The sequence below is a fragment of the Pollicipes pollicipes genome, unplaced genomic scaffold (assembly GCF_011947565.3).
Source record: "Pollicipes pollicipes isolate AB1234 unplaced genomic scaffold, Ppol_2.1 Scaffold_4219;HRSCAF=4965_pilon_pilon_pilon, whole genome shotgun sequence".
In the NCBI taxonomy this organism is placed as follows: Eukaryota; Metazoa; Arthropoda; class Thecostraca; order Pollicipedomorpha; family Pollicipedidae; genus Pollicipes; species Pollicipes pollicipes.
Window position 1 is genome coordinate 26,046,116 of NW_023596448.1, and position 72,089 is coordinate 26,118,204.

The 72,089-nt window shown below is 50.0% G+C and overlaps 1 protein-coding gene, 2 long non-coding RNA genes and 2 other non-coding genes across 6 annotated transcripts in view; 1 reads left to right on the forward strand and 4 right to left on the reverse strand.

Annotated features, from left to right (window-relative positions):
- Positions 1-21,627: 21,627 nt before the first annotated feature.
- TRNAK-UUU (transfer RNA lysine (anticodon UUU)) lies at positions 21,628-21,700 on the reverse strand. The gene has a single exon. It is a non-coding gene; the product is annotated as a tRNA-Lys (tRNA).
- A 2,072-nt stretch (positions 21,701-23,772) lies between these two features.
- On the reverse strand, positions 23,773-23,845 carry TRNAK-UUU (transfer RNA lysine (anticodon UUU)). Its single transcript has one exon. It is a non-coding gene; the product is annotated as a tRNA-Lys (tRNA).
- A 15,840-nt stretch (positions 23,846-39,685) lies between these two features.
- Positions 39,686-42,490, forward strand: LOC119095631 (uncharacterized). The gene is made up of 4 exons (XR_005093930.1): positions 39,686-39,739; positions 40,296-40,370; positions 40,835-40,942; positions 41,569-42,490. It is a non-coding gene; the product is annotated as an uncharacterized LOC119095631 (long non-coding RNA).
- A 17,728-nt stretch (positions 42,491-60,218) lies between these two features.
- LOC119095905 (uncharacterized) lies at positions 60,219-62,279 on the reverse strand. 2 transcript variants are annotated; one of them, XR_005093947.1, is made up of 3 exons: positions 62,253-62,279; positions 61,668-61,786; positions 60,219-60,310 (listed from the first exon to the last, which is right to left on the reverse strand). It is a non-coding gene; the product is annotated as an uncharacterized LOC119095905 (long non-coding RNA). The 2 variants fall into 2 exon arrangements; XR_005093948.1 differs by lacking the exon at positions 62,253-62,279 and adding an exon at positions 62,024-62,194.
- A 3,906-nt stretch (positions 62,280-66,185) lies between these two features.
- LOC119095070 (uncharacterized) overlaps positions 66,186-72,089 on the reverse strand; it is a 17,983-nt gene continuing 12,079 nt past the window's right edge. The window contains exon 6 of the mRNA XM_037217966.1: positions 66,186-66,741. Coding sequence (XP_037073861.1) covers positions 66,388-66,741 — 354 coding nt within the window. The 3' untranslated portion in view covers positions 66,186-66,387. The remainder of the gene's footprint in view (positions 66,742-72,089) is intronic.

Here is a 72,089-nt window from a genome sequence, read left to right on the forward strand (position 1 = left end):
CAGGACAAAGCTGCTCTCGAGACGCCTACCCCCGCCTCAAGAGTGCCTGATGTTGCGTGCAGCCACTTTCTGGTCCTCATCCACGGCGCATGCAGCCGCAGCTCGTCTGAAAAGAAGTTTGCCCCGATTGTGCCTGACGGCATGACCATCCGGCTAGAGCAAGGAGCGCACTGGCCGGCTGCCGGCTTAGTTTCACGGCTGCGCGGCAGATGAAAGCTGTGCGAGCAGCGCTGCAAATGGGAATCAGATCGCGCTCAGCGAACCGACGCATCTTGGAAGCGTGCATTCACGAGCATGTTGGAGAGCCGTTGATCCGTCAGTGCGATCACTGCAGAATGAGAACGTTGATCTGCTTCCTGCTACCGTCGGTCAGCCGCTTGGGCCGGGGCTTCACCGAAGGCCCGATCGATTTATCGGCATTGCGGTCGTCTGCGCGTTCCTCGTCATCGGCAGAAGACGACTCCCCGCCACCGATCTCCCCACCAGCACCGGCGCCCGCGCCGGAATGGCCGCCATTCCGGAAACATCGCCGCCAGCGTTGCCGTGCGACTAAATTCCTCCAGGGCACCTCTCGCGCAGGAGATACCCGCAGGCGCCGGCCGCGGGCGCGGGGGCGTGACGCCGTCTCGGCCGCTGGTGCTGGAGCCGTCAGCCAGGCGTGAGCCGACATTGCGTGCCGGTCGTGCCCTTTGGCTTGACGAATAGCGGACTGTGTCACGCCGCCGCGCCCGCCGAGCGCGCTGGTCACCAGCAGGCGACGGAACGCCTTCGGTGGCCCGCACTCGCTGGCGTCAAAAGGCACTGTGGCCTGCGCCGATTCTGCTGAGCCGCTGTGAACGCATGAGAGCACGTGCGCGGTCAATAAGCACGGCTCGTAACCCCGGTTACGTCACGGTGCAATCTGGAAATGACTAGGTTTTTGTGACTTATGAAACTGGTGTTGAACTCTTTTGCAATTCTGCTGTTGTAGATTGTCACACTTGGTCGTTCAACCGGCTTTGTTCCGGCGAATGACTGGACGGATTCGCCGTGTACCATCGCATTCACATTCGTGCCAAACAGTCAGGGCACATGTGCTCATGATCCGTTCTACAGGAAACGGTAAAAACGGAAATGGCATGAACCTGGGTGACCGTGGCGTGATCATCATGCACAGCATATGATGGCCGAATGCATCACCAACAGCGATCACGACATCACTGGTTTGACCTCGTTAAAATAATGAATGGCATAGTTGAAAACGTTGCCGTTTTCTATCGCAGTACGCTGCCTTTTTCTATTTATATTTGTTTTATATTGAATAACGCATCAATGCATCGGAATCACGATTCGCTGGCACAAATGGAGTGAAAAGCATTAATAGCGCTTGCCTCTCCCTTACAAAAAAGAAAACTGATAGTTTAAGTGCCTGTCTCCTGCGGCAGTTTATTTTGCTCTTGTACGCACGCTCCACCATATTACTGAAGATCCTGATTGGGACCAATAGAGTGACTAATTCAGCACAGGCTCGGGAATTGCCGCGTTAGGTGCACTTTGGGGGCTTGAGGACCTCCACCGCGCGGAAAGTTCTGGAAACTAAGGTCATGAGCGTGCATAGAAAAGAAACAAGTCAAAGGTCTATGAGCCCCCAATGCAGGACAAGCTCTGGATGGGAGTCGCCTGTCATGCCCAGCGAAGATCGGAAATTAATGACGGGCTCCTGGGTGTCGATATTTGGGTGCATCTTACACATATTTCCTGACAGAAATTCGCCGAACCGTCTCAGAATGCTGTACTGTATTAGCCGCGCCATTCTTCAGAACCGGGTTATTTTGTTGTTGATCGAAGGTAGCCCTTGCCAGGCCATAGCCCAAATTGTACGCTGTCATATTTGTCATTCTTCCCATAGTTTGATCAGGGGTATTTTGAGATGTCTCGTCAGGGGGGTCGAATCTCACTTGATCCATCGTATCGGTCGTAAGAATGCCAGCCATGTCACCTCCCACTTCAACTCCCGTGCCGTCCATGCCTCCACTGTCCATGTCGGGCTCCTTGGCATGGCTTGCGACGAAAAGCAATTGGTCGGCTAGATCCCTCGTAAAATCGGTGGAGTCGTTCATCTACGCCTCCGCGATATCGATCGGAAACTCCTCCGCCACTCGAGCTTCCTCCCGTGCGCTTTCCTTCTTTGACAGTAGCTGATCTGCCAATTCAGGAGGGGCCGACTCGCGTGGTTCGTCCATCTACTGAAACTTTCGCCCTGGAAGGACGGAAAGACTGCTGGTTTTTGTTTGCTCGGGTAGTTCGTTTGCAATTTCGTCATTTCATTCATGCCGCTCCATCATCGCCCTGAACCGAAGTCATAGCGAATCGGCCCGCTCGTGGTGTCATCGGGTCAAAAGGGATGATGTTGACCGAGGCAGTCGGGGCACCTTTAAAGTTGTTCGGGGCCTTTCTGTGACGACCTGAAGCCTTGGCAAGGATCTTCTTATGGGCTCCGACCTCACCAGAAACAGAAGGCTCAAAGGTGCTAGGATCGCCTGAAAACACAGATGCGCGCCACCGAAAAAAACCCTAATAGATTTGTTGCAGTCAGTCAACGTTCAAGCATAATTAGCCACACGGAATTCCCTTGAGCAGTTCAAAATTATCAATCCATGAGTTTCATCTTTTCCGCCAGATTGTTGAAGTCGCTCAATCCACACCATACTGACGTCAGTAAACACGAAATCTTTCCAAGGTTTCAAACGGGGGACGGAACCCTATCATTTTTTACGAACATGAAACATCAATTATGCCACAGCCTTTACGGTGATGCATGCAAGCACATTCGGTGCAAGTGAGCAGTGTTTTGCCCGTCTGACCTTTTTTGCTGTGTATTGTATCCTGAGTACGGAACATCATTTGTTTTTCATGCATTTAGTTAGTGGACGGCTACAATTCATGCCATATGGTGCAATGCAACACATTACCAAAGTCATACGTACAATGTCAGGTGAACAAAACGGGTACAGGCATTCGCTGTAACATTCGCTGTAAGGGGCGTGTTACACTTACAAGTGCTGCTGCTCTGGTGCATGCCTACAGCGAGGTTCACTCACCACTGTGTACGTGGCCCCAGCACCCTCACATCTGCTCGACCTTTCAGTCACGGCGCTGTCGTCCTCGTCCGTCGTCGGACGAGGACGAGGACGTATAGATACGTCGGACGACGAGGACAATATCGTCCTCCACCGGCGGCCGTGTCGCTCGTTCCGACCCAGCAGTAGGGCCTCTCACCTTGATCCGACGCCGGCGACACCCTGTGGCGCAGAACCCGCGCGCGGTGCGCCGTTGTGTCACCGCGTCGTTATACCGCAGTGGGTGTCTGCAAGGGCCTCGCCGGGGCCGCCCTGATTGAGCCGTTCCCGCGGCACGCCGGCGAGCGTGCGCGGCAAACGTGGCGCAGCGGAGCTGGCGGTGCCGCTCGGCCAGTCAACCACGGCCAGTCGATCGGCAGAACATGCGTGCACCTGTGTGCCGCTGGGCGGCGTTGGATGGCTTTTTTTGGCCTCAGCATGAGGATCGGGGGTCAGTGAGTTTGGAGTTATTCAGTGTTTCCAGACAGCCACATCCAAGCCCAGAATGTGAAGGAACATCGCGGTATTATTCTTACTTGCCGTAATTAAATGACTGAATTGTCTGACTCTGCAGTAGGTTACACGCCACTTCATGTTTCTTTACCATGCGGCCGATCACTAAAAGCCATCAACTTACAGCATTCCTCAATTACATGTCACCTTGCTTTGCACCATCACTGGCGGCAGGTAAATCCTCACCCCTAATCCGACTTGCCTTAGCTAGACAAAATATCATCCTCACGCCAGCTTCAGTCGGACCGTGAGCCTCGGATACATGGATACATTTTCTTTTGAGGATCCGATGATTATACTGATGTGATGAATTAATCACTGTAACCTGGATCCCACATGCCTATGCGTGTGCTTTTATGTATGTATGAGCGTTCGCCGTGTACTGCTCTAAATTCGAGAGCCAGCTTGCAGCCCTCCCTGGTGGCATCCGCTGTTTTACCCCTAGTTTCTACCACACGCTGTTGAACCGAGCCCACTCCCATAAATTTCCCCCACCCTGCATGGAAAGCTGCCTGCTGCACTGCCATCCCCACCCCTGTTAGGCAGGACCATCACGCGCGACACCAATCCCCGTGATCCTCTTCCACTTAACGCGATGCTGTCACCCTCGACATGCAAACTACCATCAGGCAGTTAAAAGCCATTCTCTCTCCCCGTCTATTCTAGCCACACAGAGGCGGCGGCACCGCACAGAGGCATCATTATCATAAAAGAACACGGTGGTTAGCCGTACCCTGGCCATCGAACCACCACGTCCCGAACGACCTCTGCGCCCCCCCCCCTCCCTCCCCCCCCCAGGAGGCCTCTGCGGGGCAGGTCGCGGCCTACCGCCGCCGACCCCGGCGCCACTGACGGCGAAAGTCGGCGAAAGCCTCAGGCGGACGCGCCGCTCGCGCCCGTCGGCGTGCGACGAGCGTTGTTGCAAGCCGATGCGCCGACCGCGGACGGCGGGTCGTCGCTGGCGACGACGGCGCATCGCGCGAGTTGGGCAGTGCGCCGTGGGCGGCGGCGTGGCAGCTGGACGGAAAGTCGCACGCTGCCGATCGTGGCCAGGTTGTTTATGGTCAGAGATCGCAGGGGGCCGGGTGCAGCTGGCTTGAGAGTCGGATTGCATGGAAGGATGTTTACACCACGGGGTATACGTGCGTTATTTGTGCACGCCCCAGGGCTAAATCGGCGGCGAAATATGACGCCATCCGTGTGCAACAGGTGTGCACTGATGCTTACATGGCAACCTGTCGCCACTGTACTTTTTCCGCTAATTGTCATGGCTTTGTGCGTAAAAAGGGTCAGGCAACACCAGCCGTCAACAGCGCGGGAGTTTTAACTCATGCTAGAGGTGCTTGACAGTTCTGGCGTATTGTTCAAGGCGCAGCTTTTAGCTGCCCATTTAAGGCAGGGTCCATTTGACTCAGTCCTGGTGCACTATTTCAAAACTTATGCTGCAGTTTTAAACCTTAGCTTGACTTGCTGTGATACCCAGACCATGGCTCTGTGGCACGCATTTAAGTGCATCAGCCCCCTCCCCCCCCCCCCCCCCCCCCACCGCCCAGAGTTTCGAGGCAGTTTCCGTAAAGGATAAATTCCGTAAAGGAAAAGCCCGTATTGCGTACTGTCTCTTAACCGTTTCGCAACGGATAACGTTCGTATCCAAACCGTCCGCACTTTGATACCAAATATAACCACCACTAATTACACTTATGCACCGTCGTAATGTTACGTTTGTATCAGTGGCGTACTAAGAGCGTTACGTTTTTTCTGTCCGTCGCAAGCATTTGCGCCTGAGCTATCACCTGGGATGTCAACAATGAAAGTAACCTGCAAAACACGTGGAGCCCACATGCCACCATCTGGCATCATGGTCCCCGCAACCGCCATTTGAGCGCTTCGAATTAGGAATCGTCCACTGAGCCGTAATTTCATGTAGATGATATTCCCCTGGAGAGAATATAGTTTTCTAATTCATCCGGGGTGGCTTTTGCGTCTGCATTGCAAATAGAGCAGACCATTCGAATCGGAATATTTGGATTTCCACCGAACATTCGGATTTCCTTAAACACTAGAATACCGAAATCAGTGTTTGAAAATTCGAAACACTCAATATCTGCCCAAAAAGCTCACCGCACCCGATATCATCTTTGGAAAAAATTAAGAGCTAGCTTTGACGTCGCGGTAGCGGAGGGGAACATCGTGTAGTTATGGTCGATCGATTTTCGGACTCAAGTCACATGGAGAGCGAGCACTGCTGGTGTGTGCCACAGCTGGTGCACCGGATCACACAGGACCCATGATAACAACAGCATTGCGCAGAATTTCTGCAGACCTGAGATCAAAAGACCTGCGATTTTGCGATCTGTTAATCCTGACCACCGAAAGTTGGAAAAGCTAAGAAACACATCAAAGATCACGTTTCAATAATTGCATTGAACACAGGTTCCGAAAACATTTCTAGGGCAATCGTCAACGAATTAAAAGTGTTTCACCATCAATCCATGGCAGGAGAAATTTGTACTCGGAAGGTACATCGAGGCTGGCATAATACTTACACCTTTTGCCATTGGTTATGAATTACATGCTCAATGCTGTGGACTGAGACTGGATTAAGCTGTATTGAAAATTGGGGCGTTCCTTGGCAATAACTTGAAATCAGGGGCGGCGCCACGGGTTTTGAGTTTGGAGGGGAGACATAATTTTTCAGGATGCCTCCCGGACGAAATTGGGCCTCCTGTTCCTGGGCAATGTCGTAACTGGGAGCACCGTACGCCAGTACCACCCCATCAAGTTACTACACACATCAATTTCCATCAGAACTTATGTCAACGGCCGAAAAATCCAAGGTAGGGGCCCATAAAAGGGCCGGGCCTCCTTATCCAGAACAGGATCAACTGCAAATGCAAATCCAGCCAAGCATCTCGCTGTCCTAAACAAGATGTCCTAATTCGGAACGGCGGCCTTCTGGCATCTTAAAGCGTCTTTCCTGTTCCAGAACAGGGCCCTCCAGGTATGTTATATAGAGGGCCCCTCCTGACCTTGTGCAGGGTCCCCTAGTTGTTAAAGGTGTCTCCCGAGACAGCAGTCTTCCACAACACATGATTTATATCCTTATCCAGAAAATGAGCTACTTAATCCAAAAGATCCGGAAAAAGGCATTGTGATTCAGAAAAGGGTCTTTTCAGTCCCATTTAGTACTCCATGGCTCAGCTATGAGGCCTGCTGGATCTGGATTTGAGTACCATATGTGTAGCTACAAAACCTGCAGTTTAGGTAAAAGCCTTCCGATTTTGCACTCCACCCCCTCTCCCCTTCCCCGCCATTCCCGCTGCTGCATCGACCCTGGGGGGTGAGATGGTCTACCTAACCATCTCACTAAGGGCTGAATGCTTGTCGTTACGTCTTCTTCTCACGACCTATGACCTGCCACAAATGATTGTCATATTTCCAAGCCAATTCCAATGAGAAGAACAGCGCGACCGGGTGTTTTTTTGGTTTGGTTTGAATAAGAAGCCGTCGGCGAATGGTGACTATTGTAGGACTACGATAGAACGAAGGGTAATGGGAAGTGGTGGGTCGAGACGATGGTTGGTGGATAGTGGTGGGGTATCTGGGAATCCCTTCTCTACTGCGATTGGCTGCATCAGGAGCCCCCGTCCAGGGCGTGTTGCGGGCGCTGGAGCGGGGCCCCCGCCAGGAGCACTCATACCCACACGAGGCCGATGTCGGCAGCTCATCTCGGCTGAATGGGGCACTGCGGGGATGTGGGACGAAGACGCGAATGGAGAAAGAAGAAGGCGGATGACGAGGCAATCCCACTAGCGGATAACTGTTCATCACTGTTTTAGAAAACAAAAGCAAACGTGTGGCTGAATTAGACAAGCCGGCGTTAAAGGTTCGAGCCTATGCAAGCTATGTAGTTCAATACTTGCATGAAATCCCGAATTCGACACGCCCGCTTTTTGGTGAGCCCTGAATCTTGGTCAAGTTGTAGGCTTCAAGTCAGTTATGAAGCTGTGGGACAATACTTAAATTAGGGAAAACATTATCCTGGTAAAAGGCAAATTCATGGAAGCAAATAGTCTCGTTGCACTTCGATTACCAGCGGACATCGTTTGGTGAAATGATGTCGTTCCAAGCGTCAAGAGCATTCACCAGACGCGTGTAATCTTCTGGAATAACTACCTAGGACTCACTACCAGTCTTCCACCGGCGTGTGTAAGGTTCAGTGGTAGGGGTTCAACCCCAGGAATTGTAACACACATATAATATCTCTTTCAGGGGGATGGGGGCGTCAGGTCGCGGGTGGGAGGCGTCAGGCAGGGGTGGGAGAGGGGCTTCAGATGAGATCAGAGATGCCAGAGGGGGGAGGGGGCGAAAGACGGCGTTTAGAAGGGCGTCATACACAGTTATGCGCGATTAATATTAAGGACATCTTATTAATGAAGGACAAGTAAAAAAGGCTATTATCAGAGATGTTCACTGTATGGTGATAGGGTTACTACATGGGGTGGTCGTAGCCGTAGTCGTAGTCGTAGTCGTCGTCTCCAGCAACTCTGTAGAGCAAGAAGTCATTGTTGAAGTCTTTTCATAGTGTCATCTAGTTTTTCAACAGTCAGGAGAGAAAAAAGTGATTAAGCGACGCTCTTGCACCATGGGGGCTCATCAGATACCCTGTCTGCTGTCCGCAGTTAAATCATCATTGTTATGCCATGCAGAAGTGACAGCAACAGAGGAGCACATAGCATGACTCGGCATGCCTCTCACCTTTCAACAGTTATGTAATAATGCACGCTTTATGATAACGCTTGTGATCCTGCAGTTAAGTATGCGATAGTGTATGTGTGCACACGGCTATAACACGAACCTAGGTTTTTGAACCAGTCCCTCCTAATAATTTTTGAATGCCCGCACGCCCCTGAATAAGGCAGTTGTCCATCACAAAGGCGTGCCACCGAGGAAGTGAAAAACGACATTTACATTAACCATACATGCAACAACTATGATCTCAGGCCGTCCGACCCTAGAGAGTCCGCCTGAAGAGTTGGTTCCATGTTCGGTCTCCGTCTGACGTCCTCCGCCCCCCCCCCCCCCACACACTCTGATCTCTCTGATGTCCGTCTCCCTTCCCCGTCTGACGCCTCCCACCCGCCGTCTGACGTCTCCATCGGGCCTCCATTAGCTCCGTCACGCGGGCCGGCGGCCCGTCCTTTGTGCCGCCGGTGCCGGCGTCACGTTGTGACGGCGCCGCGTCCACAGTCGGCTCGCCGGCGGCCGGTTGCACCTATATCGCGGCGCGGCGCAGGCACGCGCCGCGAAAAACGCTCCGCCATACGCCACCATTGTTGGCAGAGGTGAAAGTGCTCAATTACGAGCAGGTTTTCATTAGTATAAGTCGGAAGCCGAGGTAGGGAGAGGCCAGACACGTGCGGTGCGCCAGTGCGATATGTTGTGTCTCACCAGCTCGGATATGCAGGTGAGGAATCTGGCCTGGACCGGTGTCCGAGCTGACCTAGCCGACCTGGACCTGTCTCTGCGACGTGGCGATGGACGAAGCTTTTGCAGAGTGGATGCCTGGAGGTGTCTGATATTTTACTCGGGATGTATTGAGCTTTTTTTCTTTGACGAGCCCAAGATAGCGGGGATTCCCATTGACAATATCATTCTACACATCGTACACATCCCATATGGACGACGTTCAGGAAACACATGTAATTTCCAGTGATCACTCATGATGTTTTAGGTCCCGAATCCCTCAGTGGCATGATACCTTGCATCAGTCACTCTGTAGCAGAGCTCAACTCCATAGCTCAGACTAAGCAATTGTGAGCAGCATTCCACTTCTGCGCCTTGTCGTCATTGTTGAATTGCCGAGATGGCTTTAACCATCGGTGTCCTGGCCCAGGATAAATGCAGTTCACATTCAGATGCTCGCTGAATGCCCTTCGGTCGTGCATTGAGTTCATACCACTGGCAGGGTCGGGTCTCCGACCGGCGCACAGCGTTGGTAACGATGCGATGAAGAAGTAGGCGGATGAACGGTTGCACTAATTATCTTAAGCTCTCAAACGGAGTTATGGTCTACATAGCGGTTTGTTCAAGTTGCCAACCAATGCGCTCTGCTGCAAGACTTGCTGAATTCAACGCATAAAACAGGAAAATTTTAACGACCTCGACTCCACCAGGACGCGGCGTTACTCATCACTATGAGATGTCCCGATAACTGGCATCTATTATAGTAACAGTTCGATGCCACCCAGTATGTAACAACATAATTCACGTGTGAGAGTCATCTCCGAAGACTCTGAAGAGATCAGCACGCCCCTAGACCGGAACACATTGTATTTCAATGGAAAGAGTACTCGTTAATACTCGTTTAGGCTCTCGTCAACAGCTAAATCGGCAAATCTACTAAGCCAGCCTTACATTATCCGAAACAGCTCTATAAGCTCTGGATGGCATCAATTCGGTGCTCAGCATGAAACGAATCAATTGCATTTGTGAGCTCTTCACCATTATTCATTCATTTCATTAGCTGAAACATATAACCAAGGCGAGATAATGTTTTGCGCGCTGCGATTGTGCTTGCTTGATGCAATTTATTATAAGCTCAGATAACCAGGTGTAATGCAACGCTTGGTGCATGCATATAGTGGCCTGTGTTGGGTCGTGCATGTCCTATTTCGTCGGCTTGAGCAGCATTAGTTTTTGGCTATCTTATTCTTTACTCATTCCTAGCGAAACGTCATCAATTCCGACACATGTACATGACAACATCCCATCACCTAGTAAAGATCTGCACTGTTTCGCATGGGTCGGTGTCAGTTTGACCCCTCTGAGATCTCAGAAACTAAGAGAGCTAGAGACACCAAACTTGCAGGGTGCGTTGATCTGTGTATGAGCTCACTTGTGTCAAAATTTGATCTTCCTAGATTACAACATTCGGGTCAAATACGATCAAGCAACGTCAAACTCCTGCTTGGTGTCCAAAGTGCCCCCAGAGACTAGATACCTGTTCTAAGCAAAAGGTCACTGGTGCTCATTCAAGGTCTGTGACCTTGTTTAACCCTTTACATGTCATGGTGATCATCCAAATCATACAAGGCTGCTTCGAGTTGCATTTGAATAAGCGTCAAAAATTATGATAGACAACATGATCCTAAAAACAAAATGCTGACGCGATTAATTTTGGGTCAGACACCTATTAGGATCTTTAAAAGGTCCATGGAGGATACCTAAGGTGGTTCCTGCAATAAAAAAACGAAATGAGCATCAGAAACTACTACATACAGTGAGCTCTAGAGTAACAAAGCAGATTGGTTTTAACCTTGGCTTGACGTTCATATCTGACCCTAGGTCGATGAACTTTGTTTATTCAATTGTTGTGTTGCCTAAGAAGCTATCTCAGAGATTATGGCTTCTTCTAACACTGTTATTGCATGAGATTAAACGATGCCCTAGAAATTGTTGAGCTGAATCCGTGGCCTGATTTTGACCTGTTGTAGGTCAGCGACGTTACAAGATGCGTCTAAATTTCTGATACCAAATGATCTGCTATTCAATTGTCTACAGCTAACACATTTGGGGCGGCTTCACCGCGGCGTTTGAAAACCATTCAGAAAAACCTTCGGGGAGGGGTCAAATTGACCCCCACCAGAGCGCGTGTTAATATGCCACAATGCTTAGCTCGGGTCGTCTTGACCTCTGACGGGCTTCGATCCCCGCGGTCCCGCACTTTGTTCCAGGGTGACGGTAAACGGCGCCTTATAGCCTCATCTGCTCAGTGCGTCGAATTGTTACGTTGCCCTCCGATGGGAGATGACGTCATATGCAGTGTAACGGTACTGAGTTGGATATTGTCTTCACATGTTTTCATGCAATTTACTGCGCTGTCTGACATAAACAGACAGATCTGTTCCGTCGCAGGTCGTCTCTTAACTACCGGATAATATGAAGTTAAAACTTTCCTCTTGATCACTTAGAGTTCACACCAGTTGATAGTTAATATACGTTCCACGGGGGCTCACCAAATTCTGTTTTTTCTAGAGCAATTGACTTTACACATTCTGGCAGCAACTATACTAATGCTGGATTAAGTCAACCTCATGGCGACATAACATCCGTAATGATGGTAGTCATCTCTCTCTCTTTTTCTCTGTGATGCTGGAAGCAACCATTCTAATTATCCTTCATTTTTATATTTGTATGATTTGATACATAAGCTGGTCCGTCTAACTGCTAGTCTGGATCAGTACATAAATCAGATCAAACCAATCCTGCATTATCAGGCTAAATCCAGCTACCAACATGGGTTACATAGGATCAACCCGTAAATGAAGGAGTGCATTATCTTTAACTCATATTTCATACCTATTTTCATTTTTAGTTTAAGTTGAACTATTTTCATCGTCCATGTCTGAAAATGCATTCACTGATCCAAAACATACGCCTACTATCATCAGTTTTTGTATCATTTAAGGTCCTCTAGCTAGGAGTGAACAGGGCCATTAGGAGACAGGGAGTATCACCATTTATGTTTTGTTATGCTTTGCTCTGCTTTATTTTGCCGCGGTTTTGCCCGCGCACATCTACACGGCCAGATCAGATTTATCATATTAGGACTGATCACCCCTTTTTCTTGCATTCGCCTTGAGGTACCCAGACTTTTCGCACAGGCCCAGGTATCCCCGGAATTCTTCCATCGGACTTTTTACTGCTCTCAGAAACTTGTTCGGGTTATTGAACTTTGTCCATGCTATCCACCAATGCCAAAACATTTGCTATGTGACTTTGTGTCCAATTTGGTTTTATTGTGCATGGCATGACCATGCATAACAACAAAATACATACACTACTTTACTATAGTACATACACTATTAAAATCCGCATATCCGACGCCCAACCCAATCTCAAATCGTGTGAGGGCCCAAGTTATCCCAAGCAATATTCAGCCAAAGCCCAGCGACTTAAGCCTAGATGCCTGAAACACATTCGCTGGCTCTCAATAGCTCCAAAATCTCGCTGTCATGCATGAGGTGGACTCGGTACAGACTGGGTGACTGAAGAGCTCCGGTCGCAACCAAACTTGAGGCGAAATAAGGTTTTCTGATGATCTGACCAGCGCTGTCATGCTCAACTTTAATCGAAACGGATTGTTTATTGAAGGCTCTACGTGAACTTGGTGCAGTTCGTAGTGCCTTACGCAATGGTAGCTAGCACCCACACCCATTGAAGAGCATTTTTGCAACACCCTTCGCAGGGGGCACTCTCAGCTTAGCACCTTTCAAACAGATGTCCCATTATTGACTACCAGCCAGTGCACGCATGGTGGAGGCGCGGTCTGAAGTGAGGTCGTGCAGTGAACAACGCTGACCGTTTCATGCTTGATATACAGTGAAAACGAAGTTGTTTTCGGAGTTTTTTTGTGCCAGTTACGATAATGACATTGTTTTCCGTGTCTTGGGTGACTCGGCTGCATTTTCTAGTACACTGCCTCGGTGATATCCACCCTGGCACATTCATTGAAAAGGACTCTGTGACAGCACGCAACTAAGGCATTCCCTTTTTCAAACGCACCAATCCTCCCTCCGCTGAAGTCCTGACACGCCAGATGGCCTGTTCGACGGCCACGGTTGGCGAGATACCTTAGCTGATGCCCGGACATCGCCATGCGATGGCACAGAGCACGCCCATTCTCACCGTTTGTGTTGAATTCCATCTTCATTCAGTGTCCTTTGCTGCTCGTGATTTGTGCTCATTTTTCGATGAATTGTCCACGTCTATCTCGATAATTTGTCTGTGTCTATCTCTATGTTGATGTCCATATTGATGACTTGACACAGAGTAGTGTCACTGCGATGGTGATTGTCACACCGCCTGCCATTTCAGCGTGCTGTGCTGTGCTGGCTGCTGGTGTCGGCCGTGGCCGCAGCTCCGAAGAAGGACTCGGACGCCGCGTCCGAGGCGTCCAAGGCCAGCCTCTCCGAGTCGGAGTACCCGGACAGCATCAAGGACATGCTGAAGGACGCGCTGGTTGACCGGCCGAAGACGTCTCGCCAGATCTTCCAGACGGGGACCTACATCGGCGGCGACAGGTCCGACAAGATCAAGGAGCGCAGCGCCGAGGCAACCAAGGACGACAAAACGGCTTCTCCTGAGACCGAGCAGAAGTCCGCGAAAGGTACATGGAGCTCCACACCGCGCGCGATATGGAAAGACATTTATTTGTTGTTGTTGCTGCCGTTACTGTTGTTGTTGAGATTTGGGCTTTTGAGATGAGGTCATGCTGTTGGTGTATTCTGTTTGGCTGTGAGATCATCGCAAATGCTCACTAGATGCTTATGTTGATACGAGGGGCGTAGATTTGCAAAGGTGTTGGGGAGGGGAAGGAGGGACTGAGCATTGGAAGTTGACGAAAATGTACCCTGGAAGTTCATAAAGAGATGGTTTTCTCCAGGGATTTGGTCCACTTTCTTCTCAAACTGGGGGGGGGGGAAGACTGAACCCAAGTTGGTAACCCCCCCCCCCCCCTCCCGAATCCCGGGAAAGCCATCAATGCTCCGCAGCCGCCGCTGGCTCAACCGGCCGGGAGGTGGGCTGGTAACACGTGTGTTCTGGTGCTCTGCAGCCGCTGCCGGCGCCATCGACCAGGAGGTAGGCTGGTAACACGTGTGTTCTGGTGCTCTGCAGCCGCCGCCGGCGCCATCCGCCTGGAGGTGGGCTGGTAACACGTGTGTTCTGGTGCTCCGCAGCTGCCGCCGGCGCCATCGGCCAGGTTGTGGGCTGGTAACACGTGTGTTCTGGTGCTCCGTAGCCGCTGCCGGCACCATCCGCCTGGAGGTGGGCTGGTAACACGTGTGTTCTGGTGCTCCGCAGCCGCCGCCGGCGCCATCGGCCAGGTTGTGGGCTGGTAACACGTGTGTTCTGGTGCTCTGCAGCCGCCGCTGGCGCCATCGGCCAGGAGGTGAGCTGGTAACACGTGTGTTCTGGTGCTCTGCAGCCGCCGCTGGCGCCATCGGCCAGGAGGTAGGTTGGCGTCCCATTGCGCTGCAACTCGCCAAGCACCAGACGCGGTCGCGGAAGCTCGCTGACGCCGGTGACGAGAAGACCGCCGCCGACGCCGAGGCAAAGTCCGATGCGGGGGAGGAGGCGGCCGACGCTGACACGGCCGCCAGCGAGGAGGACCGCGAGGCGGAGAATTCGTACCTCTCGCCGCACTTCGCGCCGGCGCCCGGCGGCTTCGGCGGCGGCGCCGGCGGCTACGGCGGCTACGGCGGCCACGGGCCGTACATCTACATCCTGCCGATCGTGCTGCCGCCGGTGCCGCATGGAGGTCATGCAGCGCGCCACGTCGTCACCGAGACGGGACACGAGAGCCACCACTACAGTGGCGGACAGGCCCTGCCACCTATCGGCCATGGCGAATACCACCCTATCTACGCTGGCTCGCATGGTGGTGAGTTGGTACAGCTAGCGATCAAATCCATGGAATGATGCGCAAACAATCATCAGAGGCTATGGAGGTATGGAGCTTGTAAACGTGCCTTGTAATTATAAAAGGCCTATGCAAAGGCCCTGGACGCTGTTCCTAATGCTCCAAATATTTTTGTCACGACCAAATTGGTTATAGACCATGCCAATAGTGTTTCAGACCTCCTGAGATAGTACGACTCAAGCTCCCACATTGCCTTCCAGCTCACACTTATTTTTCATGCCGTGTAAACTTCTATGCACCCCAAATACACAAGGCAGCGTGAAACGTATGCAATGTTTGACGACGTTCTGCGGCTATTTCTGTATTCTAAAATGATTTCATAGATAATGCCTCAGTATAATGCCTGTTCAGCCTCGCTAGCTAGTTCTCCTTGCAACCGAACCTTAGCTCCGCTGTCAATCAGAAGGTGCGGCTTAGGAGCTGATAACTGGTTAGACGGTGTGCAGCCATACGCCTCATCGTAGCAACCTTGGTCAGAGCTACATTTCCGACCACCTGCCCCGTTTGAAAACTCGCGCCTGTGCGACGTCGCCATCACCGTTCTGCTGACCGAGCGAGGTCGCTGACTGCTGACCCTCCCCTCCACCCTCCCCCACAGTCGCCCCGGTGTACATCCCCAAGGGCTACGGCCACGGGGGTGTCGTCGGCGGCCACACCAGCGTGCACCGCGAGGACGGCGGCATCGGCAGCGGACCCATCATCCGGGACATTGACCCGCCCATCTTCAGCGCCTGAGGCGCTGCCGCAGTCGCCGCCATCTTGCCGACGCCACCGTCAGCAGAAGACAAGGCTGGCGCTGTCGTACTGCCGGGCCTGGCAGGCAAGATGGCCGCCGAGAGAAGGCGTTTGTTAGCGGTTTGCGATGGGCCCACTCTGGAGCGTGTGCTCTGTTGTGTTGACTCTGGAACTCGTGGTGACTCGGAATGTGGCTCAAGTCGGTGCTGCAAGAAATGAGTCAAGGAGACACTTCTCGCCTTCTTACAGAGCTGCCACAACGAGGATGTTTTGTTATATATTGAATTGGCATACTGAAACGTAGTACGATGCTCACACATAGCAGACTCTCACATATGCACATAAGAAGTTCATAAATATGATCATTGGAAAGCCTTTTTCGATACGCTAGTTTTCCAGAGCGTTGTACGGTCTGTGGATGTTGACTGAATACATATTTATTCCATTTATTAAGCTTATGGGCAACGTGAGCTGAGCGGCAGCCGGCTTCACAACATCGACATCAAGGGAGCGTACAAGTTGCGTGTTAATTACATGAAAAAGTCATCGGGTGAGATCGAAAAGTTTGATGAGCAACTTGAACAAAGCGTTATATACAAGCGCTATAAAAACAGTAGGCGTGCTTTACATCACAGCCATTTTTACTGGCACATGAGCAGACAAGTGCATTGCCAGTCCTCTTGAATAAAGAATGAGCGAGCGTGCCGTAAGGTTTTATACGTCACTGCGCGAAGGTATCAGCAACCAACACATGACGGGTCCTTGTGGACACCGTTTCAAAGTGACAGGTTTGGTGACCTATAACACAATTTTCTTGAAAAATGTAACGCGTCTAATTTTTCTGTGGTTGGACAGATAGCCCACCAATAATGATCATAAAGTACGAGGCTGTTAACATTTTCTACCAGAACGCTAAACCACCGGAGAGATTGCCCTAGGTTTGCGGTATTTATTTTGGACCTATGATTATCAGTCATCAACAGTCATCTGTGATGCTGCATGTCCGTGGCCTTGTACCAAGATGTTGGACTCGCAATCGGGCGGAACCAGGTACAAGTCCCAGAGCGGGCGCGTTGTTTGGCCAAACTGAAATAGAAAGGTCTACTGACATCTAGCCAACAAAGGTCGACCCAGGTCCGGGGCGGCCGTGCCGCCGCATTATGCTGCACGTAAAATCATCCGCATTTCCGTCTACCGAAAGGGCCGAGGCAAAATAATCCGTTAAGATGGACAACACTGTTTGGGTGGTGGATACAGGGAACACACAACCAAGCTCTGATAAGCAGATGCTCTGAAACGAAAACCAATCATGCAAACTCATCCAGAATAAATTTCAAAGAAGCAATCATCTTTAATTAGCTACCAGCAACATCACTGCACTAGGCAGCTTCGTATATTTGAAAAAGAGGCGTTACGCGCTGCTGGAACTATTGAAAGGAATGTCTGTCTGTCTGTCAGTCTAAAACTGATTCCACAGGTCTTCACCTAGCGGGTCGATATGCGGTTTCTATCGCTTTTTCAAGGTTTTAGCTAGCATACCAATGGCTAGTACTCTGGCGGCTTCGGCCGCCGGGAAAACCGTGGTGTGGAATCCACAGGTTTTTGAATATAAGTTCTCAATTTCGCTCCACGAGTCATTTAGTCGTAAACATCGATGCGATTGATGTTCGCAATATATTAAGATGGCTACCAGTTTCATCTCGTCTTACAAAATAGCGAAAATGCTGCGCGGTATCAACAGGTCCGACTAGCTTTTCACCGCCGCGGACATTTTTTAGGTTGACCATGAGGGGCGTATAGGGAGAGAGTGTCAAAACAGCAAACTGGATTTTCCTCGCCATGATTTCAAAATCAGCCACAGAACGACATATGATGCCACGCAGTGAGAGTGTCCGGCTGACCGCAGACGCCAGCCCACTCCAAAATTCGGTGCAGATACCGTGCGGACCCCAGCCTGCGGGCAAACACAGTGCCCTACCCCTCTCGAAGCCGGGCCTGGCACGGCCATTGGTATAAGCTGTCGACAAATGTATCCAGGCGAAATATTTAGCGAGCAGTTGTGGTGCAGCATGCATTGCGAGAGTCACATAAACAAAAACCTTACATCAAAGCCTGACGGTTCGGGAACACGTGATCGGGAACACGTGTTCAGCGGTTCAGACGGCATGTCGGAAACGTTCCATTTTTGTGAAATCCTGTTCGATTGTCAAAGAATAAATCAATGAATCAACGTCTCCTAAAGGAAGCTTGTGAGCGTCGCTGAACTGAATCTTATGATAACCATTTGACCACATTCTGGACATGTCCGAGTCCAAGTCTAAAAAAGATTATCAAACTTCTTGGACTCGAAACAATATCCGGGTGGTAGACGGCAACAGACTTCTAAATCATCACAGATATTAAGTTGTTTGAAAGAACTTGGGATGCTCAGGAACCTCATAAATAGCAGGCATGCTCCGAGATACCTCGCTCTGGTTTTTTTATTAGAGCCCTTTCGACCATAAATGTTCATTTCAGGATTATGGAATGAAGGATAATGATTAACGGTGGGGCAGACTTGCATGTGCCTGGGGGGCCAGCCGCCGAGCTTTAACCCGCCCACGCGCACTGGGTTAAAGCTCGGTCGGGGTCCCCCTTCCCACGGGGCCCTCGGCCCACTCATGGCTGACGCATGCAGCCCGCCCCGGACAAGCGGGGTGTCGCGAGGATGCAGAATGAAGCAAGATAGAGCATAAGAGGGACGGATGACCTCACTCTGAATGATGATGACAATACTACGTTGCTAGTCGTATTGAAGGGCCGCAGTTGGCGTATAGTATGGAAAGTATGACTTTGCTATTTGTTGAGGACTTTTATTTGTTTGTTGCTGCTGCATTCAGTAAAGCCGAACGCAGCAGTATTTTGGATACAAAAGTCATACGAGCGCTTCTTTCGACCGTGTTAATAAAAAACAGCACAATCGGTGCACAGCGCCTCTGGTGGCGCCGTCTGTTGATAAAAGTCAGAACTATTGATGCCCGTCTACTGCGCCATGCCGACGGGCAGGGTCTAAAAAGCCGACATATGATATAGACACACAACATCTCCGAAACGGCTCGTTCGATCGCCTTGAAACCTCCACCAATCGATTCCGTGCATTAAGGTGAGTCGTAGGGAGGCAATGTTGAGACCTGACGTGAGGACAAACAGCTCGAAAACGCGAATGCAAAATTTTACATGCAAATGCGGACCACTCAGATCTCAGGACCTACTGCACCGATCCGTGAAAACTTCACTTTTGGATGCCCCGTACCTGATTCCCTGTTGCGACTCCAAATTTAAGGAATTTAGATCAGGCCAGAGGTCGTCAAATGTCACAAATTCCAACATTCTTACCTGCACACAACTCATTCCAGAACTATTGCTCCGATCATCTCTAAACTTTTACCACTCGATGGGACACACCGAGCAGCTGTAATGTTTATCATAGAGCCAAACGTTATCCTTATTTTTGTTGTATCAAAGCGCGTAGGCATTTCTATGATCTTCGCGGTCGTGCACATCACGGCATTAACATTTCTCCATATTGTGTGCGCCAATGCAAGGGCACTAGCGCAAACTGCTTATGCAGACTTGTTTTTTGTGAGTAAGGGCATACAAAGTACACTGTGCAAGAGATATTTCGTCCAACACATTCGGGACAGCCGTAATCGTCGAATCAAGTATTGAGACGGCGGCGCACAACACGCACGGCGGAGCTCAAGGTTGACTAAAGCAGTGACGTCATTTCCGTCAGTTTTCCTCTTGTTTGCGCCTGGAACTTGCACCCCCGTGACAGGCTATACACAGAGTGCTGGAAGCGTGTTCTCAAGAAGGATCCTGAGGTCATTTATCTGTCACGGCAGGACAATGACCAACCCAGTTCATTTCGGTCCAGGCTCAGTCCGACTCGGCGAACTAATGAACGACTTGAAACCAGCAACCAACAAAAGACTGCTGAGGAGGCATGCGCATGATTACGACAAAACGGTATTCGCACACCACACACAATAATGAGCTACGCATCATCACGTGTCCCACGGCCAAGGTTCTGTTAATCGTGGCGACACCATGCACAATGCAGCGCGCGATTTTCAGCACAACACCTCCGCTGAGGGAAATATAACCTCATAAGGCCGGCCAGCCTAACTATGCTGCACTTCTTCTTGGAACAAACGCGAAAAGAAAAGACAATTATAAATGGCGTCATACTTGCAGCTTCAACAGAGGATTAGGGTAAATGGCGTATTAAATGGTAAGGTACGGCGGCTATAGGCGTGTTAGATTCTGATCTACAAGTTGTCTGCAAGCAAAAATTTTGGACTTTGGGAAATTTGACGACTTTTGGCCTGACCTAGGATCACCAAAATTGGGACCTCAAAAGAGAATCAGGCATGGGGCGTTAAGTGATGAAGGTTTCACAGCTATCGGTGCAGTAGGCTCTGAGATATGAGTTGTCTGCATTTGCATGCAAAATTTTGCCTTCGCGCTTTCGAGGTGTTTGACCTCAGCTCAGGCCTCGATGTTGCGCCCCATGATTCATCTCATTGCATGAAATTGATTGGCGGAGGTGTCAAGGCGATCGGATGAGCCGTTTCAGAGAACTTGCGTGTCTGTGTAATATGCCGGTTTTTTTACCCATCCCATGCCGACACACCATAAGCACCAATAGCCCGTCGTAGCTGGCAAACATGTTCCAGTTAAGCACACCAAGAGACTCGGAGGCGTTTTATGCCCACACTCCGAGCGTCTACGAACTCACAGCCAGCTCTGGCGGCGATGCAGCGTGGCGAGCAGCGCATTGCAGTCTCTGTAGCCCGCGCGACGTTGGCCATATGGCTAACATTGGACGGCGGCGAGCGGACGGACAAAAACGACAGCGTTTCTTAAAGAAATATCTTTGAAAGATTTGAGGTGTCAATTACTGTGTCTAGAGGATAATCGGGAAGAATTTCTCACACGTATAATTTTTAGATGTGTGGTAGGAAAGGACAAGCTTTCACAGCACCGAGGACCGCCGCGTGAAGCTTACCACCGGGAGAACACTGTCTCGGAAAGGTCGAGACCCACTGCATTTAGGAACTCGCCTTGGCTACACCGCATCGTACGATTATGATAATGCAGCAACGGAGTGGGAGATGTCGTCACTCCGACAGCGGCGATGATCCAGTACTGGGTGTCTTTCGGTCCAACATCTGGTCCGACATCGGTGTACGATAGGTGGGCTGTGAACTTGGCTGCTATGTTTGGTGCCGAGGGTAATATGACTACCACTTGTGTCTCTATATGACCCTCGTCTGGGGTACCAGGGCGGAAAACTTTGATCAGTGGATGTATTTTATTCTCGACGTGAAAGGAATGAAAATACTTGCTGTACAGGGTAACGAGAGTAGTCGTATAACGATAGGTCGCTTCCGCGAAAGAAAGAAAGCGAATATCTTTTGGACATTGTTTTTGAAGCCGTAAAGGCTTGTCGTCCACTTACTATTTTAATACCTAACGAACACTGAGAAGGCTGCAAGATATCATTCCTGATGCAAGAGAAGGGCAAAGCGCTGAACTTGAAATGGGCAAAGATCAACACAGGAGAAAAGACCGACAATGGAGAAAGATCGATGGTGACACCTACCGGAAACTGTCCTGTTTCCCGGTTCGATTCCGTTGACAAGGCATGCCTGACGAAACCCCGCCCGAACAGGGACTCGAACCCTGTACCGTTAGGTTAAAAGCCTAACGCTCTACCAGCGTAGCGTTGACGAGGTACGCCTGTCAAAACCCCGCCCGAACAGGGACTCGAACCCTGGACCGTTAGGTTAAAAGCCTAACGCTCTACCAACTGAGCTATCCGGGCCTCTTACGGTTTAGTTTGGGCCCTCCTGCTTCGCCAGTAGCCACCATAAAACACGTACTCGCAGAATGGAAAGAGCCCATCTCCAGGATCGTGTCGGAATTCACACTAACGCATGTGTGATGTATTTGCCACCTATTTGTCCATAACTATGCGTTCGATCCCGTTCAAACATCAACTTTACCTAAGGGGTTGCAACTTCACTATTTCAAGTCTGCATGCCATCGATTGACCGCCCGTCGCCACTACCGAGTGTTTTAAACAAAACGTCGGTAAGCGCATGTGCTGTGATTGCCGACGATTAGCGGTATTTCATTCATCTCCCGTGCATTCATTCATTACGGGCGGCAGACGGGCGCCACGGTAACAATCAGAATGCATTATTGCGCCCTCTGGATTGTAAATTTCATTGGATTTATTTTTCAATTAATTCGGAGAGCAACGTCTCCCTGCTAAAAGATGCAACATGTCACTAACTTGGCCAAGTGACATTCTGCACAGCTGGGTGAAATGATTCGTGAACATGTCTATTTGCAATCGAGAAATGCTACTACGGGAAACAACATCTACAACACTTTCATGAGATGTGATATGGAATTGCTACAGTGTTACAAAAGCATCGCAGCAGCCTTACTAAGTTGTAATTGAAATGTAGCAAATCTGGCGCTGGCAGCGAAAGACGGCATGGTTTTCTGGAAGCGTTTGGAATGTACAACAAAACTCAACTGCGATAGATACTTTGATAGCAGATATTTTGATAGCAGCATTTACAAGCTGATGCATGGTAGTTACAGTCGTAACCATTTGATAATTTCATACGATAATTACGTGCCGCTGCAACTTGCGGTCTCATGTGCTGGGCACGCAAGGCTATGTGGCAAGGGACCTGTGTAAACTATACGAATATTTGATTCAGTTTTAGGAATCAGTGTTTTCATCACCTTACGCAGTTCTTTTTTGTAAACAGTATATCCTCCCCATTATGCATATCTACGTGGTGCCAGCACATTGGTTTGGCATGTTGTCGAAATATCAACTCAACTATATCTCCATCTGTTGGTTTTTCTTCGAAGAATAAGGCTAATACTACTGTTGTATCTATGTTGAAATAATATGTTCCTCTTTAAAACACTGAATAACTTACGAAAGTGGATAGGGATTCACCCGATGGTATCAGCCAGTATAAATTGCTTCGCTGACTTGGCACATGTTATACATAGTAATTGTTTCTCCGACAAATTGTGTGCAATAGACATGTATATGTGACGAATTATTCTTTCCGTGCTTCCCACAGAGTGAAGAAACAAGAGCTTCCATGATTGAGAGCCATTTTACGCCCTCTTCGGCAGGAACAGCTGGCACATCTCTAAATCCTCCTCAATAATGGCCCAGCGAAGCGGCAGGATGTCAGACCCTCCTGGTCGGCTGGCCGGTTCCTCCACTACTAATCCCCGGTCACCTGATACAGGGATAAAAAAGGTGTCTTTTCTGAGGTCAAGGACATTTAGAACAGCCCATATTGTCGCCTGCAGCTATCAGCTAAAGCTATCAGAAACCGTTGCAATACAATCATAGTAGCGCCAAAAAACGCAAAATAGAGGCAAATAAAATTTAATGCATCATAGACATCATATTCTTTTTCGTTATGTGAGTTTCATCTGCAATAAAACGAATTAAAAAAGGCTGGCCATGCCAAACATTCCGTTGGTTGGGGTGAGAACTTTTTTTTGACAGGTATCATTTTTTGAAAACTGCTTTTAAAGCCGTGAAGTCTTGTCGTATCTTTTGCCCTTTGATATCGATACAAAACCAAAATAAGCTGCAAGATACCATTCCCGATGCAAAACGCGGGCAAAGCGTGAAAGTCGTGCGAATCTCACATATCTTCTTACGCCTTATTTATGAGCTCACATGCTCGCTCACAATTTACAAACTTCCATACACCTTACTCCCTTATTTCTTTACTCCCCACTAGCTCGCTGACGCCCAACGCCAGTTAGTGATCTTAGAAACAGCAATTTCAAAGCAACCCCGGTACAAGACGTCCTGCTGACGGGGAGTGCCAGCTAAAACAACGCCCGAACAGGGACTCGAACCCTGGACCGTTAGGTTAAAAGCCTAACGCTCTACCAACTGAGCTATCCGGGCTTGGTTTCGTACATTTTGGGTACATTTTTTGACCAGTCGAGGGCATAAAACACGCTTGCAGAATGGAGTTCACGTTTGGAACCATTCATGTTCGCCAAGTTTTCGCCGGGCTTAGATGCGTAGTCGTGCTCTAGAACACACCGACCTCAATGCAAATACAGAGCGCATTACTCAAAAGGAAATGGATAGGTACTCGGGGTATGCTGCGCAATGCCGCCTGAATTTTCTGCCATGCCACGCCACAGATTAATTGTGCTTTGAGATATCGCTTTTTGGAATGATGCTATTTTCACCAATGGTTGTGATGTTTTTGAATTTGCGTCATTTCCTTTTTCAAGTGTTCTTGGGTGATTCACATGTCGTATCTGTGTAGATGTCTGCCATTTAAGTGTACATTTCGTACCCCCTGTGTATGGTTCCACCTTTACATGACACGACCACAAGCAAAGCCCTGCTATCTTCGGTCATTTACCGGCATGGACGCAGGACGCGAAGTACATGAATAAATAAGGAAATGTAACGGTAGCATCCAGAACCTATTCCCCGCTCTCGCCTCCAAGAGCGTGTTGCGTCTCTGTCCGCCAGGTGCGCTGGCGTGTAGGCCGAGCACTCCCCAGCTCACGGTAAGCTGCCATCGCCGTGCCGCCGCCGACCTAGAGCATCTGACCTGCTGCAGCTGGAAGCAGCAGCCCGGGCTGCACCTGAGCTGCCGCAGTTGGGAGCAGCAGCCCGGCCGCACCTGAACTGCTGCAGCTGGGAGCAGCAGCCCGGCAGCACCTGAGCTGCTGCAGTTGGGAGCAGCAGCCCGACAGCACCTGAGCTGCCGCAGCTGGGAGCAACAGCCCGACAGCACCTGAGCTGCCGCAGCTGGGAGCAACAGCCCGACAGCACCTGAGCCGCCGCAGTTGGGAGCAGCAGTCCGGCAGCACCTGAGCTGCCGCAGCCGGGAGCAGCACCCCGGCAGCACCTGGACGGCTGCAGCTCGGAGCAGCAGTCCGGTAGGCAACTGGAAGCAACAGCCCGGCAGCGGCTGAGCTGCTGCAGCTGGAAGCAACAGCCCGGCAGCAGCTGAGCTGCCGCAGCTGGAAGCAACAGCCCGGCAGCAGCTGAGCTGCCGCAGTTGGGAGCAGTAGCCCGGCAGCGCCTGAGCTGACGGAGCTACGGAGCTAGAAGCAGCAGCCCGGCTGCACCTGAGCTGCCGCAGCTAGAAGCAGCAGCCCGGCAGCACTGTGGCGTTTGTTGCCGGCTGATCGCCGTCTCATGGTGTGCCGAGCAGGTGCCGCAGCGCGCGTCAGTCCGGGTCGAAGCCGCACACACAGTAACCCGAGGGCGCGCGTCTCGACCACTTCTCACCAAATGTAGGACATGTATGAATATGTAGTTGAATGAGCGTTGTCTGTTAAGAATTCCAGGCAGCTCTATTAAGATGAGAGGGTCGAGAACATGCAATATTTCTTAAGACACGCAAGAAATTACCCGCAACTATGCCACGCTACACCAGGTTTTCAGCGAAAAGACAGACCTTGGATGAAGGTTACCTTATCCTGCTGCACCGCACGATGCTAGATTCTCTGTTTCCGTGGTTGTTTTTCCTACGACGCAGGTTCAGATGTCGTGACTGCCTCGTGTCTCAGACCACGCGGTTACGATTGTTCACTAGCGCAAAGCGTGCCACGGCAGGCTTCCCAGTGATCGGAACGCTGTACAACAGACAAGGATTAGTGTAAGAAATAAGCTCATATGCGGACAGTCAGCCTGAATGACTGAGTACATTCGATATGTGGTCATATTTTTGTCGACCTGAGATGAGCCTGGCAGCGAAGTTGAAGACTTTGTGCAGTTTTGAGGTGGTTTGACAATTTGCGCTACCATACACGTGGGCGTACTAGCGTATGTGGAACGGAACCAGGGCCACGGCGATCCCGAGTAACATGGCTGGAGAAAATACGTGTGCATCATTTAAAATGCCTATCAAAATGCTAATTCCCTTGTTTACTACCTAATCCACGTGACAGCCCTATGACAGAGGTGGGTCCTAACGGTTCCGAGATTTCGCGAAGTCTCAGAACACTGTAACACCCGATCCATGGACAGATGCTCTCGGACCTGGCTGAGGTGTCAACGGTCGCCACACAATAACATCTCAGTTTTGGCGACATTTGGCATCAGCCCGTGCTGCAAAAAACTGCGTGCACGCTACACCCAGCCACGTCTCCCCTACCTGTTGCACCTCCACTAACCGGACGCGAGGACCCGTAACAGCTAGTTACGGGTCGTCAGCTGGCAATTACCGGACCATTTTACGTTATGTTAACATGTTAACGCCGTAGCCGTGTATGTGTGATGGATGCCACTTACGTGCGCGCAGATCTGCAACGCTGAGTATCGAGATTTTGGCTTTTAAGACTCGCTAACGCTCACACCTGTTACATGAATTGTTACGAATCGATTCTAAATGGGTGGTTGAAATTTCCTGCGTGAACGTGCATTGTCAATGTTTATTGCTTTATCAAACGGAACAATAAATTGCATAGACATAAAGTCATAACACACGTAACAGTTTAAGAGCTTAAACTTGGAAAGCCCGTAATTCAGGGCTTACCTGCTTCATCCATGGGGCGGTCAGCCCATCCCCTCCCTTCCTTAAAAAAGCACGTGCCGCCACCCTGGATCCCAGGTCACCATGAGCGCATAAATAAAGCACATTGGAAGAATATGTGAGATTTTCCGGCATTGATTACGAAGGCGTTGCTTTGCTTTGCGTTTGCCTCTATTGTCTGTTCTATTGTTTTACTTGTAATTACTTTCAGCAGCCAGACTTAGGAAATGTTTTCGGAGTTAGTAGAAGTTAGGGCGAGGCTATTGTAAGTTAAGGTTGAAATCAGCTTGCCAAATAGGGTTATGTATAGTGTAAGTACTACTTTGCTAGATAGTACAAGGAGATAGAAAATCACGAAAAATCTGAAGAACAAACAAAGAGTACTAAGGCAAGAAAGTATGAATGCTGATGTGACCTGATTCGTCAGAAGATTGTGAGTATAAAGGAAAAGCTAGGAAGAGTACAGAGTGTGTTTGTGTGTGTGTGGAGAACTTAGGAGTAAGAATTTGGTTCCGAGGAAAGAGCTACATATTTTCAAGGATGGCAGGATTGCACTGATTTTAGCAACGCTAAGGAGTTGGCAAAGGTGTCAGCGGAGCGCGGGGAGCTTAAGAGTGAGGTTTTAGCTACACTCGAGGAGCTCAAGAACCTTAGGATTAGGCAGGACAGGGGTGAGGAGGGTGGACTAGATACAGGTCACAGGGTGCAGGCTAGACAGGGCAGGGTTATAGATAAAAGACCAGATGAAGGCCAGGATGGTAGCAAGGAGGGGCACCCCACTCACAAAGATGGCATATGGCAGGTAGCTTAGAATAAGGATCAAGACCTTCACATGTAAATGTAAGAAGTGTGCACGTGCCTACTAGGAATGGTTTTGAGGCACTACAGAATGGACCCAGGGGTGGGGTGGGCCCAAGTAACAGTGACGGTGAGGCAGTGTTCTGATGGCAAGGGGCTCTCTAGTTAGACATCCCAATAGGGATTTTTTTGTAATGGAAGGAAAGGAAGGAGATGTCTAATTAAGCCTGCAGCCAAGATCAAGGACCTAATAACAGTGACAGCGCAGGTCACCAGTGAAAACCAGGCCAGTGCAGTGATTGTGCAGGTTGGGGTCAATAACATAGGGCAGGAAAATAGTAAGAACAGTGATTGAGGATTATATAACCATTGTGGCCACTCTGCAGCACAGTGAGGGCAGGAAGGTAGCAACAGGATCTTCCCAAAATCGAAGCACTTCCTAAGTGGAGCTCCAGGACGTTGATGGCCAACGCTAGGGTAGGAAAACTTTGCGGAAAGCTAGGTCTCACTTTTGTAAGCGAGTGAGACGGGTTATTTAATTGTAGAGACCCGTATCAGGGGATGGCCTCCATTTCTCTGAGAACGGTGCACACATTCTGTGTGGGGTGTGAGAGCGTATCCTTCAGGGAAACTGACTTCTGGGGATGGGGGGGGGGGGGGAACATAGAACACCTAAGCAATGAAAATTCCAAATTTTGAACAGTGAGCCAAAAATAGGTGCGGCAAAACTTTACGTGGTTATACGCAAATGCAAGAAGCATCAGAAGCAGGCTTAGCGAACTCCTTGCGTGCTGCTTGGGAAAAAAATGAACATGGAAGCTGTTATTGAATCTTGGATCAGTGAGCAGGTTTTTGGGGATAGTTAACGTGAGTTTGAAGTTCTTGGCTACAATGTGTTTACTTTTTACAGAGAAGCGAAAAAGGAGGTGGGACAGTAGTATATGTAAGGCAGAATATAAAATGTCAGACTGTAGATACCATGAAAGACGGGTGATAGTGTAGAATCCTGGGTATATTTCGGTGGATTTGGTTATGGCAAAGGGCAACAAGTTAGGCATTGAAACCTTCTCTAGGCCTCCGAATAGTTATCAGAGTCTGGACACAGAAATTTGCGAAGAAATTGGCAGAGATGTGAATGAAAAATGTGTAGTGCTAGGGGATTTCAACATCCCGGGCTGGAGTGTAGATTTTGAACAATTGCCAGATAACCACAGAAATATAGTTGCCGGTTTGAAAAAAAAATCGGCAAGTGGTGTGTGAATTCACTCGGGAAGATAAGGTTTGGATCTCGTTATGCCTAGTGAGGAGGGGTTGGTAGATGCTTTGACAGTAGATGAGACACTGGAAATATGGACCACGATATCGTAAGGTTTTCAATGTGTCTAGGTTATTCAGATGGGGCTTATCATACAAATCATGACAATCGAACTGGCGAGTCAGCCTAAGCACGGCTCCGCTACTTGACGTTTGTGTTGTCAGCAGGCGGGCAGCGTCCCAGCGCAGTGCCAGTGAGTTTTCGGCATTCCCACAGCCGGTCAGCGTCACTATCGGGGACCTCAAGTTGAAGGGGTGACCGAAGTAGACTTGTGGTCCACGCAGGACTCTACTGACAATAGCGTGCTGCGGGTGGCTCGGCTGCCAACGGTCAGGTCGCTCTTGAAGTCTGCTTTTTCTGCGGTACAGCCCGAACTTCAAGCAACACCCATCCTTCCTGCACATTGGTCGCGTCTTGTCTCCGGAGTGTATTGGTTTTAGTGCAACCTGACTTTTTTAGAGGGTTCCGTCCAAAATCCCGCACAAATATTGTATCAACCCTGAGGTCTTTTCTGAAGATCCGGAGCTCACGAGCTATGCGAATCAGCATTTGAACGAGCGGATTTTGATTTGAACGAACAACCACGACCGCGTCGGTGTGCAGACGCCTTGTTGTTATCCTAGGAGTGGCGGTAAGCTTGTAAGTGTGAGGGGTAAGTGCAGGTAAGCCGGTAAGTTCTATACCTGGTGCACCGGCCTGTCTGCTGGCACGACCGTTCCGTGTCAGGGCTTCTGTTGACGTCACCAGCAGCCACGTCGCCCGCTCCAGACCAGCAAAGCCGGGCAGCTGATACCAACCGGATGACGAGAGCGTTCCGATCGGAGATCATCCTCTTTCAACACTGCGGTCACGCTCGGAGGTCATTATCCTACAACATATGCGTCAGGCTTCTCGTCCGTGACGTAGTCGATAGCGGAAGGCGGTGGAGTCACCAGAGCAGCGGGCCCTTCGTCGTCTCTACCTAAGCTCTCGTCTTCGATCGGCTGCATTGGCTTTTGCGCTACAGGCAGGCGGCGCCCGTCGCGCCTCGCTGGCCGCGTTGATGTGAATACAGGTACCATCGCGCCGGCGTGAATACAATCGCGGTGTAAATCTCCTGGGTGCGCCGGGGTACTAGAACGGGACATTGAGTCTGGCTCTTGGCCAGTGGTTTCATCATCCTAGCGACGTTCGGCAGATGAGGTTCGACGATCGGCAGGTGAGGTTCGACAATCGGCAGGTGAGGTTCGACGATCGGCAGGTGAGGTTCGACAATCGGCAGGTGAGGTTTGACGATCGGCAGGTGAGGTTCAACGCTTCGCGCAGGTGAGGTTCAACGATCGGCAAGTGAGGTTCGACGATCGGCGGGTGAGGTTCGACGATCGGCAGGTGAGGTTCGGCGACCGGCAGGTGAGGTTCGACCATCGGCAGGTGAGGTTCGACGCTTCGCGCTAGGTCACAACAGCTCTGTTCAATGTACTGTTAAAACGCACGAACAACGGGCGCCTCGGTCGCCGGCGGCAGCACGTCCGTGCTTCCCTTGCAAGTGATGCCGAGCACGCGTGGCGTGCTACATGAGGTTGGTCGGAATGCGGCGCCTCCTCAAAGTAATCGTTCACGGCGTGGAAATTTTAATGGCGTCTACCTTTTACTTGGAGCATCATAATGGTAGGTGCGGCTGTGTTTCCCGGGTATGGTGAGAGGAAATGTACCAGGGCCAGCAAAGTATTTCGGGTCGGCGGTCTGCTGAAAATCCTCCAAATTTGCCTACCGTTTAATCTGGGTCCCACTGAATCATTCCGGGAAGCCTGCCTGCGGTTACGCGCTGATGCACTTTCACTAGCGACGACGAGGGCATAGCACCTTCAAACGTGCGGATCTCATGCCGGAGCGCAATCATTCAACGCACCGGGCGATCGTGGAAAGGGGTTTGAGCGCTACCTTACAGGCTGGCTCCCAGCAAGAAGAGGTGTTGAATTCGCGATCGGCTGGTCTGCGTGTTCTCCGAGAATCGCTGTCGTGACTGTCGACGGGGGACTGCGGGACGGGGTTGTCCAGATCGCGCCTCGGCAACATGCATGTCCCCTGATATCGAGGTCTCATAAAAAGGATTGCATCAGATGTTGTGGATATTTCCTTTCAAAGTACTAGCTGGAAGACTTCACTAGCAATAGCGAAAAACAGGAACTGAAGGCCGTCCTATTTTAATATGTATCCATTTCATATTCCACTTATCGGTCGTCGATTGCCTTCCCTTTTAAACAAGGCTACCAAACAAGGAAATAACGTGCATTGTGTTAGCCTCCTACAACAATTGGAGGAAAAAAAGTGATAACACTCGCAGATCACCGCACGTGCACGCGAATTTCTGTTGGTAGTTGTTCACAGAGCAGCACGCCTGCAGTTTCTGCTTGAACAGCCTCACCTTCTATAAGATTCTTGGTGCTGTTTTCTCATGCTGTTAATGACGTGCGCTGGAGAGCCACTATCAGAAAAATGCATCGCTGCCCAATAGTAAAGCCCTTTTTAAGGCACTAGGGGTTGATATCCCTCTTGCGCATGGTTTCCCTTCCCCAAGGCTTTTCGCATTTGGGCTGACATGCCTGACTGCATAATGGACCATTATACAGTACGTGATGATAATGTAACTGTTAACAGAGCATGTACTGCTCGCAGCAGGTGCGTCCTCGTGACATCTCAGAAGATTAACGTTAGGACTGTGGCAGTTGGACTCAGTACCTGATTTGGACCATGACCTTCCAAGGAACAGAATCAGCCCGACAATGACCTTGTATCCCGACACGTTTGGGAAAACTGCGTTTCTGGAGTCATCGAGATATAACGCCCCACCACTTCAGACGGTGATGCTTATTAACTCCATCAAACGCTGAAATCATTTCCGAGAAGTTTCGGATCACATGGTGTCACCAGAGTTAAATGCGACAATTCCAAGTGCGGGTTTGGTTAGGTTGAGACCATATGTACCTGTGTAGAAAATCTAGGAGTTATGTGGAAATGACTAGACATCCAAGAATGCGGACAGCCGCGCTACCCTAACAGCAGCAGCGGGCCCCCTCCCTCACCCCACAGAAACTGCGCCGCATGTGTCGTACACTTCGGGCGCTTGTCAGGGACTAGGTGCTGTGTTGGTATGGGTTTCTTTCTTTGGTGGATTACTGCATAAAATGCAGATTTGGGGAAGCAAGCGAGCTCATTGAAACCACCGGGAGCGTCGACAACACCGGCTTATTGTTGATTTGAAGGATATAATGCAGCTGGGCAGAACTTTGCATAGAATTTCGCCGCTCGACGCCAGTTGCGCAAAAATTGTCTGCATGGAAAATCAGAACGAACCACATACACTGATATCAGTACATGATGTCACACATACATGAAAACAACATGTAATGCGGAAAGCGCGGTTGTTCACTTCGTCGCACGTGCGATCCTCGTTTCCCCTGTTCTTCTGGGAAATGTTTTCAGTTCTTAATCAATTGTGACTTCAACACGTCACTCGTATGACTTCTCCCCACCGGCTCCCGCATAAGCATTTTGTCTTGTGCATGCAGTTCAGTCGCATCACATTTCCCGGCATGCGTAATGAGTTTGTCGCATGAAATGGGCGTGGCCTATGGAATGCCCTGCATCGACACATACGAGGCGTGCGACAACGACAAAACAAAGGTTATTTTTCATAGCCCTCTTGCTAAAAGGGTGTTCGCCACCGACGAGAGTCGGAGTGTCCCGGTGGTACGCGACGAACCTGGCGCACCATGAATGCTTTTCACCGTGACAAAGCAATATCATGCTGATGGCAACGACCAACGGCAGTACGGGCTTCCCCATTCTTTGTTCCTCCTCTACCGCACAGTTGTGCAGCGAGCTCGCCGCCAATTGCCTACGTAGGCTTCACCAGGTGAATACCCGGACTCCCCCAGCACTATCACGGGCCGGAAATGACCCTTCTGAAACTGACGTAGTCTGCTTCAGATGCATTAGCGAGGAGCATTAGTCACATTCGATAAGACAGTAGTATTGGCCCTATTCCTCGGAGAAGGTCAGGAAGAATGGAAATATAACTGAGTTGACATTCCGATAAAGGACAGTTGCCTAAATATCAACCCAACTATATCTCCATTCTCCTGTTTTTCCCCGAGAATAGGGCTAATACCACCGTCTTATCTTTTGAAACTGGCCTCAACATGTTTCTAGCGGTTGTTTTGTGTTCGCATGGTTCTTTAATGGCTGGCAATCTGAACCCAAGGCGTGCTTTTTTTTGTTTTTGGGTTCCAGATGCTGCGTTTGGCGCCTCGCATCAAGATTTTGGCGGCTGCTTCAAGGGAGTGTGACTAATGTTAACGGTTTTCTCCATACACGCCTAAGGAGAGTTCGGCAATAATTAGCTCCGGTTAATCTTGGTTGCTGAATGTACACTTGGATCTTGCAACGGTTTTGATTTATCTACTTTTATCGATCCCATCGATGGCTGTGTGTGAACAAATATAATCCTAAAAAGATAAACCAATCAGCGGGCTAGGAAAAGGGCGAATGCACTAGCTTATATGTTGCGAGTAACTGCGCGCTAGATACATGGCCACTATTTTGGTTGCTAAGCATCACAGAACAACAGCATTTCCCTTGAACATGGTGCAGCCGACTAACACGACACAATACGTATTACTCATTTCAGTATATAGTAGGCCGACATGAATTGGTGCGTATCAACCGACCAGCCTTACCGTGAGTCTATGCCCATACATCCGCAGCCCTCAGCTGAATATGAACCAAAAAAACATCAATATAATCGCCACCGCCATCGCTGCGTTCGCAACCTGCTGTCAGTGCTGACAAGCGACACCCTCGAAAAACTATTGGATAGAGCTAACAATACCTTGTCAATGGTGTCCATGTGTTTAGTAATGAATATTGCCTAGGGGCAACCCGAAAACTTTGTTCTTCCCTACAGACCAAAATAAAATTTGGGGGCTGTAACAATATCTCGTCAGTGGAAGCGAATTGTAAAAGCCAATGACACCAAGACATTTAAATCCAAGACTCCTACCATCCCACGTGCACAGTCAAAAATCCTAACTTGACTAGACACACTCCCTTTGACGCTGCTTTTCGTCTGTGCTATGACATCGGTAGTGAAAAGGTGCCTAGCGTCGGAGGCAAACCCTCAGTGTGAGGCAGTGCAGACTATCCGAAGCGGGGCATTCATAACTATCATAACATTATGGCGCTGACCATGCTTCTCAATAGAACCGTCATTAGGTTTATCAACATCAGCATCAGCATCAGCGCCATCTTCTCCGCAGTGTGAAGCATTTACACCCTATCCACAAGACTCAGTCACGTCTTCCTCCAGGCGGCCACCCGTGCCATGCCGATGTACATCCTGCGAGTTAATCCAAGTCATTGACTGCCTCACGATGAAAATCCGATCGACGTCGACGTTCCCTGACATGCAATACCATCTTTCACTTGATTTCTCGTTGCTTGTCGGTCAGGAGGAGTATTAGTGCACTTCGTAATGTCTAGCGCATGTCCTTAATGAGTATGCCCTTAATGCCCTAGAATAATGGCACACTAGGGCGCAGACACCGTTATGCTGCAGATTTCCGTGCGGCAATACGGTACTCGTCAATCCCAGAGCAGCTGGATTAAGTAGAATAAGCCGTATGCCCTATCATGCACATGTATATGTGAAGAATCGCAGCCGATAAAAACCTGTTCCTTTTTCCGAACTACAACGAGCAGGAAATCATCATCTTAAAAGTGGCTTTTGAACCGCAACAGATGTTCGCGGATTTTTCTCATGGGTCTTTCCGCGGGTCTTGTTGCACGCTGATGCCGCAGATATACTTGAGATGTGCTGTACCTGACCAAGTGAAGGCTTCACGGACCCCCGGTTAGGACAAGACGTGACTTCGCCATTGAAGGACCATGCGTTAGACATGACTTTGCCACTGAAGGGCATGCGTTAGACATGACTTTGCCACTGAAGGGCATGCGCTAGACATGACTTCGCCGCTGAAGGGCGTGCGAAAGACATGACGTCGACACCGAGGAGCATGCGTTAGGCATGACTTTGCCACTGACGGGTATGCGTTAGGCATGACGACACGGAAGGGCATGCGATAGATATGACGTCACCACTGAACGGCATGCGTGGGGCGAGCGGTCCGAAGAGCTTGTAGCACGTCCAGTTATAGCATACGTGGGTATTAACATGATTAGCTCTTCCAATCCGTTACACAACCCTTTAGCTCCGTCCATTAAGCGTGTGAACGGACAACTCAACATCAGAACAGAAGGCAAGGCTGAAGATTTGCCTCAGATCCGGAGGTCCGGAGCTTGTTTGGGGCCCAGAGTAACTCTCTCAGCTTCTTTGGTATCCAGCATTCACATATACATCCATGCGTACTTTGTACACTTATACATACCATCCACACATAGCATACATCCCAGGCCCATGTCAAATTTAGCGGATTTGGGAATTATTCGTTTTCTGGAGCGGACGCCATCAGTCCATCCCCAGGATTTCCCATCCTCGACGGCTACCCATGGCATTCCTCATCATAAATCTGCGGAGCCTTTGCTCCGTTAGGTACATGACATTCGCTAGGAGAGTAGGACTACCAAAACGCTACTGACGTTTTCGCTTACGAGTAATTCTCTTTACAGCTATCATCGGGGCTTGGTTGTAAATGCGCGGAGAATTCCTGCATAGAAGCTGACCTGATTCGTTAGTTATCCTTCTCTGCGTTCCATATTTTTTCTCAAATGTAACACTTTCATCAGGTTTTGAGCTTGGCACGGGTGCCATCAGCTTGTCCGTCATCAAGTGAGCTCGCGGCAGGTGTACTTTGCTCATGGCAGTGTTTTAGCCCATGGCGTTATGACCAGACACCCGCAACCACAAGACGTGTTTGGGCGCTAGAGATTCATTGGCGTTGATAAACTGCTTTGAAATAATCATTATATGCCCGTTATGCACGTTTCCCATCCCGTTTAGCGCCCTTTGCTGGCGAGGTAGTAGGTCGGCCTGACACCCTTGACTCGGGGGCATAAGGACACTTAGCTCGGACACCGCGCCCGCTACCATGTACGCCTCAACTCCCAGCGACTCCACCTCCGGCGACCACACCCCCTCCCCCCCCCCTCTTCCACCGGCGGGCGCGATGGGCCCGCTAAACGGGCCCATTTTTAGGAGTGTGATGATGGTAATCGCATGATGTTTTAAAGTTACATGCTCATTCTGCAGAATGTTCACCTATTTATGTGATTGTAGCCGAATTTTTCCAGTCTTTAACATCTGGAGTGCAACAACACGGTAATAGAATTTCTAACATCATGTTATTGGCACCAGTGAGATACAAGACATATAAAACAAAACATTGCGCTAGTTTACTGTTGGGGTCATCAATGATTGATATGGATGTTGAATGGCAACCTCTGCCTGTGGTCTCCGACAAGCCATTTCCACGTGAAGCGCATATGTTCTTCTAAAGCTATCATGCCATATTTTCGGAAAAACAGCGGAGGCGTGTCGAGTGGAAGACTGTATTCATCTTGGCTTATATGTTTGCACTTTCCGGTATCAACGCACGTGGCTGAATTGTAGATAATCGTCCAGCCAATCATTGTTGCAACGGGTCATGCCGACGTTGCGTACTGGGACATAAAATTGGATAGTTAAGTGAACTAAGCATATTTATTTTAGTCAGCAAACCATTTTGAACTTGAGCATGTTGGCAAGAGGCACTTAATCATGTGGTGATTATGATGGTAAGTGAGGAGTAAGTTACTGAATGTATGGTAAAGCAAGTATGCTTGGGATGGGAATATTTTACGGCAAAGTGGAACCAAACATGCTCAATGAAATTGCACGTAACTTTCAACCATCATGGCTGCGAAGGTGGGCATATGCTACATTTGCTTGCTGCTTACAAGACCCTGTTGTTTAGGTATGAATGTTGTCATTAAAAATGAATGTTTGTGATTATCACAGTGCGTGGCGTAACCATTTAGTTAGTGGTGCACTGGTGAACGGTCTGCGTCACTAAACCAGCTGATATGTCGCTGACGTACACCTTCCTTGTAAGCACAGCTCTGGAATAAACAAGCATGCAAGAAGACAATGCTTGCCAATTCCAAAGTGTCCTTCGAACAGAATCACTGCTAAACGTCGAGGGGAGAAATCTAGAGGAGATGCTTGTAGGGGAGAAATCTAGAGGAGATGCTTATAGGGGAGAAATCAAAGCCTTAGTGCAACTTTTAATTATATCTGTGTGAGAATTGCGTTATATTTGTAGATATTTTTCCGTAACTGGAGGGCTTCATGCTCTCATACCAATTATCGCAAAAGGATTTTGGCGAATTGGCGTGCTGAGGATATCACATAGTAAACGCGCTGGAAAAGTCAGTAAATGGAACTTATTGATTTCACAATGTTGAAGAGGGAGTCAAATGGTACTCCCGCTTATGAAAATCACATGTTCACTTTGAGCCCCACCTCAACCGTCACCAAATTCTCAACTATACTTTAGGTATGGTCCAAGCCTGGCGCGACATGTGTTGTCTGCTGGGCGTCTTTTGCACCGCTCCACAAGTAAATTCCTCTGCAATGTGTTAATAGCCTCACATCATGCCGCTAGTTCTTACTGAACAAAACGCTCTGTCCGAAGGGGAGGAGATGATGCAACGCCCGTTCCCCTTAAGGTTTCATGAATATACCAGACCGGCATATCGCGCAGTCGCGTTCAAACTTGGACAGTCTCTCGGGCATCCATCGTGCGTGTGTTGACACAAAAAATGTGTCAATAGCGTTTCTGGTTTCGGAGCAGCGACGGTTTTTACGAGCACTGCAGGCTGATTGACGGCCAGCGGGGGTGACGAGCGGCAGGCGGAGGACCATCCTTTTTTATTTATTTTACATATGCTGGTGTAAGCATCTGCATTTCAGACCATGAAAAAACAGCTAGTACAGTAGAATGACACATTTTGGTACTAATATTCATACCTTAATAGAAATTCAACCAGCCAGCGAGAACTGCCCTTTGTACGCTAAGCAGCAAGCAAATCTAAGCTTACCTGTGATATTTGCCATGCGTAATACAGGAGTATCAACAAATCATCAAATCATCAATCATCAATCAGTATCATCAAATCAACCATATTTAGGGGGGTGGCGTCAGGTGAGTGGGTTGCTACTTTCCCCTAATCATGCATAACAATCACCAGCCCTGTCATTATGCAATCAACAGACAAACCACATGGATTCCTACTATCAACAAAGGCTGGATTCAAAGAAGGGTGTCTGCTTTCACAACCTTTACTCAATACATACAATGATTATGTTTAGGGTTCCATCAGAACAGTTTTGATTTTAGTGTTAGCAAAAACAATAGTGAAATACGTCACATTTACATCCATGCAAATGTCATGCTCACAACTGTAAAGAAAATATACAAATAAAGGAGTGCTGCAGAATGGTTCGCTTTCAGAGTTTTCCTGTTACGCAAGGACTCCTATCATCAGCAAATAGTTAACATTGTTTTCAGAGAGAACCAACTACCAACCTTTCACTCAACTGCTATTACAATCGGGCCACAATCCCATAAATTTCCCACTTTTTGAAGTAATCTTCTTAGTAAAGAGGGATATGAAAAACACCCCCACCCCCAGCCCCAGCCCCTCCCTCATCATTTCCTATATTTGCTACACCGCTTGACTCCTCACTTCTCAATGTCTTCCCATGGCCTATAAAATTGACTATCATATAAATTTACCGCAACCAAGATCATTTCTAGTAAAAGGTTTAACTATGAGTAATCTTTGTTAAAATCCTAACAAAACACCAATAAAATTATTTAGCCTTCAACATCGAACCCACGGTTCTTTTCCAAATGAGGAAGGCTGGTCGTTTGTGATTGCTGTAGTGAGTCCACAACCTTTTCTGTGTCTGGAAAAGGCGGTCTGGATAATCAAAAGTCGATTTCTACCTCAGTCGGATCACCTCGCCGACTTACCATCAATAAACAACAATCCTGAGCTTCCAGTGCCTCTCGTCGCTGAGGCCAGGATGCTCAGTCGCGGCACCATCATCAAAGTAAACATTAAAACACCGCCTAAACATTAAACACCAGGAAGGTGTGCATGACACTCCGATGCGAATCTCGCTCGCAAAATCGCGGTGCATCGAAACAGCATTGAAAGTCACCGCCCACCTCTGAGCAGCCGCTCCGTAGCGATTGAAGCATGTTCTTGCGTTGAGAGAAATCTCCGTATCTGGATCTGTTTCAGCATTTTATACTAACTAGTTTGGGACACTGAGAGCCGGCTGGTAGAAACAGCGAATCGACCGACCGGTCCGGCCATGATCAGTACACTGATTTATCAGCGACCTGTCACCAAGTTGAGCGGCCAACTAAAAATCCTAGGATGCGTTTTTCACCAGGTTGGGATGAAACATAAGAGGGTATTATTGTTCCGTAGGGTACTATAAAGGGTCTTGACGAAGCGCTTTCCTTGTCCGTGTGTCGAAATGCACACCATGCAGGCAAAATATATATGTATGCAAGCATCATGCTACGTTGCGCAGTGTGTGTTATATTAATTTGTCGTGGCCGTTACCAAATATTTCTATCAAAAATATTTTGGCACCAAGCTTTGCATGCAAATGTACGTTTTTGCCTCCTACCTCATCCACCAAGTCGGCATGGTTCGCTACCTGCATGCGGCACACAATGAAAATAAGCCAATTTGGCACGCACCCAAAGTACAACAGGATTTTCAGCACCGCCGTAAAGTAATCATTTAATTTGTGTGCGGCCACTTAAGTCCTCGGTAATGTGTGCTGTGGGGCCACCACAGTCCCCAGTAGTGTGTGCTGTGCGGCCGCCACCTTCCCCGGTGATGTGTGCTGTGTGATCGCCACCTTCCCCGGTGATGTGTGCCGTGCGGCCGCCGCAGTCCCCGGTGATTTGTGACGTGCAGCCGCCGCAGCCCCGGTGATGTGTGACGTGCAGCCGCCGGAGTCTTCAACAGTCTGACCGCCGCGGGCGCGGTCGCAGCCTCACCCGTTCGGCCGGTTTTCCCCGCTCGCGTGCTTGAGTGGCGGGTTCCTATAAAGCGCCGCGCAGGCCCGCCGGCGGCACAGTGCCTGGCAGACCGCACCAGCGCATCCCCGCCGCTTTACGTGAGTAGGGTTCCGCGAAGGGTGCAGATCAGCGTACCTTCCATCCCCCTCCCCCGCTCCAGAAACCGCTGATGGCGGGGCCGGTCAGTGAATGAGAATTGTCATGACACGTGCTCCGGCACTTGGGTAAAGGGGTCAAGCATATGCGGGGCGATCGCTGAACCATGGCACTTAGGTGGTATGGTTTGTGCTGCAGCGTGCGTGGTTGAGAGGAAAGGCTGGGAGACAGCTGTGGCGCACCCGGTTTTTTCTGAACGTGACAAAGAGCTATGTGAGTTGGGGTTTCGCTAATTATCGCTTGATGCAACGCCACGGGATATTGCTGGTTTAGCGACTGACGTGGCAGTGGCTGGTGGACGCCCTCGATTCTCATCCAAAACGGTAGTACGTCCCATCGATGGGAACTTCGTTGTCGGTACAGTTTCAACGGAAGTATGCGAAGGGATAGGCGCATCAACGCACACTTCTGAACAGGTCTTTGGGATTTGTGTAATTCAATGAACTAGTCCAATGCTTGGGAGGTGATGCATTTCTGACCGTGCTTTGTCAATTTCAGGGAAGAACCACAATGAACAGAGTGTTTTTCTTTGTTACCCTTATTGCTACCGGTCTCGCAGCTCCAAACCGACCTGTGAGTACTCGTTGCTTAATCAGTGTTCGTTGCTTAATCACTATTTGCTATGACGTACCTGGTTTCATGCACATGGTGCTTACTGGCCCCACGGAATTAAGGGTAGAACCACAACTAGCGGCCAAAAGTCGCGAATGCTTCCAATGATGTACGCCATGACACATCCTTGGCATGTTTTCACACCAATCTCCAACGCCCCTTATCCAATACTAACTTCCCAGGCTTCGTTCATCGCTAGCCTCGACCAACCCGTTTGAATTTCCACGCCGTTGTCTTTGAGCCGGTGCCCGCCTGAGGTCCAGCATGTAGCTCACTGGCCTCTACCTCGTCGATGTCATCAACGTGGCCATCAGCGCGACAATGGTGACGTCATATGTTCCGCGGTTCAATGGCGACAATGGTGACGTCATATGTTCCGTGGTTCAATGGCGACAATGGTGACGTCATATGTTCCGTCGTTGCAGCCTGGTGGCAGCATCTCGAACACCAACGCGCAAGGAACCAGCGTAGTGCAAAGACCGGATGGTGGCCTGTCATTGAATTTCCTAGCGGGCCTGGCAGCAAACCTACATGTCAGTGGAAAGTTCCTCAGATTACTGGCTGGGTGGAGTGACTGGAGCGAGATTTGGGGTGGATGAGGTGGGAGAAGCGGTGCGGGGTCACTCTCATAACAATACCAAGAGCTCACGAGATCTCGGTAAAAATGTTGTCACTCACTTCGGTCTTTCGGACTTTATTTCATAGTTATATATATATATATATATATATATATATATATATATATATATATATATATATATATATTATAGCCTGAGACGACTGTGCGTATTTTTCAGTTTCCTTACGATCGATTCGCAAGTTTAACATGATCGAGCGCTGATCTCAATGATGAATATCTTTGCTCCCAACCCCCATTGTGATTAGCGGTTGTGGTCGTCAGATGTCAACGCAGGGAATACTCGCGAACCATTTCAATGGCAGTAGATTCTCTATTGAGCTGATGGGGTAGCCTCGGTTCTACCCCGCTAACTGACATGCAATGTCGCGAGGTCACGTTGCATTGTGTCCACGCTGGGGTAGCCTCTTTTGCCATGCCCTTATAGTCCGATACCTAAGAACCGCGCAGACAACTAGCATAGCACGATCATGCCGAGTCATGACACGTGACTCACTCGAACTGACCTACCACCGATTGCAGGTGGGCGTTGGTGACTTGAGCATCGACCAGCAGCACGCGCAAGTTTTCAACCATGCGGCTGTCATACCTGGCGTCGGTGGCCCTCCGCGCCCCAGCTGGCAAAACTTCCACAACAGATTCCACTAGGGCGAAATCGGCGCCACCGCGTCCCAAAACCGGACCGGGAGCGCTGGCGGGAGATGGCTGGATTGTTGCACCCCCCCCCCCCCCCCTCCGTGTGGGGCAGACAGTCGCCTGGCGCCGGGCCAGAACCGGCCGCCGTCCTGGTGTCGGGTGGCCTAGCACCCGTCTGCTGCCTTGAGAGGCCCGGCCAAGAGAGATCGGACAGTCCGCGGGAGGATGACCGAGTCGTGTGTGACGGCGGGTGTGACGGGTGTGACGAGTGCGATTCTGCGTGATCAGGGAGGTGTGAGGTCCCCGGAACGGCGTCTGGCGCTAAAACGAAGGCGCTCGCCCCTGGCCGCCGCTCTCCCCGCCCAGGGACTGCCGCTCTGACTCCGACTCCAGTTCACGACTGTGCGCTTGTGTTGCTTGGTATGACGCAGCGTCTCCAAATATATGTTCACCTTGGCATGGCCGCCCTCCGCAGCAGCTAGGGGTGACAGTTTGTGAAGCACTGCCGCTTGAATGTCGTTTCCTCTGGTGATCTCGCGCGGTACGTTCTTCATGCCTGGCACCCATGAGCGGTGGCCCGTCGCCATGGTGGCGATGTGCGTCACAATTGTCAGCTCACCGCGGCGGCTTACGTAAAGTCAAAGCCGTCTTTCTGGCAACGTCAGAAGCTGATGCAGGCCAAGGTGACGGTGGGTCTGCGGTCAGGGATGACACGGTGCGAAGAGCACAGCCTGCAAAGCTGGGGTTTGCCAGACCCTGGCCTTTCGAAAAGTCTGCTCGTTAACGGAGGAATAAATCTGGTCGCTGATCCGGTTTTTGTGTTGCGGCTAAGTCAAAACTGGTACCACATGCTGAGCCTCGCGCGCCAGTCGACGGTCGTTGAAACTTGATATGTTGCTCAAGTAAATATTGCTTTCTCGCCTGGTATACAAGAGCTTAGCACAAGCCTGAACGGGTGCAAGCGTGAGCGAGTAATCAAGGTGCAGAGGTAGCTGTGAAATAAAGGAATCATTACATACACTCATTGCACATTCAGCAGCTGTTCTCTTGTGCTAAGCTGGTCATGATTTGAGCGTCAGAACCTTCATCTCTTACTGGTGGTTTTAACTACGTCCGGCTCCGTTTTGAACAGAGAGCTTGGAGCCACAAACGAGGCCCCCTTTCCCGAGGACACCGAGCATATTTCCAGGTTTTCTGCACGCTCGTGCGTGGGGTCAACGTGCACCACTTCTCTGCTTCTCGGAGGTGGTCCGCTGGCGGTTTTACCCCGCCACAAGACGTGTGAGGGCTTGGAAAACCCCGAGCCGGCTGTCTATGACCAGGCTGGGTACAGGAGCGGGGGTGACCAGCCAAGCGAGTCAGTGGCAACCTGAGAGCTGTGCGGAGCGTCGGGCCGGTAGAGCCAGCGTACAGGTGAGATCGAATGGGCAGTTACGCCCAGGCGGCAGCGATCTGAACCGAGAGTTGGAGGGGTACCGAGAGCGAAAGGAAGGGAGGGAGGGACCAAAGGAGAGAGAGGGAGGGAGAATGAGTGAGTGATTAATTGAGTGAGCGTGAGAGTGCGTGAGTGCGTGAGTGAGTGATGAGTGAGAGAGAGAGATGGAGAGAGAGAGAGAGAGGGAGAGAGAGAGGGAGAGAGAGAGAGTGGGAGAGAGAGGCAGAGAGAGAGAGGGAGAGAGAGGGAGAGAGAGAGAGAGAGAGAGAGAGAGAGAGAGAGAGAGAGAGAGAGAGAGAGAGAGAGAGAGAGAGAGAGAGAGAGAGAGAGAGAGAGAGAGAGAGAGAGAGAGAGAGAGAGAGAGAGAGAGAGAGAGAGAGAGAGAGAGAGAGAGAGAGAGAGAGAGAGAGAGAACCGTGCACATTACAACATTATACACTTGGTTTGTAGAAGGCATCGACGCTTTGGAAAGTGGCCCTAGCGGCTGGTTAGCACTGAACATTGAGACCGTACAGCAACAGCGGGGAAACGATCCACAACGGCATCCGCAGGACTAGCGGCAATCAGCCCGTCATATGTTGTGGTCTCTTGCTCCCCAAATCCCAGAAACTGCAAGATCAGCCCCAGCGAGAGCTCGCACAAGCCATCACGATTTTATCGACAGAAGCGAAATGGGATAAGTATTTAGCGAACTGAATCCTGGATTGGACACTGTGTATCACGTTCTTTGGCTGTCTTTGCGCACTCATGTTCATGCTTACGTTCCATGCGTTACACGCGCTGCATGTGTTTGCAAGAATGAGTCTGATGTCCGAAAGCCGGGATGCTTCCATTGTTATAATTCAAAACGTATCAGAGAACTTAGCAAATTAAGCTCAAGAAAATATGCGTAGGTGTGATCGAGAAGATAAAACACGATGGTGCAGAATAACATGGAGGACACCGAGACATGTGCTGTTCTCGTCAAACTCGGATCCATGAACCTACTGCAATGTACAGTGGGCCAATGTCTTTGGCCATTTGGGTTGTTGGCTCATCGATGTTGGTGTTACTAACCTTGAGCTTACTGAACTCGACATGTTCCTTCACAGACCGCAGATTTAGGAGCTCCCACATACACACTTAGAGTCATGCAGGTGACGGTGGCTTTCTTCTGCTGCCTCGTTGGCCTGGTCGTCAGTGCGCCTATGGTAAGATTATTCAATAAGTTTGCTGAATGACGTAAGATTGTTAAGTGATTATTAGTACCTTTTACCTTGGCACCCGAACTCGCTAACAAATCTATGCTGGCTCGTGACAGACTTGGGCTTTAGACCTTGAGCCGCCATTTGCAAAAGCATTTCGTTTCAACTTCTTGTCAAGCGGTTCCTGCTTTCGTCTTGTTACTTAGTTCGCAATGTCTCAAACAGCTCCATGTGGTTCTATCTTGCATATTCTTGTACATCTTTTCGTTTCGTACGGTACGAAGATCAAGTTGCATGGTCAGCCTTCGCGTTTGGGGTCATCCGGCGAGCCAGTGATTCTTAACACGCATTTTAAGCAAAACTATAGTGCATGGGCAACTTTGCATGCCCTATATTCTACAAAATAAAGCCGAAAGGCAGACGGCTACCAAACTTATTTCATACCGATAGCAGCCCTGAACGACAGGCTGTTCGGTCGCCACCGCCTTGCCCGCTTTTCCGCCTGCATACGTGCCATGCACGCACCGTCTGCACGTGCCGTCGTTTTGTTTACATCTACATGGCCTCTCGCTGTTCTGCTCACCCTTGTCTGCACGTGTCATGGTTTTGCCAACAGCCCCAGGGTGACAGTGAACTGCGAAACACAAACGCGGTCGTCACTCTGGAGTCCTCCGGCAACCAGGGCGGACTGAACTTCCTCGGTGGAACGGCATTCGCGGCGGACCTCCAGGTGAGTAGCGCCACAGGTGGCGGCGTGCAGGGAAGTGGAGCTCTGAACCTTTCTGAGGAGGGCGTGACTCCTCGTGTGTGCCTCGGCGTCACCGTGGTTGGCGAACCCCGCTGCCTCAAACCTCGCAGAAAGTAATAAGCAGCGTTCAATCAGCACGACGTCGGTTCATTTATTGAGGCTGAGGCTTTTGGTGTGCATTGATTTTTAAAGAGCTTCCCTTTACGTTTGACAGTTCTGATTCAGTCATGATAATTTAGGCGTCATGGCCATGCGCTTGCATGATGGTGTGTGCCTATAGTGGTTCTTCCTTTGATTGTGTCCATGGGCAAGCAGTGCTCCTTTTTGGGAGCGTACGCTTAACACAGGATCGTCACAATCACCAACAAGAACTCAGGCCACAAGCACACCACCTCACCCAATGAAAAATCACTGCGTAAAAATTACCGCATACATAAATGCGAACATATTGTGCTTGTTGTGACACGTACTCGATTACCGGCAGGTGAACGGTCCGTTGGAGAAGCAAAAGGTGGGCGTGCAGCAGGCCTTGTCCATCGGCCAGGTGATCAACATCCCCAAGCCAACACTCGTCGGACACAAGGGCTAATACTATACGGAGCCGAGCTGCCGTTGTGGCGAACCGGGGCTAGTGTTTCGCGAAATGATTGGGGAGGGGGGGGGGGGGGGGGGCTAAACGAGAACATTGACTACACCTACCTCTAAAATACACAAAACTAGGTTCTTCTCGAGTTTGGCTCACTTGCTCTCAGCGTTGAGAGGTGGGGGCTGAAGCCCACGACCGAAAAAGAAACTACACCCCTGTGGCAACCACTCGCTGGCGGCGTCTAGGTTGTGGAAAACGGTGTTCCGGCAGTACGCTGGATTTATGGTGTTTTTGTTGCCTTTTGATTGCACTTTTTTCGGTGGATAACAGCTGATGGCTCATTTTCATCTTTATCATTTGAGCTTGTATGCCAGCAAGTCGTTTGATGTTAAGTACGCTGCAAAGTGATGTTTATTATGTACGGTTCGACTTTTGTGCGATAAACAGGCACGTTTCACTAGCAATGTTATCAGGGAGTGGTGACAAGAAAACGGTGCGTCGGATATTGCGTGGGACTCGGCAGGTCTTTTCTACATTGACGTGCTGCAATACTTCCGATGTGACCTTGAGCGAGCGATGCGATTATCACGGCAGACCTGTCAGCTATCATGGTGCGGATGATAGCTGTCAGTTATCATGGTGCGGATGATGGCTGTCAGTTATTACGGTGCGAATAAAAGCAGTCAGTGATAGCTGTCAGCCATGGTGCGGATGATACAAACGCATGAGCTAATGAGGCCGGCGCCACGGGTCGATGCAAACCCCTGGCGTTTTCAAATTGATGAAGACAGATCTTAGCAGAAAACACCCGTGGGTACAAGACCATGTCTAGTGGCGACAGGAAACAAACTAAACAGGCGTGTTTCGTATTCAATTTTGAGTACAGCGGTGTATATTTATATGTGCTGTGAGCATATATTCATGATTCATGGCTCCGTTCATGTAGCAGTGTGGAACCGCCGCGCGGGCTGCGGGACTCGAACCCAGCGTCACGGGAACCGAAGCAGCCATCTCTCGTTTAGGGCACGCATAGTCGGCCGTTGCGACATGTAGGCAAAGCATTTGCTATTGGTGCTTCGAGCTAATTATTTGAGAGCTTGCATGCGTCTATGTCTAACGTCCCACTGCTGCGTTCATGACGCCATTCTCTCAAAACACCTCATAAGGGTCGGAAAGAAAACAGACAAGACGCCACTCGACATCGTGTTCAGTACACTGTACATGGCGTATGGTTAACGCTTGCTAGCGTTTCATCAGAGCAATACCCCGCCCCATCACGATAACCTCGGGTGATAACAGGTTATAACAGGTGATAACAGGTGAATCTTCATACGTGTTTCTTAACATCGCTCGTGAGTGGAAAGTGCCCTGGAATTTCTTTGAATGCAAGTGAAAGTTAGGAATAAAAGTTCCGCTGGGCTCTGAATCATCTTCTGCAAAATTGCTTCCTGTCAGGTGGCGGGTTTGAACGTTATCGGTGAATAATGTATTCTCGAGCGGTTTGCCAGGTACAGTATTGTCGTAGCTCAACCACTTGATTGGATGTACTCTGTTTTAGGGTGCATTGATGTGATGTTGATGAGACTGGACTCCGAATTTCGTATCTTCATCTCGCCATTGTGCTGTAATATTAGTTTAAGCTGTTCTCCCGAACAACCTTCCCAGCTTTTCCATAAGCATGTGCCGTGAGTATGAATTTTGCACAGTGTGCAGTAAGTAAAATATCACCTTTGAAACTCTGATCAGTGGGTCAACTGAACGGTAACTGTGAAGTTAAAGAGCGTTCCGTGGTATTTTGTGACAAGGGGCACAACCAGGATATCTTAATAAGGTCGCAACCGCCGCCTCTCTGGGGGGGGGGGGGGGGGGGGGGGGGGCTGCGGGTGTGATACAGAAGAAGGTCTTAAGCCGTGGTCAAGTAGGAATGGTTCCTGCCTTATCAAGCGAGAATAACGCTTGGGTGAGGATGGGCATCTCGTGATTGGCTACGCCAGTGGCAGGTTACACTCTGAATTTTGCCACGGGTCCGTTCAAATTTTGCACCCAACATATCTGTAAACGGCCCATTCGGACTTGTAGGGGGCTCACTACCGAATTTAGAGGGCCCGTTTTGCCATTTTAGAGCCCCCCCCCCCAATTTGAGCATAGTTTTTGCGCCCCTCTTGACCCGTCCCTTTTTTGGACATAAAATAAATGACACTTTCCAGACCTAACAAAGGCCATTTCTGGGCTTACCAGACGTTGGCCATCCTCGGCCTAAATGATAGGTGATATGATAGGTGATGCATGATGGGTGCCTTTTCGCCATATGAGATACTTGCTTTATCGGACAAAAATGGGTAGTCTCCTGATTAACAAGAGCTCTCTTGAGTCTACCGTATAACTCTCCAGACCTGAGAAGGCTCTTGGTGAGCCTACGATGGGCCCCTTTCTAACCGAAAGCGGGCACTTATTGGGCCTACGACGAGCCATTCCTGATCGGAGATGGGTTTTGCCAGGCCTAAACTTACACGGGCGCTGCTTTTCTCGAAATGGGCTCCCTTCAGATCTGAGACGGTGTCAGTCCAATTTCAAGCGTGCTGCGGGCGGCAGGGAGCACCGGGGGCACATATGTTTCCCATTTATGGCAGACGGGCCCTTAGGGCTCATTGAGACCTACGATCAGGGGCACGACTAGGGGGTGAAAAGGATAGACCAGGCTTTATTCAGGGAACCCTGCCCACAAATGGCCATCAGAGGGCCTCTCGCTGTGATCTGGGTCACCTGGGGTCAATGAGGGCCGATCAGTCGATCCGCGACCACCAATGTCGAACAGTGGGCCTCGTGTCAGCCTAGGGCTCATTCCCAAACCCGCGACCATGCTGGGGCCCGCGACTGTCAGTCAGAGGACTCTGTGCAGAAGTCGGAATCCCTGAGACAATGGGGGGGGGGGGGGGGGCCGCTGTGTTGATCAGGGAGCCGCGATACGCCTGACCGGAGACCCCATGTCGGCAAGGGCTTCGAGTCGGCCAGGTTTCCGTTTTCTGCGCAGAGACAGGAGCACGATCCCAAATGACAGGGAGCCTCGTAAAGGGGGCCTCCACACTCGTATGCGGTTTTGAGCTGGAATAGCCATCCTAGCAAACTTTTGGTGCAGTTCACAAACCTGCCCTTCTTAAGACCTAAGCCTCTGTGGATTCTGGGCTACACGTCCGCAAAAATGGGGAGAGTGTTTCGAGGAGAGTATTTCAATGCCACCCTGGCATTCATGACGTCACAATAATGTGATCCAAATCCTGCCACTCCATAAGCCATGCGGCAATCGAGGCCGAAAAAACACAACGGCTTAGTCTTTCATATCTGGCGTTCGTGAGCATATTTCCAGGCACAACGGCCGTCAATTGGCTATCAGTCAATATTGTGCACGGTACGATGGCATATTCAAACAATGAAGTAGTTAGGAGCATATTCACTGAGTAGAGAAATTGTGTTTTTTTTAGTGTTTTTTTTACAGACCAGACATGGAACCTCTACGCTTGCTTTCGTAGCACAATATGCAAATAATGTCACGTGCCCGAGAGCCCCCCCCCCCCCCGGGCCACCTGAAATTATGAAAAGGGGCAAAAAGATAGCTTCGCCCTCATCTCAGAAGATTGGGTGCAGTTTTCCCACGCTGTCTCCCCGTCCCTCCCCCCCCCCCCCCCCGTTGCGCGGCTACTGATAAGTATGCAATATAAACTGAAAGCTGGCTTCCTCGTTTGAACGAACACCAATGCTAACTTTATTTACTTTAAAAGCTGAAGCACCTAATCTTGGTGTAGTTGAGTCCTGGCATGTTATGCAAGAAAATGTTAACATCTCGGTAACATTTTTCACACTTTTCGGATGTGCGCCGCTGGCTCAAGCAGATTGATAACCATCCAGCGTGCTTTGTGGCCTAGTGAACCATACACGCTGATGTACTGCATCAGCAAAACGAAATGAATAAAATAGCAATGCAAGCAAATTTACTAAACTCAGTAAACCACATTTACGCCCATCATGTCAACAGCACATCATGATGCTTTTAATTTCTGCACATGCTTAATACAGTGCTTCCTGTTTCTTCCTGTTATAGCTGACCCTATCCAGTTTCTCGCTTGCAGAGTTTAAAATAAACTAGATACAAATACGTACTGAACGCTGGTACCAATACTGGTACCAATAAAACATAACACATGCAAAACAAAAAGATTTCGTTCTTCGCGTTTCTATTCCCTCATTTGTTCATTTTGACGCTAATTTACAGCCTTTGATTGCTGTCTTTGGTCAGATGCTGCGGCGTGAAGCAAATGATTTTCTACGCTTATCATGCAATACCTTGAAATCTAGCCATTGCATGCCGTTGAGAACAACCCGAAAAAAAATATTCATCCACCCACCTATGCACCCTTCCGTTGCAATTGATATTGGCGGACGTTGTCTGACAAACGTCAATATCACCCAAAAGAAGAGTAGTGGTCTTTTAAAATATTCACTACACAATTTGGAGCAAAGAATTTAGGCTAAACATGCGTACAATATCCTCTTAGTGAAAGATTTGCACCATGTGCTGTTAACGTACATGGTAGGTTCTGAGGGTGCACATGGGCATGTCTCTGAGCTAAGCTTCAAATGTGGGACACTCTCGATAACAATATCTTATATTCTTGTGACATTGCTGAATATTAATGATATGTTCGCACAAATATTCGTGGAAAAATAACGTTGCCATCCTTGGTTGTATGCAGTATTACACAAAGAAATTAGTAAAATTGGGTCAGTGCCCTTGCAGCATGGCAAGCTACGAACCAGCATTGACCACCGCCATTTTGCCTGTTCTTTGCGCCATTCTGTAGCACATTGCGCTTTATAAACATCATTGCATTGAAAAATTGCCAGTGAATCAACTCACCCTCATTTTGCTAAAATAATCCAAATACACGTTGCCTTGTCTTATTACCTTGAGATTCTCCGGAATGCATCTTACGTCTATATGTGCGTCGCGCCCGAGTGGGGATCAAGCTGACTCGCTCCGAAGGTTTTCCAGAATGGTTTTTAAGCGGCGCGGCGCAACCGCACCAAATTTTGCATAGCTGTTAAAAATTGAATATCGGATTGTCTGACATCAAAAAATTAGATGCATCTTGTAAGGTAGCTGACCTATGACAGGTTAAAATGAGGCCATGGTTTCAGCGAAAGCAATCTCTAGTGAATCGTCCAGTCTGATTCAACAACGGAGTGGGCGAAGCCATACATCTTTGAGACACTTTGTTAGGCAACATAAAAATTGAATTAACGGATTGCATTGACCTAGCGTCAGGTATGAAGGTTGGACAAAGGTCAAAACCAACGTTTTTTATTGTCCTAATGGCTTGCTGTATGGGGTAGTGTCTAACGCTCATGTCAACTTTATTGAAAACAGGAACTGCATTAAGCACCTTCCACGGGCTTCTTAAATGTCGGAATAGGTCACTGACCAAAAATGACCCACGTCAACGTTATGTTCTTAGAAACATACTGCCTAGCGTAATCTTCATAGCATGTTCAGATGCAAATCTCAACCAATTATGCATGATTTTAGTCACCATAACCTTAAAAAAGTCAAAGCAATATCACTGGCCTTAAATGAGTATGTGACCTGCTTAGAGCAGTTATCTAGGTTCCAGGGGCCCTTTGGAGACGAACCTGGAAATTTACCTTTTTGACCTTATTTGACCTAAAGGTCATGACCTAGAAAACTCAAACTTTGACCTAAGTGAGTTCACGTATAAGTAAATACACCCTGTGAACTTGATGTCTATAGCTTTCTTATGTCCTGAGATCTCAGGTGGGTCAAATTGACCCCCACCCGAGGGAAGGATATCCAACCGGCCACCCGGGAGCGTGTTAAACGCCTGATAATTCACCAGTGAAGTGACCAAAGTGGACCCATTGTCCTTTCAGGTCTGGAAAGGCTCATCGTAGACTCAAGAAGGGCCCTTTTGAGGTCGTGAAATGACGCGTTTTAGACTAAGAAAGAGGACACATCTGGTCTGAAAAGGGGCCATCTGAGCACTTCAGCCCAAAAAGAGCCTATCTCAGATCATACAAGCTCCATCGTGTATCAAGGGAGCGGTCAAAGTTTTTGCAAGAAGGGGAGGGAGCGACACACAGCTTGGTAGAAGGGCTCCCGGTGAAAGGACGCTCCAAAAAATCACAAAATTTGACCCATTTTATTCGGGGGGGGGGGGCGAGGGTTCATTTTGATGGCTTTCATCACGTATCATCCTGCCGATGAATGAGTTCGTTGAGGGGCTCAGTGGATTAAACACTACGGAGACCCATTCACTTTCGCGGACAGGGAGCCCTGCAAGCATAACACCAGGGGCCCCATTGTCTTTCCCGGTCAAAGGTTGAAGGGAATCTCCGTTCTAGCCCACCACCCAGGGCACTTGCAGGCTATTATTTCGGAGACAGGGTGGCCGGGGCTCCTTGGTCGATCAGAAAGGCCGCAGAACTGTGCATCATGCATCGGTCCTCTTCCTGATGGAGAAGGCCCTTAGACCGGACAGTTGATACCGGGTCGACGCAGAGGCCTCATTGACACCGAAGGATCGCTTACTGGTACGGGGGTCCAAAAATTGACAGACGACTCCAATTCGGTTTATCGCACCGCTGACCGAAATGGGATGGAGGTCCGGGGCCACGTTCGTTCTTGGGCCCGCATCTGATACAGGGTCCTTTCACTGTCAGATGAAAGGACCCTGTGTCAGAACTGAACTGAAATAAGGTCCTCCTAAACTCTTCCCTGTCATCTATCCTATCTCCTTTCATTATCAGCTGGTTCGGTCAACTTAGGAGGCTCCCTGATATTCGGGGTCACGTTCCTGTTCCTATTCAGAAAGCGGAACCATGGCCGACTCGGGGACCCTGCCGACATAGCGTACCTCGTCAGGCGCACTGTGGCCCCCTTGACCAATACAGCGGTCCCTCATTGCCTCAGGGACCCCGACCAATGCAAAGGGTCCTCTGACTGACTATCGCGGGGCCCATGATGGTCCCGGATTTAGAAAGCGGCCCTGGGCCGCAGCGGGGCAGGCTGCTAAAAATTCGTGGTCGCGGGTGACTGGCGGGCCCTCATTGTCCCCAGGGGCTCCAAATCGGCGCAGTAGACCCTCTGACGTACATTTGCAGGTCGGGATCCCTTGATGCGGCCTCTGGCCAACTCCTCGGGCCCCCTAGTCGGGCCCCTGATCGTCGGTCCTGAGGAGCCCTCGGGCCCCGTCTGGACCAAAGGGGACACGTGTGCATCGGTGCCCCCTCCCCCCTTCCTTCTGGCGTGCGCCCCGTCTTCAGCTTACGACGGGCCCTTCTCAGGCCTGAGGAGAGCCCATTTCCAGATAAGCAACGCCCATGTAAGTTAAGTCCTGGAGATGACACATCTCCGATCAGGAAAGGTTCATTGTAAACTCAGAAAGCGCCCGTTTTCGGTCAGGAAGGGGCACATGGTAGGTTCAGAAAGGGCCCTCTCGGGTCTGGGACGGGTCGTAGTAAACTCGAAAGAGCCACTCTTATTCAGAGGACCATTCATTTTAGGCTGACAAAGCAAGCAGCTCACTCGCCGAAAAGGCACCTCTCACCTTTGACACGCGCCCAGGTGGCCGGCTGGACACCTTTCGCTCGGGTGGCGGTCAATTTGACCCCGCTGAGATATCTAGAAGTAAGAAAGCTAGAATTATCAAATTTACAGGGTGTATTGATCTGTGCGCGATCTCACTTAGGTCACAGTTTCAAGCTCCTAGGTCATGACTTTCGGGTCAAATAAGGTCAAACAAGGTCAAATTCCAGGTTGGTCTCCAAAGTGCCCCCAGAGCCTAGATAACCGTTTCTAAGCAAAAGGTGATATGCTCATCCTTGCTTGACGTCTTTAAGGCCATGGTGACTAAAATCAAACAAGATTGCCATGAGTTTTGCATTTGAATAAGCGAAAAAGATAATGTTAGGCGGTATGTTAATAAAAAGAGACAAAATGTTGACCTGAGTCATTTTATGTCAATGGCCTATTCTGTCCTCTGAGAAGTCCATGGAAGATGTATAATGCGGCTCCTGCTGTCAACAGATTCGAAATGAGCACCAGAAACTATCCCATGCAGCAAGCCCTATAGTAATAAAACAGGGTTTTTTCCGACCCTGGTCGGTCTGACCTTCATACTTGACCTTAGGTCAATGTAATTTGTTCATTCAACTTTTGTGTTGGCTAGGAAAGCATCTCAGAGATATATGGCTTCGTCTAGCACTCCGTTGTTGCATCAGATTGAACAACTCTCCAGAAATTGACCTTGCTGAAACCATAGCCTGAATTTGACCTGCCATAAGTCAGCGACCTTACACAGTACATCTAAATTTTTTATGCCAAGCGATTCGCTATTCCATTATTTACAGCTATGCAAAATTTGGCGCGGCTACGCCGTGTCGTTCGGAAAACATTCTGGAAAAACCTTCGGGGGGCCATTTGACCCCCACCTGAGCGCGTGTCAAGGCCCGGAATTGACCTACGTCCGGTTATGCTCAGAAATGGCCCACGTCAGGTCTGGTAAGCGTCATGTTTTAAGGCCCAGATTTGCACAGGTCAGTTCTGCAAGGGATCAGTTTTTGCTCTTAGACTTGAGAACACTTCTCAAGATCATCCCCCCCAGGCCTGCAAAGATCTGGGAGGGGATGATCCGATCCTAGGCCCAGCATGGGGATGGGGATGAGCCCGATTTTAGGCTCAGAATGAGCTATCACTAATCGGGAAATGACCCATGTTGGCACACTCACTTGCATAACCACAGGTGTCGATTTGTATTCTTTTGGGTGGGCTATTGCCTTCCGCATCCTAAATCCGCCCCCCCCCCTAACTGCGAGGTTGCCCCCCCCCCCACCTTCTAGAGCCCAAGTTCATGTAGGACATTTCACAGAGAAGCTCAAATTATGCAATATTCAAGGAACGCTCTTACTAATTGTTTCACATGTAAAAGAACCAAATAAAATAAAGATTGCGATATCATGCTCAGTTAAGTTCGCCTGACTGAGTCAGTCACACTTCTAAAGCTCCGCGGTCGTTCTGTGTTTACTTCAGTTTTTCTTTTTTCTGTATGCTGCATGTTTTTAACTACACGATTTATGTCTATAGTCGACTGTAGTCTAGGGTTGTAATATTGTTGGAGCGTTTTGGAGGTTTTCGGCTCTATTCAGCGATGTTTAAGTTATACAGACGTCAGCAAGTTGCGTTGTGTTGCTACGACGTCCGATGGAGAGAAAAAAAGCTCCTAGCCGTCTACATTCGGAGGAACCCCTGAAATGTGTCGACCTTCTTTTCAGCTTCACAAGCCTTGTGTCTTCAGAATATTCGATGAAAGAGTTACAAAGACCCGACGATCGATACCAGCCGACCAAACCGATAGCGGTAATCATTCGACCATGACCATCAGCGCAAGCCGTGTCGAGCGTGCCTAGTGGGAGTGATGCGCCTGCACCCCGCCTTGTGGCAATCAGCGGGGACTTTCATGGCAGACATTATTAAAAGCGCAAATCAACTCAGTTATACTCTTGCTCCCGAAGCCGTGTAGTCAAACAACGTCTGAAGCCACATAGCATCGGCTCTTCGTCGATTGTCAAAACCTGGGTTGGACGATCCACGCTAAACAAAATCATAATGGTGTCTAACGACAATATCTTTTGCTGAGGCAGAGCAAGCGAACGTTTTAGACCAGGTCTGCATTTTTCTCTTCTTTCTGTTTTGGGGGCATCCAACTTCCATAACGTCACTGATTGCAGATTGGGTCAAAGCCGGGAATTATCATGCTTTTTAGTGTATTTGGCGCTAGTTTCTTTCCCGCTCATCCTCATCAAGCCTACTTCGCGGAACTCCCTACTATGGTAGAGCCCTTATGACTAACACGCGAAAGACTCGTCACCAGATTATACTCCAGGGTCTGGTCCGGGACTCAGGGCCCAATTCCCAAGCAACGACAGGGAGGGATCCGCGATTTACATTGGTTGGAACCGTAAGTCAATGAGTGGCTCCTGTGTCAGCCAGGGGACCACAGTGCCTAACAGGTGTCCGCTATCGACAAGGAGCTCAGCGTCGGCCTGGGGCAGTGTTCGAGGGGTCCGCAGAGCAGCCGAAGAGTCCCTCGGGACTGATGATCCAGTGCCTGATTGGAGGGCACGAAGTCAGGGCCGGGCCATCAAGCGTCAGTCAGAGGGCCTCTTGCGCCGGTTGGGAACACCGTGGGACAATGCGGGTCTCTTTTTCGGTCATGAAACACCAGCGCCGAACAGTCGGCGCCGTGCCAGTGACGATATATCCGCCATGGGCTCACATCACCTAACCTAGGGTATTGTGCTGGCAAGTGACCCCGAGGCGACCAAGGGCAGTGTTCGATGAGGCCCGAAGAGGAGCCCGGGCGGCCCACCGGAACCGACTATTAAAGGCCCGGTTAGAGAGTAAAATGGCCCGAAGAATTGGTTGTAGGTCACGTAGAGAATGGTGCCCCGTAGGGTTGTGACTTGAAATATCAGTTCCAGGTTCTCTTGTACCGTTTGAGGACCCCTGAGACAATACGGGTGTCTAGCTCGGCCAGGGACCACTAACACTGAACAGTTGGCTCCCTGTCAGTACGAACTCTGGGGGCCCATTTTCCAAGCAGGAGCAAGACCCGGGCCACGATTTGCATTGGTTTGGGTCTTTGAAACATGTTTGTGGCCACGTTATCGGTCTTCACAATGCATAAAAGGGTTCATATCCCGGCTGGTGGCCGCTAGTCGGCCACGAACTTTGTTTGAGAAGGCTAGGAGGGGCCGAGGGCTACACGGGACCAAAGATCAAGAGCCAATTGTACTCGGACCCTGCCCCCTCCCCGCCCCCAACCGTAGCGTCATGACCTTAAATGTCAGTCGGAGAATTTCTTTTGCCTCCCTCTTATTGCAGTTCTCTATCCGTACGCCTAAGCTATTGAGACCCATTTCTCAAGAAGGAACAAGTCCGGGCCCGCGATTTGTAAAGTTCGGGATCCCTGACATAATGAAGCGCCCTGTGTCGGTCGGGAGCTACAGTGCCTAACAGGGGCTGCGTGGCGGTAAGTGACCCGAGTCAGCCAGGAGCGGTGTTTGAGGGGCCCCAAATAGAGGCCGAAGGGCTTTTGAGACCAAAAATCAAGGGCCCGATTGGGAGGGTAAACGGCCCAAAGGGGCGTCAACCCTCCACGGTAAATAAGCGCGCAGCCGCCTCGAAGCCCACGTCCTACTGGCGGATCGTGAAGCAGCTGAAGCCGGAACACGACGAGCTCGAGATGCCTACGATGACTCCAGAATATGACTATCATGCGATGACTCGAGCCGCGTCACGTATGCCATCGGGCTGGGCGCGCAGCGCGTCGGCTTCACCGGCTCGGGGAGCGTGGTGCGCGCCATCGCCAGGTTCCACCGTGGCCCAAACTGAACATACCGGGCGCGTCTATTTTGTATGTCACATTCAGGACCCCGCCCGCGGAGCCGTGATTCTGAATGTCAGTTAAAGAGTCTTCTGCACCGATTAGGGACCCATGAGAGAGAACATTCCTCTGTTTCGGCCAGAGACCATCCACACCGAACAGCTGGCTCCGCGGCCGTCTGAGCTCTGAGGCCCATTGCGCAAGCAAGAACACGGCTGGGCCCGCTGTTTGCATTGTTCGGGGGACCTGCAACAATGCTGGGCCCCTGTATTGTTCAGGGGTCCACAGCGCCGAACAAGGTATTCTGCGTCAACAGGGGGCCCGAGTCGGTCAGAGAAAGATGTGCTCAACAGGGACACGGACGAGACCCCGGATAACAGAGACCTCTTGCGGTGGTTGGGACTCTCTGACACTGAAAAACGCAGCGACACATCGAATAAAAAAGTACGCCATTCCTGAGCACAGTTTTTTGTAAAGACTAGTAGCAGTGGTACAATAACTTAGCCGAAATACACGCTTGAATAAGTTTGCAATGTGCGTCCTTATAGGAGATTTACATCACGATCTGCGTGCATCGCAAAAAAACTGCTATGTTTCCAACTTGCAAGATTCGTCTTTGCAATGATGATATCGCACGAAGACTAGTGCAGGTTATAAAAGTAACTGATCTGTGTCCCGACTTGCTCAAGCGCCTAACGTGTTAAAATCAACTCCACGTTTACTCACCTATGCACACAACAGCAGTTGACATGCACCCAATACAACTTCCCTGCGCAATCGTCCTAATGGCCTTAGTTCCCCTCTGTGACCTTCAGAGGATCACGATGCGGGACCCGAACGGTGACCTTGGCACGCGGGCTCATCCCCATCCAGGCCGTGGCAATCCCATCCTATCTGGTAAGTCCTCTTGAAACTGGCAGTAACACCGTAGCGTGTTCGCACCAAATTCGCGTCATGACCAGTGAAGCAGATAAGGGCAAGAGGGGCATGCAGGGAGGGTGGAGAGGCGAAGAGAGCGATAGAAACAGAGAGCAGACTGCAGTGCCTCTGCTATTCGAGTGCGTATGCCGCGCCCGTGGAGTGAGTGCTTGCCCCCCGAACGCGACGCCCCACAGGTTGTGTTGCACAAGCCCTTCCTCGCAAGCTCCGGCCATGAGCTTTGCTCGTTGTCATTGGTGGCTGTCGTCAGGTCCGGTTGTGCACGCGCTATTTCTTGACGCAATTGCACGCGCATTTCAGTGCTCGCCATCCGGGGCCCTGTGTCCCGGATGACGAGCGTTAGCATGCCCCGGGAAGATGCCTGACATTGGATTCGCACGGCGGTTAGCACCGCACTGGTTAGCTACGGCTCGGGTGCGGGCTAGGGTTTCAACTTCGAACCTGCCCGCGGGGCTGACGGCGTGTTAGCTTGCTTCGCTCTGGTCTGCCGCTCTGCTCTGCGTGGGCAGCTCTTGGTCGTCCTCTGGCGGCCCTTTGGCCCCGGCGTGGCGCGAACACGAGCAGTGGGAGACGCCGCCCCGCCGGACTTTCCACTAGGCTTTCTCCCTGCCCCGGATATGCTTTTAGCACTTAGCGTGATTGGTTTTTGGATTAGCGCCCTTTCGACCAGACATGATCATTTCAGGGCTATGGGATGAAGGAAAGTGGCTAGCGATGGGACGGATGTGCATGAACCTCGGGGAGCCAACCGCCGAGCTTTAACCCGCGCATGCGCGGGTGCCCGGCCGGGGCCCCCGTTCCCACGGGGCTCTCGGCCCACCCGTGGCTGACGCATGCAGCCTGCCCCGGACAGGCGGGTTGTCGCGAGGATGCAGGATGAAGCGAAACAGAGGATAAGAGGGACGGATGCGACTTAAGCGTGAGCTGAAGTCTCGCCACGCCACCTGCTGCGATCCCGCCCAAACGTCTCGCCCTTTAATAACCTCGTCAACCGGCCCCTAAGCTGCTCTTCCAGCGCCAACTGCACGCACGCACGCGACCTGCTGCCCCATCGCTGACGGTCCACCTTGCATATCGCATCTCAGTCACCATGCAGAGTGGGATTTGCAAGGGGGGAATATTTGTAAGGGCAATCGGAACGATACTAACGAAAAAATACATAAACAAGCAGAAGCAGACAAAATGTAAGTTCCAGCTCAGAACTACACTGAAAAATAGCATACACTATAGTCTGTATTCGTTCGTTTACAAGACAGCACAGCATGGTCCATTTAAATCATTTTATTGGTGAATTACTCAGAGGTTTCACCCACGTCTGTGGACGCAAGATACATTCCCGAAAACCTCAAGGTTGTAAACCAAGGCAATGTCTTCATCGCAGCATACAGGGTATCGTGTCTCTACCCCAATGGGCGCGAGTTGAAGTCTGTGTGTCCGAAGGTGTTCAGATCGCTTGTGCTGACACCTTCCCCTTCGACCTGTAAAAGTACAGCAGCGTGAGTTTCATCATAGGATTCGAGAAGGACGATGCAGACCAGCACTAGCACACATTATTGCGCTTGCATTCGTTTAGCATAGGGTGATCTGATTCACTGGCACTTTTGAGCTGTATAGATGTTCCTATGGCACAATATGCTATAGCATGGTACAAAACAAGAGGCAACCGGGCGGTGAGCAATGCCTGTCTATAAGCTCCTATGCTGCAAAGACAGTAACCCAATATTATCGATTTCTTTGCAACACCGTTTTCAGGCTTAATCATCACCACGGACCTTGCGCTCATCCGCTCTATATTCCCCATCCTCGCTCACGTCTTTCCCTGTTCCACTATTAGTTATCAATCATTCGCTCTATCCTCCCCATCCTCGCTCACGTCTTTCCCGTCACTATCGTTATCTCTTCGCTCGTCTTCCTGTTCACTCATCCGCTCTCTCTCTCTCTCTCTCATCTCTCTCTCTCTCTCTCTCTCTCTCATCTCTCCTCTCCTCTCTCTCTCTCTCTCTCTCTCTCTCTCTCTCTCTCTCTCTCTCTCTCTCTCTCTCTCTCTCCTCTCTCGCTCTGTCTCCCGGTCCCTCACCCCCTGATAAACCGCAGCGCAATTGAAGAAGCCGTCGGCAATGTGCTTACCACACCAAGCCCGAGGAGAAGCCGATTGCAGTTCCGCTTGTTACGAACCAGGTCGCGGCTTTGTGGAAGGTTACAGCATTGGCATTCAGTGTTCAAAATGTTCGTAAAAGGGTTTTGGAAAGATCCGACAGTTCCGCCAGCAGTTCCTCCGATCTGAAAGGGCGTGCGTTTCTTAGTTTTTCTCATTCCGTTGTTTCAGCGTTTCTTGCAAACAGACTACCTCATGTCAATGCCGTTTGCACTGGATTGTCCAAGCCATGAGCAGCGCTCTTGTCAGCCAATGATTATTCAAGATCTGACTGACTGTTTTGAGAGGATAACACGGGATCAGAGTCATTGGTCGCAACAATCTGACCTGTGTTTGTACTTCCAATGAAGAATATAGAAGGACGTGCATTGTAAAACAGTACTGAGGTAACACAAGCTCATTTAGTAAACGAGGAAGCAGGTACCCAAAAGGAAACACTGTGTGCTGCACGTCCAGTGGATGCACGTCCCAGTGGCTGCACGTCTCGTGGATTGCACGTCCAGTTGCTGCAGCAGTCCAGTGGCTGCACAGTCCAGTGGCTGCGCGTCCCCCACCCCGGCCAATTTCCATTCAGAAGGGAAGCCGTTTAGGTTGGCATTTTGCCAAATAATGTCGGAGGAATTCAACGTGCAATGCAAGTTCGCGCATAGACCGTGATTGAGATCCTAGGGGTTCGGGTCTTGCAAGCTGTTTTACGCCTTATTGTCCGAACCACGGCCGATGCCTAAAGCCCAATCAGACCTCATGTGAAAATACACTGGCCCGTAAATGTGACCAACCGAACAAAGCCATCGGCAAACTTCGCAGTCGCAGACTAGCCTAGCGTGCAGCAAACATTTTCCACAAGGGGTGGGGAACACTGTGATGACGCATCACGGCGACTTTCAGGTTTCTGCCGGGAGCCATCTATGGTGATATTATATATCTAAGAAATATACCTAATATCTAAAAATAAGTAAATATCAAATATATAAAAAATAAAGAAATATCTGATATCTAAAAAAACAAATAAATATACAATATCTAAAAATATATCCATATATCTAAGAAATATGTGAATCTAAGGAAGCGGGCCGAGTCCCGAGTGCGCGACTCCCTCCCCCCCCCCCCCCACTGGCTGCTTACCGCAAGCCTGTCCGATAATGTTAACAATTGTCGCTAGGGGAAATGACTGGTCATTATGGAGGAATCTCGAGGATTGGACAAAGCAAGGGGGTCAAAATGACCGAACAGACCCACTCTTGGGTCATGTGCTCCTTCGTTACGTCGGAAATAAGGCACGATGACGAAAACCGATCAGTACACTGTTCGGTATAGTTTTTTATACCAACAGCATCGTATCAAGCTATTGGAAGTACTCAATGTTGAATACTCAAACTGGAAGCACGTCTGTCGAGCTGTCCTGGGTTTGATCGCTGCTCAGCATGACCTGACGTGACCGAGCTGTGGATCACGTGACGTGCAAGGGGCAGGACGGTTTACCTCAGGTCCGTCGGCACGCACGGTCATCAGAGCGGCCAGGAAGATCAGTGCGACACCGGTCTTCATGATGATGGCCTGGCGGGCACGTGCGAGAGGCTACGTCAGGGCTCCACTCCTCACTGAAACAAGAGAGGCGCCCATCAGTCCAACCGCCAGGTCAGGCGACGTGGGAACCATCCCCCAGTCAGCATGTCTGAAGAGACCGCAAAAACGAGAATATCGAGAACCACCTTCGTCGTCGGTGATTAGGGTCTGCAGAATTTGTCCAAATGACCTCACTGTGGTTTCATTTGTCACTACACATTTGCTGTGACCCAACCCACTTCTCATGGCTTCCAGGCAGCTATGAGGTTCACCTGTTCACCATAACACTGTACGAAGGAAAGGGGCACTGGAGGGAGCGAACGCTCAGTCCTCGGCATCTGTCGACAAGGTCAAAACAGGTCTGTTTCCCAAAGGTGCAAACACATCTTCGTGGACAGCTCTGCCCTAGTTTCGACCATCGCCTTCTTCCGCACCTCCAGCCGCCGTCCACCGTTCGCCGCGCCCCTGCCCGCGCCACCGCCGCCGGCACGCGCTACTCACCCGGTCGCTCCTGCTGCCGCGCGCGCCTGCTGGCTTATGAGCGGCCGCAGCTCAGCCCGCCGCCGCCGTCCCGGTTGTACCGTCTGGATTTTCCGCTGGCCGCTGGGGGATTTCCATCCCGAGAGCGCCGGCCGGTTTCTCGGCGGCGGACGGAGGGGCGGTTTGGCGAGCGCCGCCTCGGTGCTGGAAGATACTCGGACCGAGGATTCTTAGAAGCCGACGCTGGCGTGACGGGCGGGTTTCCGCGTTTTAAACGCCGTAAGGGAGGGGGGGGGGGCGAAGCAAGGGGAATTCCGTCGCTCCGATTGTGCGAGGTGCCACGCGGATAGTTGCGCCGCGATGTGCGGCACATCGGGCGTGATTTAGAGCCGGTTGCAAAACCGACGCGCGGTGTTGAAATCTATTCCTGAAGCGCCGATAAGCCGACAGCCAACACAGCGGGTGGCGAGAAGTGCGAGCTGTCCAGGTCACGTGGTGTTTGTTGTTCTCTCTAGGACACATGTGGAGGTGACGTCAAAATGCTTCGGGCAGTTGCCTAAGCTGGTCTTAAGGCGCTCGGCAGATGACGTAAATCCATGCAACGCTTCCAGCTACAACTGCTAGCAGTGCAATGTACAGTCCGCTGACTGCGAGATGGGTTGTCTGTTATCCACCAGCGGTTTAGTTTTCATGCATTTACGAATGCACGCTTCGCTTACAAACCGGCACGTTTAGTTTGCAGTATTGGACTATGTTTTCATTCATGGTTCCCATCCCGGATTACAGCAACGTTTACAGGGCCATTGTGCAGGACAGTCTGAATTTATGAACCCTCATTTCAGAACTGCAATCCGACGTTGCTCGCCATTTATCACCATGTGCAGCTTATGTAAAAGAAAACAGGACATTTGTAAGTGACTGGCACGCATCACATATTTCGGTTTAAACATGAGTTTCCAGAGACTCCGCAAGCATCACCGCTCGTCCAGATTTTGTCTATATGTATAGCAAAATGCAAGATGTTTTAGATCAGGTAAGCAATCCAGTCAGTCCTGGGACCAAGATTTCACAACACCCGACAATTTCAGTTATTTTGCTGAACTCATCTTCGTAATCAATCCGCGTATTACCGGTAGTGTAGTGGTTAAGCCGCGGATCTGAGAAACCAAATGCGCGGAGTTTGATTCCCCGCGGTGCCCGCCCTTCATGTCAGGGTGAGAAGCAAGCGTCGCTGTATAGCCTCAGTAGCCGTCGTGCGCGCGTGAAGTCCCAGTGACCACGCAGTCATGTCGCACGGACGCCCATGATGGCGAGATCCCCAGCTGACTCTTCCGCTGATGCGCCATGGATGGAGCCGTATAGGACCTGACGTTATATCACGCTCTAAAATGCATTCTAATGTTACGGTTGAAAAGCAAAATCGGGCCCAGCAAGGCAGAGATCCAACCAGGCCCCCTTAAGTCAAAACATCAATACAATTTACTCCTAAGAGGTAATAAGAGGCATTTGAGTAGATGACGTCGCCCGTCATGATCCTGGGAGAAGGCTTCGTGGCATGACCTGACCTTGGGAGAGGGTTTCGTGGCATGCCCTGACCCTGAGAGGAAGCTCGTGGTATGACCTTCAACTTCCAAGACACTTACAATCTTGATGTGCGGCAGTTTCAAGGTATGAGCCGACTAAAACCTTCAAAAACCAGTAGATGGGTGGGTAGATAACCTGCACCAAGCCAAGTGTGAGTAGAATCAGCTGAGCATGGGCAGCGGTGGGGCCTGCCCCAGACAGTCTGGACGATGTGCTGGTGAAGTAAACAAAATGCTGTCCATGATGGCCTTGTTTGCTCGAAATACGCAACTGACCGTTTTAGTAACAACGTGATAGGTGCTCTGTTATAGATTGTGTTTGGAGCCTTTTGTTTAGGTGGTATTGAGGACAGGGCACTCTTCTCAAGTACCTCAAACATAAGCGCCCTCTAAGCTAGAAAATTTTGCGTAATGACGGGTGCTTGAACCGGGTTTTGCCGTCCCGGGTTATTAGATAATTTTGTGACCGGTCTATTTCACCAGGCAGAAATGTATTAAGACCTTCTGTCATCACCGTTTCGCTACAACTCGCCGCCTCCTCCTCCTCCCATGCAAATCGGGCCAAACAAAGCGCATGCTCTGGGACTGGCACCCGGCGCGGTTGTGTTGCAGTTGGTTTGCTACCAATTTAGGAAAACATTCTGGAACGTCCTCATCATCTCGCAGAACATCATCGCCGAAAACCGACGTAAACAGACGGGGCATGGCATCAATAGATTTGAGCTGGATTTCCCCATCCTGTTGAGAGTGGCGTTTCCATTGTTGATAACTCCGAGTTACAGCAGGAGCTTGCTGGTAAATCCGAGTTACAGCAGGGGCTTCAGAAAGCTCTTGCATCTTGGAAGTGACACCAGTCGCGGTGCATAAGATATTTTCACAATGATATATTTTGATTTATTTCAAAAAGACATTTTGCTGTTTTCCTAGCTTTCCACAGCAGGTTTCACAGACAAGTAGCCACACCATTAAACATTCGACCTGTCTTGACCTTTATTCATGGTGTACCGCTAAAACGGCGAGGAATCGCGGTGCATACGATGAAGAGCCCCAAGAGGCACTGAAAACTGTTTTACATGCTAGCGTGCTTCCCTTCACTGGTCGTTCTTGGCTCGGCAGCAAGGAACCACTCTTGGTGAATGTCGCGTGCGACGCACATGCTTCGAATTCTGTTCAGACGATTTATCTTCATTGCTGCTATCGTCCTATGCCTCGATGTAGTCCAAAACTGACCGAGAGGATGCTGCCTGCCGTGAGGAATCCCAAATGTTCGTAAGAAAATCTGAAACTAAGCTGGATTGAGAATTTTGTTTAGGTGGCTGAAAGTGAGAGTTTCAATAGCCTCTGAAACAGGGATTTGGAGGAAAGCCCAGATTTCATTCAAAATAGGATGGCAAAAATTTTGTTGCGCTGGTCGGAGAGACGTCTCCCTGACCTTCGAAATCCGGGTTTAAAGGAAATCCAGATGTTACGGTGCCAGAGCCCTCTACCATGCCGATATTTTTCAAACAGCTACGGCAAACTACTGTCCCCATCGTTATGTTTTTAATGCATTATGCCATGTTTGCCGCACGCCAGAATAGCACAGATTGTGTCTTGCATTTGAGCCAGAGGCTTGAGTCCATCATGAGCGCGTTTACGGCTACGGACGGCGCAGCACAATGACTCAGCCGCGCCGGGCCCGGCTACCAGACGGTGGAAGTAACCAAAGCTCTGGTAATTACCGTAGTTCACTCTTGGAGCGCATCTAAGCTTGGCGCTACTCACTTCCCGGAGCGCTTTCTGCACAAAACGCTCGGAGCGTGTTTCACAGGTAGCATCACAGCCAGAGCACATATTGCAAAGAGCACGAATCAGCGAGAGCAAGTCTTAGCCGCGGTTCGTACGTGACAGAAACGCACCTTGGCTCCTGCACATGTAGTAGGAACATGACCCAACAGGAGCACATAGGAAACGAGTCGCTACAGGGACGTGTGGAATGGATGCACGTTTTTGCTGGAGCGCGTCCCTCAGCAACACCCCATCCCAGAGTATCGTCTGGACAACGTCTTCCCGCACCCTCAGGACCAATGCTCTCCGGAGAACGGCCATCTGTACCACGTCTCTGGATGGGGTCCCTCTATGCCACATTTCTAGACAACGTACCTCCGTACCACGTCTCCGGGCAAGGCTCCTTTGCACCACGTCTCCAGACAGCGTCCCTCCGTACCACGTCTCGTCTAGACCGCGTCGCCTTATGCTAAACCTCCCTGGACTACCCTTCCCCGGAAAATATCTGGTGCAGATCACATCCCCGTACCACATCCCCCCAAATCACATCTTCACGGACTACATATCCACTGACTACATCCCCGGACCACATCTGTCAGGATTATACAGCCTCAGACCACATCTACCCAGGCCACGTTTCCCCAACCCACACTTCCACGGATCACATGTCACCGGGCCACATATTCTCGGACTACATCTCCCCACACCACATCTTCCCGGACTGAGCTTCCTCGAATAGCATCCACCCGGACGACGTCTCCCCGGACCGCGTCTTCGCAGACCGCATCTTTGCCGGTCCACAACGCTCAGTCGACTGGCGATTCGGGGCGCGCCGCGCGCCGCCGCCGCGCTGCCGCCTCCTGCACGCCGCGCATGTATTCGAGCGTTTTCCTGTCGCCCACGAGGTGCGCGTCGCGCTCGAAGTCGAAGCTCTCAGAGCTGTAGAGGTCGTCGCTGGAGACAGGCGTGCTGGTCCAGCTGCTGGTGCTGCTGGTCGTCCAGCTCTTAGGGCTCTCCGACCACGAGCTCTCCGATTCCCAGGCGCTGGGCGCCGTGCGTAGGCACATGCAGTAGACGAACAGGGCCAGCAGCAGCAGCAGGCCCAGTACCGAGCCCGTGGATGCGACGCGTAAACGGTTCGTGCTCAGCATTGCGGCGCCCTGTCGAGGTCACGAAATATTACCGCTCAATATGGCGGCATCCTGTCGAGGTTGCAAAGTATTATCGCTCAACATGACGGCGCCTCGTCGAAGTCGTGAAATATTATCGCTTGGGCCTGTATAAGCCGGTCACCAAAATGACACAAAATAGTCAAAAGGCACCGTTTAACCAAATTTGACGAATCAACACTAAAATGAACGTTTCATAGTCGATAAGTTATTACCACCAATATGGTCGTGTTCACCACCAGTTTAGCGAATTCGTTAGCCGCAACTCCTACTTAAGTCGCCACGACGGAAAATGTTCAGAAACAATATTACCCACCAGACTGGTTGAGGCTCCACCAAAAAGGTGAGACAAATCACCAAGATATGAAAAGAAATTAATGATTTGTACCAGAATCTAGAAAATTTAACCCACCAGCAAAAACCGCCATGCTTTAAGCCAAAATGACATCAACTTGCGAATGTTTTCGGACGCAGACGCTATTATTCACGTTAGAGTTCTGTCCTGAGAGTGAGTCGCTGATTAGCATTGAGTATTGCACATGCCTATACATCCAGAGGTGAAACCAACTAGTGGGGGGCGGGGGGGGGGCACAGGGGACATATATGCTTCCTCTGGGCCCTAAGTGGCCCTCGGGACCCTCGGCACAGACTCTCAAAGGCCCGATTGGGGGGGGGGGGGGGCGAAGTGTTTGATTATTTTGGATGAGCCCTGCGAGCGAGTACGTAACGAATGAAACCGCCATAACGCCATGGGTGAGTGCGTGGAATTGCCAGGAGCTGGAACATATTCAGCTGCGGAGGTTGACAAGCTGTGCTCTTGGTTACGATTTCATTCATTTTGACGAACTGTCATGCCCTTCCACCTGTAATCGGACGTTCTAGCCCTCATGCCCAGTCGGTTACTACAACCCACATTTTGACTGGCACCAATGATGATGAATCAGCCTTTCTGGCGATGAACTGGCCGATTCAGGTATCTGATTCAGCTAGTGATCAAGGTGCTTATTTTGATGATGAAAGTGACCATTCTGGTTGCCCAATTAATTTTGTCCCTTGTCGCTCAACGTGGCGGCGTTCTGTGAAGGTCACGAAGGGTTACGCTCGACATAGTGGCGCCCCGTCGAGGCCAAGACTGGTTGGAGCGGCGGCAGGGAGCAACGCCCACCAACAGCAGAACTTGGTGGGATTTTGACGTGTGGAGCACACTTCTCAACCACCAGCCTGTCACGTCTGACCCGCCAGAGGCCGTGGGCGTTTGGCCGGAATGTGAGCCAGACGTCGCGGGCATTGTCATACTTTCTATAAGCATGATGATTGTTTTGCTTATTATCATCGCCATCATTTGCCTACCATATCATCATCGTACTTAGCATTACAGCTTCGTTTAACCAGTTCAGTGGTGCAGCGGAGGTCGCGATTCAGGATATGAGACTTCATTTCACAATGCCGAAAAACTAGGAGCTTCTTGAAAACCCAAAATTTGTATTGTATCAAACACAAACCAACTTACAAAATTTGCATTTTGATATTTGTATCAAGAGCTACGGTGGCAGACAATGCATGGCAGACACGATACACCAGTGAACCAGGCTGCCAAAAATTGATCAACTTGAGAGCGAACATCTCACCGAAATACTCATGAATAACAGCACAAACCCTCAAAGCCTGGCCTAATTTCGTCGAATGGTTGGCTGACTTACGTGTATAACCACAACTGCATACTCGCTTGGTTGCTTTTGTATGAGAGTGAGGTGCTTCTAAACTGGCTTTCTGTATGCAGAGAAACAAACTTCAGGATTAATAGCAACGATCGACGCAATGGGAGGGAAACCAGGTGGTTCAGGCTGGCCTAGCCTAGCTCATTTTTCAATACAGCCAGCAGTTCAGGTGCATCAAATGCGCGACAGGTGGTTTATGTTGCACTAGCCAGCTCACTCTCCAATACAGCCAGCAGTTCAAGCGCATAAGACGCGTGACATTTCGAAGCAGGCCGTGGAGGTAACGAAGAGTCTATCTGTTTACATCTGAAGAATATAAATTTACTACCGGGATCACAAGGCTTTTATGTCTGATATGTTACACGTCTGATATGTTACACCATTATCGCAATTAGCATTGGTTTTTAACATGTATGTCTCATTAAGACTGTTGCTCTGTTTGCTTTTCCACCTTTTCAATATATGTGTCTGGACGCAGGTCTACGTCCAAAATTTCAGCTCAACTTATGACGTCAATAAAACATTCAATATATATTGAAATTGGCAGCTAGCAGGCTTTGTGAAATGTCAGCAGATGTCCGAGGCATGATTAATTCATTTTTTCTGTTCATGCAATTTTTCTTTAGTATCTAACAATGCGTCACGTTTCTTGAGGCAGTGCTAGATTCGAATGATGATGAATAATCGCTTCAGTGGCAAGGATTCATGGACAATATGCTTTTACCATCCTCGTTTGTGCGCATCATCACAAACGGCGCGGAGATAGTTACACAGAAGAAGTGATAACGCGGGTAACCGGCTTCTGATAAGAGAGAAATCCACACAATCACAAAGCTGGCATATGCTATTTACTCCGTTCTGTTGAATGATGTTATCGACTTAAGGACAGCAAACGCCATGCAATAGCATGCGTTTGGCTCTTGCATACAGCTGATGACATTGTGGCGATAGCGACGATGCGAATGGTGATGGTGTTCATGTACAGTATGAGGAATTGAGGAAACTTCCCATGATTTGAAGAGGAAACTTCCCGTGATTTGAAGAGGAACTTCCCGTGATTTGAAGAGGTGGCTTCCCACGTACGTTTTGCGACATTTGGCAAAATCTCTGAAGGCTGATCTCCAGAGCTTTTTGACCTTCCGAGGTCGGTGATAACGTATACTTGGTTTCCCTACGCCCGTTCCATTCAATGCTTGCAGTGTTCCCATGTGTCCACGCAGCCTTGCCGCTTTGAAAAGAAGACTGCACCCAGTAATGTTCTGCACGCTGTGCTCCTTTCAGAACTATGTGCAATTGTGAGGCAGACTTATTTCTTGCGAGACACGCAAGTAACTTCAGTAAGTTCAAGATGTACGCTAAAGTTGAGTTTAGAAACATGACAATAGTGAGGAACTTAACTATTTCCTTCGTTGCAAGGAGTCGGCGCAGACGTTCCTCCCTTACTACAACCATCTGGCACAGGCAAAGTTACAGTACCTTCTGCAGAGCACCCCGCCGAATCACCCCCGGTATGTTTCCAGCTCCAAACACAAGTATATTTGAGCTCTCGTAGTTCATCCAGCCCTGAGCTGCCGTTGCTCCCACTGGCTGTTACAAGCTAACCCCTTGCACTCTGTTCCATGCATTCCTTTCGACTCTCACGGTAATTCATGACTCAGACGCGTCAGGCCCGTTCTTCACCCAGCGTCCGGTGTAATTCGGGCTGAGGGGCAGTGACCTACAGTAAAACGCTCGCGGCCTGATCCAGGGAGGCCCCCATCCTTGGAAATCGCCCAGGTAGCGCGCCCTTGCCCTTAATCAGGCTCGCCTTCCCAAACGCTGATCTCTATGGAATTCATGACCGGAATCTTCATGCCCGTTTCACCGAGCATGAAGCATTTTGCCAAACGTCTTTACGAGATCCTGTGACGATTATGCTCAGTCGCATCGTCCACATCGTCTCACGAGCATCGTTCCTGCTTGATGAGAGCCCCTCCGACTGGCTGCCACTCCTTGAACGAGGTCAGCCTTTCTCCGTGATCACTTCTTATCTGTCGGTCCAAAGTCCCGTCTCCTCTATTCGAAAAGTTGTCAGTGTCGGCAAGCATCATGGGAATGGAAGCTCCGCACAATATTCGACTTATCCCGGAAAGTATAACGTCGAGGGAATGTTCATTTGTCATTTAAATAATATCCATTCACATGTGTATAATTCCCCTCTTTCAAAAGCGTCAATGGACGATTCACACCAGCATTGGAGCTCACCGTACTTGTGCTATTACCTTATCAAGTGCTGCCAATTTTCAACCGCATTTAGAATCTGTGATTATTCGCCTCGCTTCTCGTTTCAGACCCAAGTCATCGGGTGTGTGTTAGGAGCACGTTTAAGACGCCGTGTACAGCAGAATCCAGTTAATGATGGTCAGTGAAACGCCAGAGATTTTATCATGTAGGTACCTTTGGCCACTTGGATTCGACGCAGCGAGTGGCCCATATCATCTCTCAGGATCTGCTTTCTTCCATGCCGAGGTCATCACGTCACCAGACCTACATCGCAATGACGCTTAATGAGGCTTAGCCCTCTCTGGCGTCTCCTAAACGCCTAAAACACCGAGGCCGCAAAGGCCAGACTATTTTGTGGTGGTTGCCTCCGCATCCATCCGGCCTGGCTTGTGTGGCGTGTACCGATGCGTGTTTCTGAACACCGGACGCTGGGGCGCAGTGTGGAAGTGAGGCACAGGTTGGCTGTCCCCGCACCCATCCGGCCTGGCTTGTGTGGCGTGCACCGTCGGCCTGCTTTTGAACACGGAAAGCTGAGGTTGCAGTGTTAGGCCCATTCAGTGGTTAGCTGCCTCGCTATGCCTTTAATTTTGGAAGGATAACGTGCTTGACGCTTTGATGAACCCCATTAGCTTTAACACGAGGTGAGGTCTATAGAATATATACGACCGAATAAGGGTATTGATTCCTGTCGTTCAAAACATATGTGTACGCCGGCAGATAGCTGTGTCTGGTTAGCCATTATTTCCCGTGTTTTTCTAACCACGGAATGTCAATGATTGCTTAAGAGTAAAAGACTTTATTTATTTTTGGACCACAGATTTCGTTTTAACATCGTCTCTGCATTCCACATCCCTTATGTAATTGTCATTTGACAGCAATCGCATCATCAGCTGAGTTATGACATGCGTGTGAATCGAGTCATTAAGACATGGTATGAACAAAATACAGAGAGATGACAATCTAGCCTACCACCGCTCTCAATTGTGAAGGGTTCATGACAACGCCGGCTCTTTCGTCCGTCCTCTCCTTCGGCCTGGAAATGCCACGCGAGTAAAACGTCTCACCAATATTCCTTTAAATTGTACTACGTCTTTCAGCTAACCTGAACATTGAATCTCAAACCGGTCGATGAATGCACTTGCGTTATTTTAATCGTCATTCATTATCTCCCAGTAAAAACTTCTTTAAATATAGCACCCTTGCTTAGGTTTCCCTGTTGTAAGCGAGAAACTAAGAAGCCTGAGGCGACCGTGTATGATGCGTTGAAACCATCTACAAAAGTTAAGAAGCAGCAAATCGTTGGCTCGGGAGCTCATCCCAAATCAGCCACAAGGCGGAGCAAGAGGTTTTGACGAATAA